Source organism: Pieris rapae, chromosome 12, assembly GCF_905147795.1.
Source record: "Pieris rapae chromosome 12, ilPieRapa1.1, whole genome shotgun sequence".
Lineage (NCBI taxonomy): Eukaryota > Metazoa > Arthropoda > Insecta > Lepidoptera > Pieridae > Pieris > Pieris rapae.
In genome coordinates, this window is record NC_059520.1 from 6,547,875 (window position 1) to 6,605,516 (window position 57,642).

General features: G+C 31.7%; 1 protein-coding gene across 1 annotated transcript; it reads right to left on the reverse strand.

Annotated features, from left to right (window-relative positions):
* Positions 1–1,267: 1,267 nt before the first annotated feature.
* Positions 1,268–49,264, reverse strand: LOC111002786 (suppressor of lurcher protein 1). Its single transcript, XM_022273006.2, has 14 exons — positions 49,240–49,264; positions 34,140–34,212; positions 25,957–26,137; positions 13,093–13,322; positions 12,069–12,225; positions 11,492–11,551; positions 9,648–9,736; positions 7,368–7,487; positions 6,913–6,966; positions 6,177–6,363; positions 4,396–4,586; positions 3,626–3,833; positions 2,873–3,102; positions 1,268–1,373 (listed from the first exon to the last, which is right to left on the reverse strand). The coding sequence occupies exons 1-14, from the start codon at positions 49,243–49,245 to the stop codon at positions 1,309–1,311; spliced, it is 1,851 nt and encodes a 616-aa protein (XP_022128698.2). The 5' UTR covers positions 49,246–49,264; the 3' UTR covers positions 1,268–1,308.
* Positions 49,265–57,642: the final 8,378 nt, after the last annotated feature.

Below are 57,642 nucleotides of genomic sequence, written 5' to 3' on the forward strand. Positions count from 1 at the left end.
CCGAGCTATTTGCAAGAATAATTTTAAAAAGTCTTTGTTGGATATTTTAACTTAATTTATAGAGAATTTTACCCTTATATGAGTTGTACAACATTTAGGGTCTGGTTCACAATGTCCGGATAAGTTCCAAATAAGCTATTTATTACTTATTGGTACGATAAACAGTAGTTTTCAGTTTCACGACTGTCAGATAGCGCTATACGTCATGAAATGTGAAGTATCTTATTTGGAACTTTTATCTTTAGAATAATTTATGTATTGCATAGCTATTTGGTACTTTATCCATACATTGTGAAACAGGCCCTTAGTGTAATTAGGTTTTAATATACAAAGCCTAAAAGCTAAATAACTATTTACCTAGAAGCATATTATACCTACTTTTAATATAAAGATATGACAATGAGCTTTTATTAAAATATGTTCACAAGTATGTAATATGAAACGGGAGTCGAAAGGAGCTGAGGAAATCAAATCCCCGCCGAGGAATTGATTATACAATAACACTATCTAATACATCACAATGAATACTTGTTTAAATAATAGATAAATAAGTCCAAAAAACTAACTTGACCTAATGGCGTAGTGCAGTGCCGTAAAGTAGTATATTAGTATAAGTAGTGTATTTTTTTGCAGACCAAATCAGTAAAAAAAAACTGAATAAAAGCTAAGGTAAATTTTGATAACTTCTAGTAAAACCATATGGTAGAGGCCAACGTTTTTATTTTTACTTAACTCGGCGCCCCCGCCGAGTTAAGTAAAATGTGTCTGACGCTTTTTAGTTTCATCGACTTTGTAGTAGGCTTATTACAAAACTATTTTAGATTTTATCGAAATAAAAGATTGATGTTACAAAAAATTTAATTTTAAAATTGAAAGAGCCTAATGCTACATTCAGACTTAGAGAAAAAGTTTAATATAATTATTATATAATTAAAAACTTCTTTAATTTTTGTATTCTTTATCAAATTTCAAAATTCTTTATTAATATTGAAATAAAATTTACATTCGTCTCTTTATCTTTTTAGTAATCTTAAAGCAAAATTTTTGAAGATTTCACTTCTAAACTTGTGAAAAAAATATGTGTGCAACTTTTTTTTTATTACCAGTTATTGTAATTTTGTAACTAAACTAAAGATTTTTGGAATAGAGGCGTTTCTATACGTTTTTTTTTTATTTTTGTGTAACTGTCCAGTGTGTGTAATTTTATCACATAATAACCGAAGGAAAACCCCCGGCTTTCTTTTAGTTTGTCAATGAAACAACAAAATATCAACAGTAATAATTTATTTTCTATATCTCTGTAGGAATCTATCTCAGGGTTAGGTACAAGAGGATTACGTATAATGCTAACATCCACGACCATTTGAGTGAATCTGAAACAAAAACATATTTTAATACCATATTATGGTACTTGGTCCGTAATTTTGACGTATAATCACTTATATAGCTTGGTTTGCGCATAAGAAAAGAAACAGTTTTCTTACTACAGTATATCTAAATATCGTTGCAAAAAACATGATTAATTTACATTAAATTATTGTCACAACAAAAAAATTTCATAAAATATAACTTTTAAATCAATTTGTTTTGTTATCGAACCTTTAAATTAATTGTTACACACAATCACAATTAGTCATAATATTCAAGTATTAAAAGGATTCTAAAATGTAAATGGCTTGTCATGCTTAGTTAGCTATTTAGGTCCTCCCAAACATATTGTTGTAACATTAAAAACGGATTAGATTTCTGCAGCTATGACCGCATCCACTGAACTTAAGAATACATTATTCAAGATGATATCGTAGGTAAAGTAACACTGAAACCAGATATTAAAACCATTGAATGTGAGAGGTCATTTGGCCTTTGTCCAAATTACGAAAAAATGTTTTCTGTTTAGCTATGATAATAAGTCCATTAATCTTCATGATATGTATTCAAATCTATTTTTTCTTATATTTCCAAATATTTATTTCAACATAGTTTGTTTTTTTACTTATACTACCTTCTTGGTAGCTTCATACCAACACGTGGAACTTTTTGCTACCTCGTAGAGACTGTCGAGTTTCCGGAATAACAAACTAACTACTAAATATAACTATATTTTTTTTAATTTGCCTCTCCAAAATATACTTTTAGATTTTAAGGAATAAATTAAAAAAATCTAATTTATTCAGCCTTCTCCAGTTTTGCGCGTAACAACATATTCGATTCATTTTTGTCTATATTCTAAACACATAGAATAACATTGATAGATTATAATATATATTAATTATGAAAGAACACAATACAATAAACACACAATTACAAATTATAATAATATATAATATCGCTAATATTCACATTGTATCGCTCAGATTCCCCATTTTCAAGTAAAACGTCTAAAGGACAGGCTTCTAAATACACCTGAGAGAGTTGTTGAAGCTATTGAAACCTAAAATCTAGTTGAATCATATACATTCAGACACATTATACGCATATGCACCAACACACACTCACTCTTGCACAGATGTGCGTTACACGTAGAGTATGCTGTTAAGAAAAGTTATGGAAGATCCGGGAAGCCCTAATCTTTAAATAGCCTTCTGGCTATTAGAAAAAAAGAGAAGCCCACAAACGGGCTGCACATTCGTGGTGCATTCGCCAGATGTGGACGCACCCTTAAAACGACTTCAAAGTAATGTTAATCTAAAATATTATTCTCATGTAAGTGACATATTTGTCTTTATTTGAGAAATAAAGTCTTTAAATCTAAATCTGTGTACAAAATATACAACAACTGCACAGGTAAAAAATAGATACAAACAAAAAAAGGTGTATTGCACCTTTCTTTGTTTAAAATCATGTAGCGTTTTAGATAGTAATTCTTACTCACCTGTTCTGCCAACGGCAGGCATATTTAAGCTAACCATTTCTTTGTCTTTAAGAAATATATAATTTGCTTTAAAGCCGGTCCCGTCCAGTCGGTCGTTAGATTTGAATGTTATTCTCATGATGTTCTTCTTAGAGGTGACTTTTAATTCTTTTAATTGGCCACAGTGTCTGATACCGCGTGAACCATCATTAGATACCTGTACGTAGTCGCTGGCGGATACAGCTTCACAACTGAAGAAATTAATGTTTATATTTGAAAGTATTGCACATATTGCGGTTAAGGAGTGGTTCGAACATTTAACATAAGCAGTAGCTTGTACGAAGCATAAGTCGCAATACAAACTGTGTGATATATATATAAAAGGACAAAGTGATTAAAACGACATTTGTTTTTTTTTTCTAAATTGCTTTTTAAGCGATATAAATGGAGAAATAAAGTCATGGATTGAGAATTTTTGGGAAACGCTGGGGGCCTTTACCCGTGAAGGGGTTCCGATGAAGGAAGTTAAAGAGAAAGAATAACGAGTAACAAGAAAAAAATGTATATAATAAATTTAAATTGTATATTGTTAACAACTGTAAAGATTGGAAATAAACGAGCTTACACCGTAACAAAAATTTTACAAAAATCAATAAAAAATCTTACACTTCAAATTACTAATTTTAGTTGTAACTGGAAATTTATATATAAATATATAATTGCTAAAAAATCCGATTAAGTAACCTTATATAAAAAAATTAAAAAACAACTCACGGATGCACGCCCTCTACATCAAAATGTGTGAAATGTAAATGCACTCTTTGCTCCTTAGTCCCGTGGAAGAAGTAATTGCACTCCGTATCTCGTGGATACAATCCTGGATGATTTGGTGACGTCACCACACCTTTTGCCTTTACGCTACTATTGTATACGAATGCGCAGGGGTACTCCAACAGCTGTTTTCCAGTTGAGATTCCGTAATCTAAAATCATAACCAAGGGTGTTAAACTTATAAAACAGAGCATTAGACAATTTAATTTAAGTCATTTTCTGTAACTGTTTAATTTTCTCATCTATATATTTGGATCTCCTCAATTTAAGTTTCGGATAAATCACGTGAATCACGAGTATCTAAAGTAATCTGAAATTTATGGGTCAGCCGAAAATTGTTGAGCAATTTCAATTTAATTTCACCCTTTTTGCGCTTAATCCATCCAAACAAAATGTGAATTTTATTTTGTTTTTGTTATAATTGTATTCGGTTTGTTACAGATAATAAACTTTTAAATTATATATATATAATAATACGTATGGTGAAGAAAAACCATGTCAGGAAACCGGTATATCTCAAATTAAAAAACAGAACGTTGATTACCTTCTTGTCAATGAAATTTAAATGAACAAAGAAACTGATGTAATCTGTGGCCAATTTACGTAGTACCTGGATTATCATTTGCTATAGCGTCATTTAAAAAAATAATATTAAATCTGTCAACTGGATGTGATTTTTCGCTGACTTCTTCGGATCTGATGTTTTAACCTACCTTCAACAAAATGGTAGGATATTTTAAAGCCCCTGCTGTACCGGGACGAGTAAACTCCCCTGAAGTCTACAGCAAGTTTTGGCCCATTGGACATGATGCCCTTAGGTACGTCACTACCGCAAAACGACGCCATTTTCTCTAATCTCCCGTCCACCTCCACAAACACGTCCAGTGAATCCATGCTTTCACAGCTGTAAGTTCAGGGATTTAGTCATAAATTCCGAACACTTATTGCTATGTTTGTTATGGCAATATTTATTTTTTAATTGAAAAGGTATTTCAATTAAAATTATGATTGCAACTTACACAGAATTTTCTAGAAACTCATTCATTTATTTACTCCTAACTTTCACATTATTTTAATATAAGTACATATACATAAGTAAAATTAGTTATTTAATATAATTACCAATAAATCTTATGTTACATCTAATCTTCTCTAAGTTTGTTCTTTAATGAAAGTATATTACCCATGCATACAAATAGGTCGCTCCACAAAATCTACAGCCTGTTTCAATATATTTAGAAGCTAATAAATAATTAAGTACAGTTCTAATATAAGTTATAAAGGTAATTAATGTAATATTTTTTTGAAACTTATAGAACTAGTCATTAATTTTCTTTTACAAAATAATGTCTACACTAATTAAAATTGAACACAAAGCTTTGACGAAGACTTGATTGTCCCAGAAGTTAGATACGAATGGAATATTTATGTATTTATTCACAAAAATATGAAGTATTTTTGTGAATAAATACATACTTAGAAAGATTGCTTAACAGATTTGTATCCCAGGCACTCTACTAGTCCGAGTAGGTATACCACTAAAACGACCTCGGAAAGTTCTCCTACCGGGAGCTTAGTGGTATAACCAAAAGGCGTAGATAAACTGTGGACAGTGCTGGCATAAGACCGGCGAACCTTCACCTCTCCCCAATTGCTTCGCAGATAATAAATAATTTAGAGTGAAGGATTCCCGTGGGGTTAGGAACAAAGTCTGGGTATACAGATAAAACGTTCCTTATAACGTCAATTAGATCGACACAATAAACATCTAAATTGCCTTGCTATACAAATCGTTATATTGCGTGAACATTTTAATAAAATACGAATGAAGTACCCCATTAAAGCGGTGTCGGCGTTAATAAAAAATGTGAATTTTTCGTGGAAAACACAAAAGGCATTTTGTACGGTCATTAGTGTTCATTTGGGACAAGTTCTACACCTGAAAATACCGTGAAAAATGGTGAAAATATTTTGCAAATTAGACGAAAATGTGTATTTTTAATCATAGCGAAACTACTATTTAACACAGTGCGAAGGAACGAATTATATAGTTTATTTACTGTGTAGAGGTTTTATTACAAATATAACAAAACATTTATTTTGTTTAAACCTGTATAGTGAACACTTTCACTTGGAATTTTTTGTAAATATTTTGTATATGAAGCGTAGTCTGCAAGCTAACCACCTAACTTCAATAGCGATCAATAATGAGGTTTTACCTAATTGTAAGTTTCATTATAATAATTATTTTGTCTTCAATAAAATTTATGTAATTAACGTATTTACAATTTTCTTACCCTACAAAGTAATAGAAAAAAATAAAAATAATTAAAATCAAAACAAATTTAAAAAGTTTGGTCCCTGTGCCAGCTCTAAATTACTATCAGCGATATGGAAATCAAAATTGGTGTACATCGTCAATCATTGATGTTGCGTAATACACATGTGTATGGATATAACAATTAGAAGGTCACATTTTATTCTAATTACTCACTCAATAATATTGCCTGTAACCCGTTGAAGGCTGAAGTCTTCGAACAGCAGTCTCACCCTCTGCCTACCGCGGGCCAAAAAGTCATAATGACAGTGCGTTTTAGGCGGATACGGCGATGGGTATAAAGGAGAGATCAATTTGCCGCTCCTACTCTTATCCGATCTGAATACTTGATGGCACGATGATGCTGAAACGTTAGCTCGTTTCGGTAATGGTATTTTTATGCGATGCCCAGATTAGGCCGGCTTTATTTTGTATAGAGTTGGATACAGCCTATTTTGAACGGGTATTGTAAGGAAAATGTAAGTGTTGAGGGAGCTAAAGAGATCTAATAAACAAGAGTTTAAGAGGTTTTTTAAATTGCGTTCTATTTTTTTTATTTTTTTCATATTAAATAAAGAACCTCTTTTACATTTTAAAAAAAGTAATGATAATGCTGGCTGGTTAATACAATGATTATACAGTGCCACTTGAAAGACGTGACACTGACAAATTACTGGTAACATTAACTGATAATCAGTCTAGTATGAGTATATAAATGAGGCCCAACAATATAAATAATGTAAATTATCTATACTATTACAAACGTCAAATTTGTTAGTTTTTTATTGAACTATAAACGATTTAAAAAATCTTTTATTTCTAAAAAGAACCGTAATATTTAATAGAAATATTAATAATTTAGGTAATTTTGCATAAGGTACAAGTTTCCAGTTGTCATTTGTATTATACTTACTAGCGGCACTAACTGCTGGACCAACAGAAGTCCCTTCAGAAGATTTTACAACATCTAAAAAAGAAAAGAGTTAATATATTATGAGCATTATACAACAGTATTTTATATCTACAGTACTATATGATACTTGCACAACATAGATTCTAAATTCTGACGGCATTTACATACCTATGTATAAATATAATCTGTGTAAAACAATATTCGAAATTCAAATTTAAAATATTGTCGCTACCCATATATAAAGCTCACAGATAACACAGTATATTACTTTTCATTTTGGCGCAAAACACCACTGATTGTGTCAAGCATGAATATCCATAGAGTACACACATTGATCATTTACGATTCAACACATACAATTCACCCACAATACTGAACGTTCAGTCTCAAAACAAGTCTTTATTCTTCATAAAAATGTCATAATCCTAAAGAATACATTCGTATGCTTACTAAACCTTCAATAGAGCTATCATCTGGTTGAAAGTGGTATCTCGCCTTAAATCCCTGACCGGGCGTCTTGGACTTCGCAATAAATTCTACCAATAAGTCTGGACCCGTAGATAAAATTTCATAACCTAAAAATAATGGAACGGTCAAATAAGCGTAATAAGGTTTCAGTCTTTTGGGACCATATTTAATATTTTATGATATATGACATTTTATACACATAAAAAGGCTTTATTAAGTGTTCTGACACAAAAACAAGACATCATCGTTGAGTAACGTTAAAGTTATTATTATTGATATCCTGAAGGATCCGTATTATGGTTTAATAAGCTTTTATTTATTAATTATTATCACAATAAATAAATAAATTAAGGAATAAATTAAATTATGAAATCTCACGAATTTTGATGTCTTTAAACATAAACCTTCTTATAACTGCAGCCAGGCTAGTTCGTTGAAATATATTTTATAGTAGATTAATGATTAATTACTTTACTTAGTAAGTTATTATTAATTCCTGACGAACGATTAAAAGTACCGTTAGCAGATTTTTGAAAGGAAATTAATCGTTGTGACTGGATATTATTCCTGGAGATACGTTAAACATATTGCTTTTAATTGCAAATGACTGGAGTAGTAGAATATGCCTAGGTATGCTTGCCTACTCATTTCAGTGCATAACTACCTGGCAAACAGGTGTAAACAGGTAAGTCAAAATAGGTGACTCCATCGATCTGCTAACTTATCTAGGCATATTCTGTGTATCAAAAACTATCAGTCAAATACATTACATTTGGTTATCAAAAGGATGAAAGTGATGAAAAAAAATCGATAAAAGTTAATTTAATTAAAAATAGCCAGTACGACTTTTCGATAGGCAAGCAATTATAGGCATATTTATTTATAAAAAATATTTAATAAAAAATACGTCTCATCTGGTTATCAGATCGGTGAAGGACGACCTCTCACGGGCTCTCCTACTATATTAGGCAAAAGATTTGACAAACAATTTTAATACCTGTTTCTAAAGTGCAAATGCTTATTATTATGTGCATAGACTTCTTCCATACTAACACTGCTTACATTTGCCAAAAGAACCTTGATGCGATATATAATATGTATAGATATTTATTTACACTTTTTTGCAGGCAAGGTAACAATCAAAATCAGCCAAAATAAATTTAAATACTAAAGGTTGATTTTCTCAGGGTTAAAGAAGAGCAAAGAGTATCAAAAGTGCAAAACAAAAGCGTAGTTCGAAATGAACCAGTTTAAATCCATTAATTTAAGATATAAATTGTTCAGGTTCAAAATTATAATATTCGACTTATAAATGACTTGGGAAATTAATTTCGTGTCTTTTCATCTTCGACGTAGGCTTATGACAGTCCTTTAATAAGTATTTACAGTCCTCGAGGCAATTGAATGGAATTAATCAAAATGATCTCAATGTAAATGATATATTACAGGGAGTCTAATCAATCTGGATTTGATATATATGTCAGAGATTATGTACTAAAATATGTCATTTGTTTTATTAGAATGGTAAAACTACGCATAGACATCTTACAAGTCAATTAGTCAGTATAGCCTAGAATAGAAGAACGTAGAAGACGGCATAAACAATTAAATTTTTAAAGAAAACGCGTTTTAATGGATTGAAGCTATGTATTATTACAAAATTATAATGGTAAAGCTGATTTAACATAAAAAGCGTGCTTTTCAGCGAAACGTCGGGAAAAAATTATAATTATGTAAAATGTATTTAATCCGGTAAAAAAGTGTTTTCTTTAAATGTGTAAAAGTTATGTTCAGAAAAGACATTACAACTGATTTTTTAAAATATTATTCCATGAACTCTGTGGAAGGTTTTTTTATTAAGAGAACAGTTGGTTAATTATAGAAGAAATTTTTATTCAGGCAAACATCATATTAAGAATAAGTTCGTGGGGGCAGCTAGTGTAGTAGTAGGTAGTGATAATAAAGATGTATATTGTTGTTTATGTATAAATGTGTTATGTTATTTATGATAAATTATATTATATTTTACTTTATAAATTATGTTTGGCAGCATTGTTGCTAATACAATACTTATATATGTGGCGTTAAGATTCTATTAATAACGTTTCTGTCTTGTTATGAATTCATTAAAACATTCCTAAAAAGAATAAAAGGTTGTCACATATGTGGCATTAAGATACTTTAATAACGTTTCTGTCTTGTTATGAATTGATTAAAACATTCCTAAAAAGAATAAAAGCGTCTTGTTCTGTAAATAAATAGCTTACCTATAATTTCGTTGCAAAGCATTGCGATGACCGGTGCGGTTGCAACTTTCCCATCAAAAACTTTAATTGTGTCTGCGCGGTTGAGGCAACTAAAAGATAAAGTTTCAAATTTCAGATGACATTTCCAAATTGAAATGCATGAACTAAATTAATAAATTCAATTTAATCTATGGATTCATTTTGAGATTAATAAACATTTTAGGGAATTAGTTCGATTGTGGACACAATATTGTGATATGTTTATGTCGTGACGATAGATTAAAATAATATACGGCAAACTTCGAATTATACGGCGTTTCAATAAGTGTTTGTTTCTACGATTTGTGTCGATATGTATGTATTTGATATCGTATCTTATAACGTGTTTCAAATAGAAACTAATGAAAAAAAACATTTTGTTACTTTCAACTTGTATTTTAAAAACACGAAACGGATATATCACGAAACAAAAGTTTAACATATTTCATAACTATGCAAAAGATATCGTATCTCACCAATAGATAAGGTAAATTTCAGATAGTTTAGGTATTTAAAAAATAATTTATATTTATATAACATGGCCAGAGGGTTTTGCAAGATTAATGTGAAAGTTACTATATACGGTATTAAAGGAATTTAAAATATCTTTGTATAAACTATTAGCCACAGCGTGCTACAAATGTATAAATATACCTGTTCGTAATAGAATCATTTTTTATTTTCATAAAATTTAATGAGGGTCATGAGGGTGATCTCAAAAATATTTAAACTCGGCTGATCCGCGCATTGTTAATGAGTCGTTGTTGAGCTTCAGTTGGGTAAAGTTAGATGCAGTTTTATATAGGTATAATGTTTTTGTGCATTTCTTGCCAATAGTTACGTCCTCCATTAAGACTTATAGTGAGTGTTTTTGTGCGTGTACTATATTGTATGGCAAGGTACAGCATCACTCTAACCTTTTGTTCCCAAACTAACAATTTCTCCACATCCTTACGGCTGAAGTCATTTTGTGCCTTTCGTCCTAGTAAGGAGCAGTACATTGAGGTATGTACTCAGGACTTATTTTAGTATAAGATAACGTATCGACGGCCACCGAAAAATTTATTTTTTGTTAATCTAAGACTGTAAGTTTTAATGTATATATTATGTTTAGATACATGTTTCTAATGCGGAGCCCTATTAGAGCACTACTGGTACTCAGTAACTCCCAGAGTTAAGGAACGCGTCACCCACTTGTGTGCTGTGCACTAAGCTTTTCTATAGCGCGATCTCAAGGTGACATCAATCAATCAAAATCTTCCCCTATATCAAAACGGACTAAAAATGGTTCAGGTTTGTTATCGCTATTGTATCGTATCATCGATCATCTATGAATATATTTCCGAATCAAAACGTAGAATTTTTTATTGTTCCATATTAGAGTTGCCTGAAAGAATTCACTTGTAAGTGATAAGGCCGCCCGTAGCCTAATAACTTATGTTAACCTGCATTTTTTTGTTTTTTAAGTATGATTCTGTATATTATGGTAACTAAATTCCTTCGAGAAAATATATACGTTTATAATTTTAATAACATTATGTTCGCTTAGCAGTTCCTACTCAACACCACATAAGAAACCTGACCTTACTCTGAAAATTCAATTTTGCGTTTATCTACATATAAAACGCTAATATATAAAATAAATAGCTGGAATTCGCAACACCTCATTAATTTGTATTAATATCGTGGGTTGGATCCGGTAACAAAACTGTAAATGTGTGATATATATTCGTATTAAATAACCAACAATTGAAATATGTATGTGTGTAGCTCCACCAACCCTCTAGCAATATAATTTAATTTACCCCTAAGATTGAAAATCCTACCTTTCGTCGCTTTTCTGTAGAAATGATTCTTCGAAAACTAATTTCACTCTCTCATTTTTCCTGAAAGATAAAGACATTATATTCCGGGAAATAATTTCATCACTTGCATCAAATCTTCATTAGAAACAATTAAGATTAAATCTTTATATGAGATATTTGTATTTTCTGTAATACTACTGGACAGATTACAATTATTTCATGATTAGAATGTGTGCGTAGCTTATTTATTTATTAATTATAAACACGATTAGAATGTGTGCGTAGCTTATTTATTTATTAATTATAAACAAATAATTAGAAATACAGATATTATAGTCGGCTACGCATTGCGCATTCGCGCAATAACCGCAAAATAACGTTAAATTTAGCGAGTGCATTGTCCTTTTACACGACATTTTAGGTCTTAGGTATGCCGGTTTCCTCACGACGTTTTTCTTCAACGCACGAGCGAGTGTTAAATGCGCATACAAAAAGCCCAGGGATTAGTCGGGGTTTGAACCTCATTGATGAAAATCGTGCACCTCAAATAAGTATAAGTAAAATGAGAAAATCTATACACACATTATCATAAACCTACCTTGCGTGAAAATGATAATAGCATTGTGAATTGGTAGGATAACTCGAAGGATATCTTGGACTGTAGAATTTTCCCTGGATAGGCCTGTTTGAGTGACTGTTGAAGACATAATCACAGTCCGAATCTGATACTAGAACTCCGTCTGTTTCGAAATTACCTGTAATAAATATATTTTAAAAATCGAACTGTCTTCGTAGAACAACATAGCAGACCGCCGAGTTCCGGATCCTCTTTACAAAATACCTTCGTGATAGTAGTAAGCGTAAATAACGCAAACTCGGGGTTTTGGGACACAAGTGTTAAGTCGTCTGGAATGCCAATAACGTACTATGCATAGAATCATGAGTGGAACAGACGTACAAATATCTTTACAAGACATTTTTGATGATTTAAGTATAAATAAAATAATGACACATCATCCTTGTTGTATATTTTCCCGTAGATAGAAATTGTGGCATTGGATAACAAAAAATAAAATAAAAAAAAGTCAATTTTTTTAATACAAAAATTCTCGTTCTGTTCTTATTAGACTAACTTAAGGATTGTAATATCTGTTGTTATTTTTTTTTATTTAATGAGGTGAACTGCCCATTAATAACGATTGAAAGGAGCTGGAGTCATTTTATTAAATTCTCGATCTCTAAAGGCCATCAGAAAAATGTAATTAACTGTAATTAGTTTAAATTCGCGAAGAATATTTCGTCGAAGTTTTCCAGACTTTGGCAGTTACTTTGGAAATTCTGTTATTTATTTGTTTCGTTTATTAACCCCTCTAAAAGCAGATATAAGTTTAGCATATAACTAGGCCGTAGATTGGTTTATACTAAGTGTATGGAAAATGTGTTTGAGCCGTCATAATGTAATATCGGTATTAAGATAAATTAGCGCTAAATATAATAATATTAGCAGGCTCGGCCACGCGTTACTGTGGCTAAGGTTGTGATAACTGTAAAAAAAGAGACCAATGTCTGCGATATTTTTATGATAAAAGCGTAGGTTCTTCAAATCTTTTTATGATACTTACGTCTGTCTATAAACTTATATGTTCCAATAAAACCCGTAGAGTTTGATTCCTTTTCCCCGCTATTTAGTTCTAGAACAAGTGCTGAACCATGCGAGTATAATGCTGGTGGGGCATCATTTCTGTTCCCGCACAAGATTCTGGACCACTTCGAATGTTCATTGACTCCAGGTGGCCCTGGCCCGTGGGTACCAACTTCTGAATACACTTTCAGGTAGTCACCTCGGTTACAACTGGAACAAGAGATATAAAAAATTATTGATGGAACTGCATTTCTACATTTATAGAATTATTTTTGTCGTCCCTTACTCATTTCCACGATATAAAGTCAGCAAAATTTTTCAAATTCTGTCTGCAAAAACTAACCTTGGTGTTCAAACAACTCTCTTTCAAATTCTTCGCGATTATAATTTCGTATAAAACTAGAAGCTCGGGAGAAGACTGATACATTTTAAAGAAAGTTAAGTGCCTATCTCGTACGTAATCCGCTGTTTTGCTGGTATTTTTTTCCCCTTATCGAAAATTTGCGATATTTTTATTTTATCTTGTATATATATATTCATTGTATTTTTGGAATACTTATATTTTCCTAAATTTTCATTCATTTTAGATAAAAGAGTTTGAAACATATCTACGGAGATATTATGTATGATGTTGTAAAATTGAATAAATAAACTGTGTATTTCTTACGGAGTAGATAGGACGAACATCAAAACAGGTTATCTATTCCATGAGATGTACGTTGAACACTTATAAAAAGTAGTAAGAAAAAAATTTTTACTGCCAGTTCTAGTCAAATCAAGAGCGGAGAAGAAGAACTGGCCATAACTCTCAGTCGGGTAAATTTTAACTTGCCAAGGATTTTTTATTTTTTTACGAAATCTCTATAAGCACCTGCAACTTACGCCAGGTATGTCAGAATCTCATCAAATGAATTTAATTATTTAAATGAAATGAATCTATCAGTAAATCACGGGGAAATAGGAGCACTGCAGTACAATGGGAACAACACACACTCACGACCAGTTTTAACCAGAATCAGTGTCGCCGCTTCGACTAATTGTACATTTATTTGTAATACCAAAAGCTATACGTAACATTTACCCATAATGAAAGTAACGTTCATTGTCGCTTGTTGCATGAGTATATTATTGCAACATTGTCAGCATTGTTGCCCGAGTGACTTCAGCATGCGACTATCATCCCTGAAGTCGTAGGATCGATTCCCGGCTGTGTCCAATGGACTTTCTATTTGCCCATTATAACAACCTTAGACCTTACATCAAAAAGTCGGCTTGTGTCAGGTGGCTGATCACCTACTTGCTATAACATTGACAAAATATCGTAAAACAGATACAGAAATCTGAGGCCTACATCTAAAAAGGTAGTACACTGATTTATTTATTTTTATTTTCATGTTTGTTGAATTAAACACGTTTATGCACATTTTTGCCATACTTTAAGCTTATATATAACACCTGGATCACAGATAAATCATCTTACTACTAAGCCTTGGTGTAGATAAAATAATGATTTGTTTATTTATAAGATTGATAAGGACAAAAAAATTACCCTATGCCAAAATCCAATACTTTTTGCCGGGCGTACTAAATCTTAACCTCAACTATTTTACGTTTTTTGTTATACATATGAAGCTACGTATATTTAAAGACGTATATTGTCTATTACTATTGAACAAACTTATCATTATTATTATTTACACATATAAATAACAACGACACAACGAACGCTGCCAACCAAAAATATTAGATATTCTATAAATCTGACAACAGAGTGTTAGTGCAGGAGCAAATACTATTCCCCGAAGACAAACTGGGCCTTACAGATGCTTCCCATGTGAAAAATATCTCAACGAAACTTTAAGTAAGCCCTCGTGTTTGTCATGACTCGCTGGCTATAAACTCTTTGACCTACATTAAAATGACGAGATATTAAATGTATTAAAACAACTCGGGGTTTTAAGTAATTTTATGTATTTTATTTTGCATTAATGTTTATTTTGTTTACTCACTTTGACTATACATACAATAAGTAATATAAATAATAAATGAAAGAGATGCGGAAATATCTACCCTTTTGAAGTTTCCTACTTATACGTACCTACCCATAACATGATATTAAACGATACTTAAACGATACGGGTCCTCGTGTATTTGAATCGTGGACTTTTTTTTCGATGAGAGAACACATCTTGAGTAAACATGACAGCATATGTCAGGTACAGTATTCCGTTTATCTACTTGTTTATTAAGAAATGATCTCAAAACAAATACATAATTCTGAGGCCTAGAGGTTGTATTTCGCCAGTGTGTCAACAACATATTGGATTTGATTGGAATTATATGTACCTTATAACATATGTCACCCACATTAAGTTCACAGTCGATTCTAGTATTTCAGAACCAATTTAAGAAAAGAGCGTACTGATTCTTAAATGGCTGGTTCACTTGCTAGCCTTTGGGCAGTGTATTAATATCACTTAGATTGTTCCAGAATGCTATCACGCAGAAATTATTAGAAAAAGGAGGTATTTACAAAGGTTAATGGCGATTTGACGAGGGAAATCCTTACGGAATAAGATAGTAAACTCAGCTGAAGATATAGATAAGTTTCAGATAAAATGTTCCCAGAAAACCTCGATAGTTGGATCATTGTTTGTCTGACATACGAAAACATACCACAGTCCATAGCACAAGGGTTCAGGGATTATTTAAATATTCGTCAAATTTATATAAAGATTTATTGATTAATTTACGTGTAATAAAAGTTTTGAATTTATTCAGTAATAATTCTCTTATTTCGCTTGGGAGTTTGTTGTAAAAACATATAGAATTTCAATGAGCCTCGTCGTACTCCACTACCTTAGCAGTTAGTTATTGTTTGTCTGCCATACGAAAAAACCACACATACATACCACATACCACAGTCCATAGCACAGATGATATATGTTAACATAATAAATGGTAAAACTAATTGGTTAACACCCAGCTAAATAGCTAATGAGCTGTTGCCAATGATCACTTAGTTGGCCATGCATGTGTGAGTTTAGATCCCGGCTGAATTACTAATGATAAAGGCCTCCAAAGAATAGTTGCAATAACAAAGTTTCCCTGAGGTCGTAGGATCGATCCCCTTCCCCGAGCAATATTAGTAATTGAAGTTAAAACATTCTTTTGATTCTTTATGAGTAAATAAATAAATCTTAAAGGTCTACAAGCCGGTTTCACGATATACTACTGTATTACTGATACTAATACATATTATGTATACATAATATGTAATAGTATATCGTCATATATATATTGTGTAATTCTATCGTCTTCAAATAAGTTAAGAGAGACCTTATAGCCAAAAATAAGCAGCCTCCAGAGAAGATATCGATTCAGTATATTCAGGTGATCTTTATCTAAGATAAATCGAATTATCAGACCATAAAAGTAATCTAGACATGCCAAGACTAATAGCTACGATTAATAATTTGATATGCTCAAATCCCTGGAGTAATTACAATTTTATACATACTACGACATGAATGAGTGGCAATTTTGCGCTTTTTGATTCTTGTTTGGGAAACTTAATTTGATAATCCTGGGGACGAAAACATTGAGGTTGTATGGGAGTTGATAAGGCTTTATACTGTCACTTCTGGCATTCACTCCATAACGTATAGCTACACGTGTATATTAAAACCGGGTAACAATTATTTTTCCACCACTTTAAATATTTTTACCATTGCAATATTAAATTTATTAGATACTAATTTACAGCTAATACTTGGTACCTTTGAGTTTCTTACGAGTAGGGTACATAATGTAAATGTATAAGAGAGGTTAGCGCTGTAACTACACTAAAGGAGTAGGAAAGGCAACTACTCGCTGTGCACCCAATAGCCTGCTCAGAGATTCCTCATTGTGCACACTTATCATGTTTAACACTGACCAAATTCACAGGAGAGGCATTGTCCAATATGTGTTATAAAAAGGTTGAGGTTTTTTTCTATCTAATTAGTGTTGCTGTTTGTTAGAAAAAAATAAGTATATGTACGTAATCTCCTTATCGGATATAAAACCTATATTATTAGCAGTTACTTAACTAAGACATAAATATGAGTTTACTAGACTACTAACTACAGTTTAGTCAAGTCAAGTTTAGGATATGAATATAAACTAGAAGTTTTAGTATTTACAACTTTTACTTACAATAAACGTTTCTGCAGTGCATCCTAAGAAAAGTTCTCGGTTGCAGAGAAAATAAATATTTTATAGATCATAAGTTTCATATAATTTTCACATCGCGTGCAATATTTAATGCATACCAGCACTGTTTATTTTTCAAGCTGTAAGATACGTTATGAATAACTTACATACGAGTTAGCTTTTCATGAATACAGTTATGGAGTTTTGTATAATTTTATTCACTAATTGGCTGTAAGTACTCTTGTTGTAATGTCTATCCGAGAGGTAATTTGAAATTCACAGATTGTTTTTTTTTTCGAAAAAAAAAAGTTATATTGTTTAATATACGAATAAAATATACGAATTCAAATATACGAATTTGTTAAAGTAACAACTATATAATGCTTTTTTAGAATATGCTGCTAAAATGAATAAAAATTTAAAACAATATTGACTAGGACACAATAATTAGGTATTATTTAAAAAAATTTATCCTAGATAAGATAATATTTTTTTAACGTTAATTTTAATAATTAACGTTTAAAATTGGAATCTTGATAATCAATTGATACTTATGTTTAATTGTGATTAGTTGGTATATTGTACCGTGTATGAATGATAAGACTAAAAAATAAACAAACGAAACGCGCCATTCATCTTTTGTTTTAAATTCTCACCCTGCATTTGTTTTATCTGTACTAAACTAGCATAAACATATTCTTCATTGCCTGTTTTAGCTCTCCAGTTTAAGTCAAGTAAAATGTTCGTAGCGAATATTCCAAGCAAATTATTACTACGGTTTGGGACTGTTTGTAAAACATTTTATTAGACGACTCTGCGGTTTGCGTTACCCTTTTTTAACATTTAAACTTAATTTAATGCAGATTGTGTTCGTAGCACAATGTATTTGTTTTTACATGCTAATGTTAATTGAATTTTGCTCTCGTAATTATTTTATTTAAATTGCCTATGTTGAATTTGAATGGCTCTACGTGTTTGCTGTTCTGAAGAAGTTTTATATACACCCGGACATCGGTTCCTACTATACAGTAATAAATAATAGTCGAGTTACCTATCAAAATGAGCACTAGAAATGGTTTACGGTGCATGTTATGTTCACCCAGCTTTGCACGCTTGGACATTATTTTTAAACATTTTATTTTAGATATTAATATGTTCATAATATTGTGGACCTTCTTTTATATTTTATAGGCATTTTTTAAACCTTCGGTAACATGATTGTAGTTTTAGTACGGATCTTTTTTTGCAATTAAAATATATAATTAAATGATAATGTAGCATTCAAATGGTGAGAGAAATTTTAAAATCGGTCCGGTACTTTTTGAGCCAATTCGTTACAAACATTCAACGTTACATACAAATATTTCCTCTTTATGATATTAGTATAAATATATAATAAAAATGACTCATAAAAAATGGTAACAAATCTCATAATGGTGGCAAATTTCCTCAGTGAATTGCGACAGCGACGCTAATTCACTATGCAAAGAAAATGTCAACTACGTAGCAAAGTTCTACGTGATCTAGATCGTATTTCGAACTCACTTCGCGTAGCTTCTAGATTGATCCAGGATGGTTTGTTTTGTCCTTGAATGTTGACTCCGCATGTTTTTTTTTATGTAACAAGAGGCAGACGGGCAGGAGGCTCACCTGATGTTCAGTGATACCGCCGCCTATGGACACTCGCACTGCCAGAAGGCTCGCAAGCGCGCTGCCGGCCTTTTAAGAATCGGTACGCACTTTTTTTAAAGGACCTTAAGAATTTGAATTTAATTAAATAATATTATTAAATTTGAACGTATGCTGCTTGTATGATGCTAAATAGTGGAAAGTGGATAAAAATAGAACAATAAAAACCGTGTATTTTCCTTAATGAAGACTGTAAGTAGTGTTATTGGACATCGTAATGCTAAAATGCCTCTCGGCTTAAAGACAACTTGTTTAAGAAAACATGTACACTTTGATTCAGAGCAGTGTTTGTCTAGGGGCTTAAGCGTGCGACCTCGAACCTTGAGTTTGTCCGAATTACACACACAGGTGCACCAATTATATTTTCTTTGTTTGTGTAGAACTTGCTACTACGTAGGCAAAAATGTCTTGCGTGGCTCAAACACAAAAGTCGATATCACGTGACAGATACTCAAGGCATTGACTTCCCAGTAAAAAAAAGATGACGAAACAGATACAAAAACTAGATCGGGTTTAAAAAATCCTCTGTTTCCCTTGAAGTTGAACATATTATTAAACTTTAAAAAATCAGCAAAATCAGCCATATCAAATTAGCATGCAAATTTCTTATTATAATTAAAATCCATTTAACTGTTTATTATTTCTTATACTTTGTTAGTATCTTGAAATTTATTATCTAAGAACTCTCTCACGTTATTTAAAGCATTAATCGATAGTGTTATGTAACCTGCGGGAAGGGAATTAAATAGTTTGATTGCCTAGGCGTACGTATTTTACACAAGCCTATCTAACAATAAAATAGAACTTAATTATTGTATTTATTTCATATTCAGCCACGGGGCCGCCACCAAAAAGGGAGACTCCAAAAAACTTGACTGAAAAAATTTGACCATTTTATTTAGAGAGTAATTTGGGGCCTACGAGCTGGCATAAATCCGGTATTGTTCGTTTATAAACAATCTAAGGTGATTCAATAACCTACTAAAATGATTTACGAAACACTGAATTATGAGAGCCAATTCGTTCCTGCCATACAATATTAATAGCATAAATAAACTACTTCTCAGCCTTTTGACGGTGTGTTGATTATTATTGCTATAATATCCTTGCAATTTGTCTGCAGAAGTCAAACGTTTACTTTAAGAATATAATAACTTTATTAATTTACTAGCAATGTATCACTCTTATAATATTATTGGTTCATATTGGTTCAGGAACTCATTCGAGAAAAATTAGTACTGTGTGAAAATATGTATAGTCTATTTATCGAGAAAGCCGAGGACGTAAAAGTGTTGGCATCATAAAATGGTAATTTACTTGTGACCTCAAATCCCACAACGGTTCTCTCACAAACGTCAATGGCGGAGTTAGAGACTAGACTTTTTAAAGCCAAATCTGCGCATTACATTTTCATACGAGACACTACCATATCTGCGTGTTTGTTATTTAATATAATATATTTTAAGTTCAGCTACTTGAATACCAACCAATTCCTTATTTATTGTCGGAATTTATCACATCAATAATATTAGTGTGACAGTGTCTAGGCCATACTTGTATAATAAGATTTGTTATAAACCTCAGTGTTATACTCATAAATAAATATTATGACGTTCGAAATTAAAAAAAAGTGCGTGCGTACAAAGGTCAAGGAAAAAGCACCAATAGATGAACATGTACCGGTATATGATCACTCAACGCATATGTATAGTTATATTCACACTGTATAGACGCTGTATACCAATGATAATATAAATAAATAAAAAATCTGCGTGTACTGCACAAGACGATATTCGACAACATTGCCATCTTAAGTTCTATTATATAACTAAACGAATGTATCAGGAAATAGCGTTTATTTTTTCTCGGTGTCCCTTTCTCACTCTCTCAATCGCTCTCTCCCTTTTCTTCAACAAAAACGCCGCACATCTTCGTGACATATCGCAAAAATTACTCTCATGCGCCGTGAAAAGTTTCACTTCAAAAATTACGAGATAATTTAGTTTAACAAAACTAAAATATACCGAAACCAACGAACAGACTGTAAAGTCAACCTTTGTGAGGAAAAAAAATTTAATATAGTCTTAACTGTTGGGTTTACCCACGAAGCTTTTGGGGTAAACATAAATCCGTGTACTGATTAAGGAAACAATACAATTGTAAATAGAAATAGGGCTGCCTCGTGCCTTGGTCGCTTTATCACCTAGCAATCTCGGAAAGGAACGGGATAAAATAAATGACGACTTCAATATAGACAATAAACATAATATCATTTCATTTAATCTAATCTAAAAAATAATCACTTAAATAGTCTTTGTGTAAACTTAATATCTACTTAGATATACAATATCCCTCCCAATGACCTATTTTCGCAAAATATCCGATGTCTCAGGATGAGATGCTCTTCATGGAATATTAATACGTGTCTGATTTTTAATGGAAATCTAATTTAACGAACGATTCTTACGATTATTTCTTGCTTGAGAAATTTTATATAAAGATTAAGAGGAGTTTAAATGATTTATGTCTATCCGGTAGAAAATGACATTTAAAATTAGAACCTTTATTGTTTAAATTTTTCTTCAACTAATGCAAATTCAAATGTAATTTCTGTCTTAATATTAAAAAATGACCACAAGAGTGCGACCTCAATTATCGCCACAGTATTCGTTAACAGCCACTTAGAATCGTTTCTGCCAGTTTAAATCCTTTTTCGTTTTAAATTTCACATAATTGTTTGTACGAATACATACATTACAACATATCCATGCTTCCACCATGTTAATACAACTACAGTGAAATGGCGCAATTCTTCTTTCGCATAGGTATACAATTTATTACCAACAATAGTGAAACAGGACTGAGACAAACGACTCCCAAATAAAAGATTTAAGACCTTACTATAGAAACTCGATGTTAATTTTTTAACTCTGTTATAACAATATTTATGTAGATATAATACTTGGATGTTTGAGTTGATGTGTTTTGTGTTTTTTACTACAATTACATCAAAACTAATTCGATCGCTTTAATCCTGATTGGGAAACCTTTATCGAATTTTAATTCACGCATTGGTTCGTAACGGGGATGAAATCTCTGGTCCCCTTGTATCAAATAAATAATTTTAGTTCTAAATAAATTTAAGTTCTATTGTATGATCGAAGAAAATATTTTAATGTTTAATGAACTTTATTTTCATTACAAAAAATATTTTATTTACATGAGAAATTTAATTAATATGTAATAAATACGAGCGAAATCCACGTCGCCATTAGCCGTCTCAATTTTAGTCAACTGTTCACTGTAACATGCATCTTTACTGCCTTTTTGAATTTGTAAAATAAACCAATATTGCGAATTTTAGATGGTAATCGATTAAATAATTGCACACCCTCATACCCAATTAAGACTTATTTAAATAATTTTATTTCGTGGCTTATCAACTGCAAATTAAAATCTGTACAATACCGTTTCGGTTAGATACTATTTAAATTTAAACAAATCAGTGTTGGCCTTATGGCTTCAGCGTGCGTCTCACATCCTTGAGGTGGTAGGTTCGATCCTCACCTGAGCAGCAATGAACTTTATTTCTGTGATCATTTAAACTTTGCTCGAATGGGAAGACGTCGTGAGGAAACGGGACGCACTGGAGGCTGATCACATATTAGATTTTAAAATGATGATGGAACAGATTCAGAAATATGAGGTTCCGACTTAAAAAGGTTGTAGCACCACTGTTTTTTTTAAATATAAACACGAAGAAGACAAAATCACTGTTTTGTGTGAAACATGAGAAAGGAAAAATTATTAGTAAATTAATTAATCTTTGTTTGTAATAAAATCGAAATAAATGATTTAGGTTATACATACATGTAGGTACTAATATTGATTATAAAAACGTATTTCCTTAATATTTATCATATTTAATGAAAAGAAATGACGACGTTATTTTTTAAGATATAATTATTTACTGAATAGCTTAAGGGTATTTGAAAAAGAAAACCAACATATATTTTTGGTTTGGAGTTGCTTTAATGGTTGTAATTCGAAATCTACGAGATAGTAGATCTTTCGTAAGACATTCTTTTGTTTCATTATCGGTAAAAGTGAATTAGTACAAAGTGAAGGCTTCTAAGTTCTAACTACAAAATAAGCTTCAATTCAATTTCTTAATTCTCAATACGTTTCCAATTTGAAGCAAACGAAGTTAGGAACAGAATGAAGTACTTCTTTAAACAAAAGATTAAATTATAGCATGTGTTTAAAATGTAATGGATTAATTAAAATGTGTAAATTTAATTTACTATTTAGTTTCTTTTTATACGATTATACACAATCGAATTTTCGAATCAAAGCAAATGAACATTGGAACTAAAGCTGTGACCTGAGTTATTTATTTATTTACACTTCGTTACCGTATAATGTATATATTAATAAAAGACACATACAAAAAGAAGCAGGTGTATAAGTTATAAGCCTAGTATGGACCAATAAAAAAGGAACATCTACAGAAGGTATAATACAAGAAGTGCATAAATAATTAACATACAATGACATGTCACACTAACCATAATTAAAATTAAATTAAATTAAAAAAAAACTTAATAATAATAATATAAACAAAAATTTAAAAGCCAATCGAAGGAGAATTTGTATTATATATTAATTGTCATTTATACTTTTAATTCCATAGAAAAGAAACAAATGTATATTTTGAAATAACAATGAGTATTGTAGAACATTAATTTATCCGTAATTGGGGTACAATTTGACGTGAATAGAAGCTATTTGGGAATTACATTGTATCCAATACATTTGTAGTAATGGAATCGATATAATACGTCTTTGATAAATGTAGGCTGTATTCAAAAAAATCTAATGCGTCGTTCAATAGGAGTTAACTGTTACTGGAGGGATAGTGAAGGTCTATATATGATACATGTAATTAAATAAATCAGTGGCGCTTCAATCTTTCTTGTCTTGACCCCAGATTTTAGTATCTGTTTTATGATTTGTCTAATAGGCAAGTAGGTGATCAGCCCCTGGCGCACACGCCGTAGATTTTTTTGATCTAAGGCAAGCCGGATTCCTCACGATGTTTTCCTGCACCATTCTTCTCCATGCTCACATAGAAAGAAAGTTTATTCGCACAGGTGGGGATTGAACCTCAGGAATTAGAGACGCAGACCTTAAGAAGCTAAAATACTAATCTATGCTTGCTTGGTCCTAAACTACTATAACCTCTATTTAGCTGAGTTGTATTGGTTTTAGTATCCTATAGTAAGTTACCAAATATTTTAAAATATGTGCAAATTCAATTGTGCCTTATTTTATATTGCTACACATAATATGTAATTGATTATGAGATAAGTGACTTTGAATTCATTAAATTTCACTAATTATTACATAAAACTCATATATGAATCACATCATCATCATACGTTCAATAGACTCTAGATATTAATTGCAAGAATACGGTGATAAGACGTTTCATGACAAGCAATAATCTGATAAACGATCCACGTAGACGAAGGCACTTCATTGTCGAATAAAGTTTATTGCGCCCAAAATCGTCGCCCTTGAACGATGACTTAAAGCTTCCAGTCCACTGCAATTAGGAGCGAAAGATTCAACTCTGTACTTTATACAAAACAGATCTTTGATTGTGGCCAAGGCAAGTAGGTGATCAGCCCTTTGTGTTAAGAATAGACAATATGATAAAACCGTAACGATTAGATTTCATTTAATTACGTAGATTTCATTAATCTCTGCTATATACAATGATAGGAGACAATGCTATCTTTTTTTAATTGTCCAATGCTACAAAACATTTAATATACATATAAATTTAATTCTGAATATAAAGTCTAAAGTGAAATATTCTCACGGCACGGCCATTGTCTTTTCTATGCTTTTGTTCACCTCATCATCACCTTATTTGCCTTTTGACGGTTACTGTAGTCACAATCAAAGCGACGCTATGCATGTAGGAGTATCCTTATTGCTACAATGTGTAGCAAAATTGTGAATTGGTGCATTATGTAGATTTTAGTGCTACTTCGAGAGTGATACTCGTGTTAAATGTCAATTGCCAGATTCCTTGGAAATTGGCAGACATTACAACAGATGTTAGAAATATTACGATTTGTATGCTGATTTAGTATCGCGGCACTTGATGGGATATTGTTGTACGTTTTTTGGGTTTAATTTTTAAATTGATTAGGTTTTTTTCTGCTTCGACTTTTAAATAAAAATTTAATGTACTGGTTTTTATTAAAAGGCAAATAAAAAAAGCCAAATTATATCCGTACTTTTTTGGAAGTCAGGAAGTTGGCATATATGTTGTTATGATTGATTTGAAAAACTCTGTCTGATTAGTTATAAGCTTTTTATTGCTCTGATATTGTATAAAGCTACATCAGGGTCCCTCATATATATGCCATTAATACCTCTGGAAAAAACTTTCCGCCCAAATAATGATATTTTTGTACGATATAGACCACCAAATTGTATTGTAGTTTTAAATTCCTTAGGGAAAATAATTTATATTCCTTCTGGATAATTTCATTAGGTTTCTCTAACTAAGTGTCTAAGTAAGTATTAGATAATTACTCGTCAAAATGATAAATAAATCCTTTTATTAAAAATCTAAGTCTTTTTAAGCGTGTCTAAAGTTTGTCATGCCAATTTTTAACAAATAGAATATCAGTTTTTAATTCCAACTATTACTTGTTTGCCCCTATTACAATTGGCACCAATCACGGAGTAAATAATGATACTGATCACCTTTAACAAGCCATTTTTAAGAGTTCCGAGAGAGAGAGAGAGAGGTTCAATCAAAATTTTATATTTTACTGATAGTTGATTAGTATCTCACTCAAGCAAAATGAAGCAATAGGCTTCCATAGCCAAGAAACAAAAAATTACAACTAGCCCCTAACTTCCCTAGATTGTTACTTACTCAAGATGTTCCTTCTGAATGTCAAAATCCGTGAACACGATCTCAACGATCTGATGAGGCTGAGCCAGGAAAGTGTAGAGCAAGCAGAGGGAGCGTGGGTACGCTCGCGGGTAATCTGGACTGCTGAAAGTCCCGCGAGGTTCGCCAGCGCCGCCCGATGTGAACCGAATACAGGAACAACCTAAATAAAAAATTAATAAGAACTGATGTTCAGTTATATATAGAAGTAATCTCTATGGTTTATATTAAATATGGTGTTTGTTGTGTAATATAAAAGTATTGTACTTTATTTTATTTTTAATAAATTGTAAATTTAAACACATAATAAACGTATTAGTAATAACATATTTTGAGATTGATAGATAGATAAAATAATTTAGAATCAATACTTGGAAAGCTGTTAAAAGTTCGAAAAATCATCCATTAATTTCACGAAAAACTTCAATAAAGAATCTTGCGAAAAATTGTTGAGTAATTGGAAGTTACGCAGACGGCGCCCCACCTTATAACGATTATAACAAAAATCGCATGTATGTGAAGTGCCGAAAAAAAACAATAAAATATAATAATTTATTATTATTATTTTTAATATTTGTATTTCATGTAGGTATATTAGTGGGCTAACCTTGGTGCAAGTCTCAGAGGTCAAGGATTTGGGAATTTATTTTGATACGAATCTTGGTTTCGCGCGACATGTAGAGATGGTATGCAAAAAGGCCTACAGAAATCTGGGGTTCGTATTAAGAACCGCTTGTGGCTTTGAGAACATCGGTGCGATCAAAATCTTATACAACGCGCTAGTGAGAAGTCACTTGGAGTCCAACGCAATGGTGTGGGCCCCATATGAGGCTAAATACAGTCTCATGTTAGAGCGAGTACAAAATAAATTCACTCGCTACCTCTACAGGAGACTGTATGGAGTGTATCCCTTGTATCCGCTTATGTACCCGACCCTGTTTGTTCTGGGTATGGTGGGGTACGACCAGCTACGCCTCAGAAGAGAGGTAGCTGTGACCGTTTATATATTTAAAATACTTACGGGTCGGGTGCATAATCCGGATATAATGGAGAGACTGGGTCTACGGGTACCAAGTAGAAACCTGAGGCTCGTCTGCTCGTCGTCCTGAGACGTCTAAGCTTTTGGATGTACCGCGCGCACATTCCAACTTGGTTAGCAAAGCGCCACTCACGAGAGCAATACAGATCATTAACAAAATTTCCATTGAGGTGAACCTATTTGTTTGTACGCTGGCTGAGTTCACAAGAGTTGCTTGCTATATTGTTAGTTATAAGATTTAGGAATTTTAGTTTAATTTTTTAATGTTTGTATGTAGGTTAGTTGGTGTGGGTAATATAATGGAATTCTATCGCATTAGTTGTAACTGTAAAGATAGGAAATTTTAATGGAAAATAAATAAAAAATAAATAAATATTCAGCCAGTTGGACCGTAGAAGACTCCACTTCTTCTGACTTCATCAAGGTGATGACATTTTGAATCAATTCTGCTCGTACGGTGTTGTAAGGCAGAAGGGATAAACCTAGACATAGATAACATAGATATCACACAGTTAATCAAAATAAGTGCATACAATATTATAACTTATGATCTTGAGCATTAAGCATAGAATATTATTATGACTATTAAATGTTATTTGTGAATTCAAGTATAAAGAACCTTCAATTTCAAATCGTATTTCACGGCTCAGAGATTTTAATATATAATTATCTTCTTCTCAGTTACGCTGATCCAACAAAATTGTTATATCGTACAAATGAACTGTCCTCAGAAGTAGGTTGTCAACAGGGTGATCCCCTTGGGCCTGCAATTTTTAGTTTGGCAATAAATAAAATAATCAAAAATTTAAATTCAAATTTCAACGTTTGGTATTTGGACGACGGCACACTAGGAGGTGATGTGGACACTGTTTTTTCGGACCTATTTTTAATAAAATCTAAATTTGAAGCCATTGGTTTGCAGCTAAATCTCAGCAAATGCGAACTGTTCATAAATAACTGCGACTTAAATTTTAATACAGTAAAACAAAAATTTCAGATTTTGGCTCCAAATATTAAAATAGTTAATAGTAATTCCCTTTACCTTTTAGGTTCTCCAATTTTTGATGAATCAATTTTTGAATATATTAATAATTCTATTAATAAGTTTAAAAATTCTGCTGATCGTCTCCTTGAAATTAGTCCGCATTATGCACTTTGCATATTAAAAAACTGTCTTTTTGTCCCAAAATTTACATATGTGCTCCGTTGCTGCTCCTTTTGGAATCACCCAGATCTTTTGACACAAGTAGACGAGGTAATCAAAATTAGCTTAGAATCGCTTCTTAATATACAGCTGAACGAGCAATCGTGGACCCAAGCATCATTACCAATCCGTTATGGTGGTTTGGGGATTCGCAAAATTTCCAGTGTCGCTTTACCAGCTTTCCTATCTTCTGTCCATAGTTCAGCAAATCTCATAAGTCAAATTTTAAGGGCATCCCCTTCAAACTTTGAGATTGCTGGCGTGGAAGAAGCTAGAAACGCTTTCTTAATTGCATGCCCAGGTCAAAATTTTCCATTTTCTCTAAATTCACAGAGGATCTGGGACGACATAGACAGTAAAATGACTTATGACAATTTTTTGAGCCGTAGTACAGGTTCAGCACGTGCTAGGCTTTTGGCCGTGGGTACGCATGAGGCCGGCTATTGGCTTCACGCTTACCCTTCGTCAAATACAGGAACATTTCTTGAACCTGACACGCTCCGAATCGCAACCTGTCTGCGGCTTGGGGTACCGGTCTGCGCTCCTCATACTTGTCCCTGTGGCAGTGATGTCGACAAACTAGGACATCACGGACTATCATGTCAAAAAAGTGCTGGCCGCTTCTCGAGACATGCCGCTCTCAACGATATCATACATCGGTCCCTTGCCACCGTCAACGTGCCTAATCTACTTGAGCCGACTGGAATTGCTAGAGACGATGGCAAGAGACCGGACGGTATGAGTTTGATTCCATGGAAGATGGGTCGGGTTTTGGTATGGGATGCCACCTGTTCAGACACACTGGCCCCTTCCAATCTTCATGGAACTAACAAGAGAGCTGGTGCGGCTTGTGATGCGGCTGAAAAAGCTAAAGTCTGCAAATACAGGGGTCTAGGCTCTGAATATGATTTTGTCCCATTCGGTGTCGAGACCCTTGGTCCGTGGGGTCCTAGCGCATTAAAGCTTTTTAGGGAATTATCAAAAAGGTTAGTCGACATCACAGGAGAACGAAGAGCTGGCAGCTACCTCGCACAAAGAATTAGTCTAGCTATTCAAAGGGGGAACGCTGCTAGTATCTTCGGAACCTTGCCTAAAGGGACTCCTTTTAATAATATTTTTTAATAATTAAATTTTAAGGTTAGTTATTAGATATATTTTTAGTTTGTAATTGTATATTAATATAATTAAATATATCTGAGATAAGCTAATACTATTGTCCTACCTGTAGTCCAGGCAAAATAAATAAACAAATTTAAAGTGGCCTTTTATTTGTTAATGTTTGTATATTTAAATAACAAATTGTATGGGAACTTTCACCTTTAATACAAAACTTGATGTCTGCCGTCTTTTAGCCCACTCACATTTCTTTAGCCTATTCCTTTGTAATAAAGCTTGTTGGTAAGACTACTTAAGAACTACCTTCAATCTGTTTTAGAACCAAGAGCTCGATAAGTTTACTTCCCAGTGGTTTCAGATTCGCGTCTCAAATGCATCAGAAGCAGCAGAGTCGTAACTTCGAAAGTTTTAAGCACGAATCTCGGTACCGAGGCACATCTGCAGTAAACATGACGGACCACGATTGTCTCAACTCCAAAATGCAATTTGGTTATCTGCTTAGACTAATAAATCTGTACGTATCTTGTTTTCACATGATTTTACATCGATAAAGCAGTCCGCACTATAAAGAAGTTATACGTTTTGACGACAAGTAAACACTTGGCAGATAATGTTAAAAATTTCATGTTATTTCGTCACATCGAAAAGACATTCCGATCATATTACACAAGTTATTCGAAATATGAATGCACTGATTCTAAATTTGAATTTCTGTCTCGTCTTAGCACCGATATTTTAAAATGAGCATTTCGGATTCATAGACTTGTCCTTACATAATTTGATCAATACTTAATAAATGATAAAAACACAAATTCCATTAAAACTTATAATTTTGTCTCTCTAGTGTTTTGTCCAGTAGTGTCTTCCTATCCCCCCCCCTTCTTTCCCACCTTGCACTTAACCGTATGCATAAATACTCATTCAATTAATTATAATAATAACGCATGTATCTCGAAGATTAATTTTCCAATTAAAAGTAGAGAAACGTAGTAGACGACAACTTGTTAGTCACTATGAGTAATCGTAGTAAATACTAGCAGGTTTAGTAACATATTTTATAAAAAAAAAGATTCCGAAACGAAACTTAAAATAACGATTAATGGTTATAAACAAGTTGTTACAGGCATATGGGGTGAGTAATGTCCCTATCAATGATTTACACTGATAGTTATTTCAACTAAGTCGAGTTTAATTTAATAATGTCAAAGAATTTATAAATAAATAATAATCTTAAACTGTAAGACGTAGTAACAGGAAGACGTAGTCTAGAAGTGTGAAGTGGGACAAGTCTAAAGTGACCATTTATTCTTTGTATCAAAACGGGACATTGGTTTAATTTAGGCCAAATAATAAGAAGTCAATGAAAAAAACTTTTTTAAGTTAGTTGGCTCAGAAGTTACGAATCACAAAGTATAGGTACCCAAAACGTTTAGTTATTTTCAGCAGAAGAACACATTTAATATGTTTGGTTACGATTTCAAATAAGAATAAAACTTTTGGTAGGTTTTTTTTATATTCTAACAGGACAGTTTTGGGTCCTACAGTTCATTTTGGAGACATTGGGACTCTTAATTGGAAAAAATGACAGTCCCGTTAGACAAGCCCCATACAGGACTTCAAATAATTTTGTATAAAATACAAGGATATATGTGTAATATAAACAAAATCCTAATAATAGCGAAGTTTCAAACATGCCAAAAAAAATTACTAACATTGCATATTAATGCCCTGAATAAGAATAATACGAAATAATATCCACATCTGACAATTAAAACTTAAGAGAATCTGAAGAGTAACTTTGAATATTAGATATCGAAAACAGGCGTTGTACAAACTTTATAATGAATAAAAGTATAATCTAAGATTTCAAATAATAATTAAAAAATTATTGTGAATTAATTGTTTTCCGTATAGCTCGGCTATGGGGGACGGCTGTCTTTGCAACGTAATGTTTCAGGCGATTTACAAAAACGATAATGAATATACCTACACCTTTCTAGGAATTACAATATATATATATCTTTTTTTGACGTTCATAAGTGTACATTATGTTACCTATATGAATAAATGATTTTTTGATTTGATATTGGTAGTTTTTAAAATATATTAGTTTGGCAGAAATACTTTCCACTTATTTGAATCTTTGCAAATACCTTGTTTTAAATACACGCTTTTAGTGAGATTTCATCGGGTTTATTAACTTAGTTGAGCGGATTTTATGACGTTCATGACCTAGTGCACGATAAAAACAGAATTTTTTCACTTTTAATAGCTTTGTTTATTAAGCTTTTGTTACTTAGAAAAGTATAGATGTATGATTCAGCTGTATGTTAACAGTTATTATTATATATAATTCTTGTTTATATACGAAATACGTCAGAAGTATAGAATATATAAATCTATATATATGCATACTTAATTAACTTAATTTCACTTTCTGCTCCATAGTACCTTTATTTTAACGTACCTACAGAACTACTGCCTTCAATGAGAACATGGTGAAGAAGTGCCATGTATTCTTATCAAAGAGGTTTTATATTTGAGTGTATTTTTTTGAATAAAGTTACTCTGTCTATGATCCGATCTTGACTTAATCTCAGTACAGTCATGTCCACTAAAATATTTATAATTATATTTCTTATACTTAATTCTATATTTATAAAATTGAATCCAGTTTTAAGTCGAATGAAAGAGAAAATAATTGCCTGCCCACTTACCAAGCAGGCCAAATGCTTTCCAAGTTCCAGACATACACACTAGGATCGTTAAATATGTATCCATATATTTCCTTCTTTAGTAAATATTACAAGAATATAAATGATCCCTCCGATTTCGGATCAAATGTATTCAGGTTTTGACAAAGAATATATTCAATGCCAAAGATATGCGATACAATGAAATAAAGATGATATGTTCCTTTGTATTCAATAGGTTCAAAAAACAAAAGATTATCGAAATATATTTCATACATATTTGACTTTGCCTGCTCTCAAACAAGGAATTCCTCAAACATATAAATTATGTATTGTTATTTTGATAAATGACTATTAGGTTATTATCTTTATCAATCACGGATCACTTTGAAAACAAATTAAGTCTACTTAGTATTCCTTAACATATACATATGCAACTGATGTTTAAGAAATAGTAAGCTAGATAGAGTGTTGGTTGCTGTATAAAGTTACCTACACTTTAAATAGGGTATTTGTAGTCTATTTGAGCTGAGCTGAGCAAAAATTGGAATATTACTCATAAGGTATTCGAGATCTTTTCTAAATAAAAGTTTTTTAGTTTATGTTTATGTGTATGTGTTCTTGCTTACAGCAAGTAGACGATCATAAAAAATAAATATATATATATATATATATAAATAAAGGAATTACGAAATTATACACCTTTCATTAAATACCACTAAGCCTAAGGTGAAAAACAAAAGGACGGCTTAAAGCCTTATTCGATATTCAAAAAATAACAAGATTATACCTTATAAGTAAACTTCTCCATTTGATATCCCCCCGTTCAATTTCTCAACATTAATCCATTATTCTGGAACCAATTCTTCGAAGTACATACGTAACAAATAAGAAGTCAGGCAAAATACAACATTTTTACGTACGTTAATGCAATATGCTAAGTTTTGAAGAAAATTAGTTCCAATAGAACAAACAAATGCAGTGTTAAAATATTTTAGTCATTTGACATTTATTCATAGAAAAAGTGAAATCTCGTTGGCTTAGAAAAGACTATGAAGTCTCTGTCGTTTACCTGGGACTCTTAGAACTGGAACTTAGCTTAAGGGACTGACTGAAATATTTAAACATAATTAGAGAATACCGAGAACTAGAGTATTTCATAAACAAGGTAAAATTCATCATTAGCTTTGCAAATTGAGACGCTTTTAACTGAAAATTATTTCTTAATACAATTCGGCTTCCTTTTCTAATTAATTTCGTTTCTTTGATATTCTGTTAATTGTTTTTTTCATAGAGTTTAATAAAACTGCTCTTAACTTTTAATTGCCGTTTTGTTTCCGATCACAGTAATTAAGTTTATCGATGCTTACGATACACGAAACGCGAGTGTGTTATCCAATGCTTTCTGACACACATCGATAATTTGGTTGTGATTATACATTTAGTCTCCAATACGAGCCTGTGTAAATATAAATATAAAATCTATTGATTTATTGAGTAGATACTAGACAAAAGTTTAACGAGTACTTTGTAACTCGAAATAGGTATGATTGCGTTCCAGTGTTCAGTTCACTGTTGTATTTGTATTTCATATTCATATTGGGAATATGAAAAACAAATATATTACTATGTCAAAATGTCCATGGCGCTGATGTGGTCCTGGGATTTTTGGATCGCGTGGACTGGATCGAAATCATACCTATTTCGAGTTACAAAATTGACCTTTTGACAGGTCAAGTTTCCTCCCACTATTGTTACAGAGTATCAACGTAACTCTATTAATATATGAATAGATCTTACTAAAATAATGTATTTCCGAATCAATACGAACATCTAGAACGTATATATTACCAAAACGAAACCGTTACTTTAATTTATATCAATATGATCAAAGGCTCATATAAGAAAAGAAACAAATCATACAAAGTCGAGCTTATGGCCTCGATGATACGTGCGGATGGTGTGCACAAATTGAAATAACTACATCGAAATTGTATACCAAAACGTCACAATCGCCCACAAACTATGAGTATTAAAGTTTATTTTAAAATACTTATCGCTAGAATAGTGGGCACAAAATGGCGCCATTATTATTTCTTTTGTAGATACTTACTGGGATTAATAGCGAAGCCTTCATCGACGGTGTGAAGAGATAAGTGTATTAGCAGCACGAGTGTGGTTGACGTCTGAAAACACGAGACTAGATTAGAAATTGTTCTTGGAAAATTCTGATTAAGATAGGTTTAAGATTTTACGCTATATTGATTTAGCGAAATAAGAGTATATTTAACAAGATGTAGTTCAAATATGGGGAAATACAATCAAATAAAAATGGTTGTCTGCAAAGTCGGTTTACATATACTTATAGTTCAACGTGACGTCATAAAAATAATACTGAGGGAATGGTTGCATTTTTCAAAAGAATGGTTTAATTTTAATTGTTTGATAGATATTTTGTATGGATATATTTAGAGATGGAATAAATGGAAATCACAATTGAATTGAATGAGTTTAACAACCGCTGCCGAACACAGCCCATTGTGCCTCTTTGTCACTCGTTCCGCGCTCTCGCTTGCACTTCAAGCCCTAAATTGAACAGAAGTAACACCGCATGCGTCATGATTTTTCGTGTGTGCAGCCTCCGTCGAATTTTAAGACGTTGTCACGTCAAAAATATTAATTGTTCTAGAATGAATATATATAAGTAATTATAGAGAACATACTAATAGACATATATTTATTTTATCGATATTACTTTTTTATTACTTGGTAATAAGAATTTCACTTACGAGTTTTTATAAGCTTTATTAATTTTCCCACCAATATTTATATGAGCGCATTTAACACGCGTTCTATTGTAAAAACATCGAGTGTTCGTGCCTTAGACACAAAAATTGACGGCATGTGCTAGACACAGAAGGCTGATTATTTAGGAATAAGTTTTTCCAATTTTATGTAGTTTCTCTATCATCAAAAATAAGTAAATTTAAAATGCAGAAATCGTGCAGACGCAAGACCAAGACAATTAAATATTCTAATGTATATTTTATTTTAAAATAATATTTCTGTTATATAAATTTGAATTTGTAAGTAAAAGGGCAATGTTATAAATCCAAATAAAAAAGTTAAAATTCCTTATAAGTTCACCCGCAGCGATAAGACAATTTGTATGACTTTGTTAACGTTATTAAATAATCCAATAATAAAACCGCAACACGCCGGGTTTAAATCTTCTTAGGTACAGCGGGGGTGGCTACGTGACCTGGACTAATTAGGTTTTGCCTGAGTTTTATGACTAACTTTGACACGTGTCCAGTTTCTACTTTATTTAGACTGAAACTCAATATATTGAAGCACTAAGAGTATAACTTTATTACAACTTATTACTAAGTATACGATTTTAAACACTTTAAGGACATTTTTATTGAATTCCACACATTGAAATAAAATCAATTTTATTATCCTATTTAGTCAATCTATTTTTAGTCTTGCTGACTATTGGTGAAAAGTAAATCGTGTAACAATTCAAGTTAAAATTTATTGAATCATTTGATTGACCCGTCCGGTCAGTCAGGTTCAGACCGTCTGTGTAGATAAGACAGACGATAGCGAGCCATCTTGTTTGGAAGTACTTTTGCCTAGATCTCCAAGTCCATAAAACGCATTTACGAGTCTAGTGTGTAAACTGCATTATATACAGCATATTATTGAGTTATTCTACTCATACAAAAACGTAGTCTATTTTTATACTTTGATCGACAAAGACATCTCACGTCACGGATTTTACCCTCTTTTCTTTTGACATTTTTGTCAAACGTGAATGTTAGACAGACAAAATATTAAACTCGCATGTTCTAAGACTTAAAAAATGAAAATCTACTAGCGCTTATACGGATCTTACGTTCTTTTCTTCGAACTTTCAATGGTTTATAGATAGCTTTCTGTGTCTGAAACAAATCGTATTTTTTTTTGTTTGCAATATCTCGGTTTGTTCACGATGCCTTCCTTCTCAGTAAAAGCAAGTGGTGATTGCGCACAAAGCAAGAAAAACTCCTTAGTATAAGGCTTTGATTCGAACGTACGACCTTAGAGAGTAGCGATTGTTGAGAGTAATAAAGCACTAAGCGGTAGGCGGTATACAATTTCAAAACAAATATATTGTAGTAGCTATGTCCTATAATTTATTATTGCCGTAGCAGAACCGGGCGTCAGCTGTGGCAAAGTACTTTCATTTTTAATTTTTTTCCCCATAATAAGCGTTTAATTCCTACATGTTTGTACATTTCAATTGTTTATGTATGGCGCCAAAAAACCGTAAGGAATCATTAGAAAAATAAATAATAATATTATAGTATAGATTACAGTACAATACAATATCGAAAATCTCCTTTGAAAAATTACAACCAATGAAATATGGTTTAATATAGCACTTCGCTGGCCTAATAATATTACAGAAACAAGGCCAGTGTTGCCCGTACAAAATACATTAATCTAGGATTGCATTTAATGCAATAAAAGTATCGGCGATGTATGTAACGTATGGCTTCAGAAAACCTACATATTGAATATGGGTCAGCACTATCATTATTTTAAACATTTTTCTGTAAAACATTAATGAAATACTACCGAAGGTAGAAAACTAACCAGGGCCATATTAATGTTAGTATTTTAAAAGTGTTACATTTGCTGAGATTTCTTTTTTTAGGCTGATTTTAATTCCAGGAGCTTTAAAAGGCCAGCATCGGAATACACGTCATTGACATAATTGGGTTGCGTATGTCTCTATATAAAATAATATTTTATTTACGAATTTTAAAATACGTGGCGGGTATTTTTTTTTTTATAGAACAGGGGGCAAACGGGCAGGAGGCTCACCTGATGTTTTACGGCGTTTATAATGTTACAAATATTAACGTTATAAAGCGATGTATAGTTTTCTTGCCTATATAGAAATTAATTTTTATCAAAATGATATTAAAACGATATACTGTATTATATTAAATAGATATGGTATCTTTTATTCATAATGGCTTTGTTATTCTTCCTTCAAATTAAATAATTATTATAATGATCAATGAATCTGAGGACTTATAATTTAGAATTTACTATGAATTTGTGCTTTAAAACTGTGCTTCATGTTTGAATGTGTATTCCGTTTTTGGCTTTTGTGTATAATATAATTGTTTAAATATTGTTTAATGAGTAGCTGTAAGAATACTTTAATAAAATAAATAAAACATTAGTCACAAGATCAAAGTCCTCTTAAAAAAAGCCCACAGAGCATAAAATGATCGCCATTACTTGAGACAATTGCTTTAGTTTCAAAGCCATTTGAAATGAAACCAATATGAGGATCCATTGACCGCGTCAAAGGGAAAAAAGCTTTGATAAAGGTAAGCCGAGGACAAACTAAAAGAACCGCGATAATCCCATTCGAAGAATGATTACTACTTTTTCAATTACATTTAAAATGTACTGTACGTTCCAGTAAATGTTACATTTTTTTAATTTACAATGGCTTTTTCGGTACGAATTAAAACACGGAAAACTGTACGAATATCAAGACACTGATTGCATATGGAATTAACAAAAGATCTGGAAACATTATATTGAAATTCCTAAGACTAAGCGGTACTGTCGAAAGAGCATAGCCTGCCCTCTGAGCGAATAAAGAAAATCTTAATGTCAGATTAGACTCATGTAAGAGACACAATTTAATAAACTATCTCAAGACCAACTATCTATTTCAATTCGAGTTCTACATACGCTTATCAACTTATATACTAGGTATATCTATTTATATATATTTAAATTTCTCGTGCCACAATGTTAGTTCCTATACTCCTCCGAAACGGCTCGACCGATTCTTATAAAATTTGTTATGCATACTAGTAGGTCTGAGAATCGGCTACTAACTGTCTTTGAACCCCGAAGTGATATGGGGTATCCAGACCAATAATTTTTTATTTTATTTTTTTAGACAATTTTTGTTAGGATACGGTATACAAAAATTAACATTTTATTTCTGAAATAAAGTTTATTGGACCAGCCTTTAATAACTGTACGGATATAAACGGTAACAGGAAAAATATCCAGCTTTTTCATAAAAGAAAAAAATATTGCTGTTTGAAATATTTTTTGTAAAATAATTAACAGTTTAGTTGAAACATATTTTTTATATCTATTTAAAAAAAATATGTTTGCCCTGCCCGTTTGCCAGGCAGGGGCAGGAGGCCGATGTTAAGTGATACCGCCGCCCATAGACACTCTCAAAGCCAGAGGGCTCGCGAGTGCGTTGCCGGCCTTAAACGTAACGTTATGAAACGATACTGTCATAATAATGTTAGACTACATTTAGCAATATTCCTTTTTGATTTTGAAAAATTCATATTATTTTATCGCACAATAAAAAATATTACTTAAAAATTTACTAATAATATAATCTAGATATCCTTTATGAACTATTAAAATTTGGTAAGCAAGTTAAGTTCTAAAAAGTTACATTATACTACAGCATAATAGTTGAAGATGAATCTGAGAGATAATTAAAATCTTGTCACAGTTGACCGATATTTCATTAAAAAGTAATTCCTCTCAAGATTTCTATTCAAGGAAGTGACCTAAAAAGACGTCTGTTGTATGAAAATGTCGCAAAACTTACACCATTTATTATGCAAAGGGTCAGAAAATTCACAAAGTTGTAGCCTCTCGGGGGAGATCAAGGCACAATTTGTAACATATCAATATTGTAAACAGTTACTTGTTATTTCAGATATGAATACATCGTTGTAATATCACTTTATTTCTTTATTTGATATATTGACACATTGAGAAATACACATACTACATAATAACACGTCTTTTGAAGTAAACCTAGTGTAGTGAATATAAATGCAAATGCAACATTAGATAACACTAAGACTGTTAATGAACATTAGTTTAAGCTATTCATTAGTATTGTAGAAAATTAAGTCACCATAATATTAATTTTCAGCCATATTTATTATAATCTTGACTGTTATTCATTTTAAGTCACTTTTTGTGAAACTTATGTAGGAATTTTATTGACGGGACAACGTATAATTCGATGGAGCCGGCTGTACGTACGAAAAAACATGACGAATGCGGCGTTACCTTGCTCTGAGGTGTTCCATTTGAGGCCCTAAGTGCTAGCGAGAGCGCGGGGCGAGCGACACACAGGCACAATCGGCCTCCGTGTTGCAGCAGCGTTCGTTCGTTAAAAACATGACATAATTGTATTTATGCGTAGAAATAAATGTAACTTGATCAAGTCAATTGTGATTTCCATTTATTTCCTCTATATCCATACAAAATGTCTAACAAAGAAATAAAATTAAAAAAATTATATGAAAATTGCATCCATTCCATCAGTATTTTCTTATGAGGTCGTCACGTTTAACTATCGTCAGTAAACTGACTTTACAGACAACCTTTTTTTTGATAAAACTTAACAGAATGACGCCAGTTTAATTTATCGTATAATATATTATATTTACCGATTTAATAAATAAACTCATAACTACTGAATGTTTTCAAATATCGCATAAATTTATTAATTTTATAAACGGGATATTACTATTAAAACCCTCGAACACTAGGAATTCTTTGGTTCAGCCTTGGTGTTTTATAGTAAGACAAATCAATTTGTACAGCAGCCGAACCTTCAAGACACAATCTTCGTGTTATAATACGCTTACAGGTAAATAAAATATAGTACATACTTCTGTTTTATAAAATACTTTACGCCTATATATGTAAATTATTTAACTGTGAGCTGAGTTTTATGGAAATAAACTAAAGTAGGTACTAACAAAAACACTGAATACAAATAAAGCGTAAAATGTCGTAACTGGCAAATTCGCGGTCTTGTTATGCTAATGTTGGACGAAATTGTTATTTGCAAATGTAAACGGAATACAGACCTAACTTGAAACTTTTAGATATTTATTAATACGTTATTTAAGGTGAGATTTAAAGTTAAGTATAAAGTACATATGTGCCATATATCATAGCAGTCACGTTCATATATTTTGTTTTTGTAAATTCTCTTATAATAATACTTGTCAGTAATTATTTTAATTATAGAAATGACCAGTTCATTTTTTTGGTAAAAGCTTGCCAATGCTCGGCACACTGGTTAAATAATTACAAAATACAATTTTTAATGTAACAAGAACTTTTAGACGTGACATACACAAAGAGATCATACAAATGTTAAACCAATCAAAAAAAATAAAATACCCTAAAGAATAATCGATCATTATTATTTATATTTCAGAAAGAAAATTATTCCTTTGATAAGCACTTCAGGAGTTTTTAAGAGTTACAAAATATACGAAAGAAAAATAATGATGATATTTTTCCTGTTTGCCTATTCAGGGTTACTCGTATTTAACGTCATCTCTAGGCCGGGGTAGTAGGATGGAGTTAGCGTTTGCGTTACAAGAGATTTTCTTAATGAAATGTAATTTGAATCATAACAACGAATCGAATAGTAGATAGAATAGAATAGTATTATTATTTTAGAAGTGTATCAAATAAAATTACTTTAACTCTTTATAGACCTAAGAGCTGAAAGAGTAAATAATATATATACATATTATAAAAAAAAAATCCTCCCTTCTGGATCCACCCTTGCCCCATATGTCAGCATCAAAAAATATAGTATGAACAAATAATATAAAGCAACTGAAATACATGAACACTATTTAAAGCGAACAGTGCCTATTTTTAGTTACCTGCTCAATATTTTCAAACAAAAATTATTTTTGTTCTATCGTTAACAAAATCACTGTATTGTTAGTGTTAAGAGTGCTGAATGAAACTTTATAAATAATTGTATAAACAATAGACTATTTTCTATTTTTGGAATAACGAGGTCATGACGTTTCACCAGTATAATAGTTGAATACAGATATAGGATAATAATTTAGAGGTGCTAACCTGTATACCTGCTGGTACCAGTTTTCGGCATCTGTGATTCTTTATGGGGACTGAATCTGTATTTTGAGTCTAAGGTAAACATTTAGAGTCAATACTTAGCGCGAAGTGTGACTTTTATAAATTGATAAATTATTTTTATAACAAATAAATTTATAACCAAACTACGTATCAGCCATAAAACGCTTCCTGACACCCTTGTTATGCGTGCATAGGTGTACGACCTTTTTTATATACTTGCAATCCTTGGAACATCCTCCAATGTGAGCTGATTCGAAAACTCGGTAGTTCGTAAAAGGAAATGCTGAATACAGCGGACTGTGGATGATGCCCTGCCATCAACATGCGATAATGCAGCAGCGATAGAACACATAATTCTTTGGACCACGTTTTAACACTCGATACAAACAAATTACATTTAGTATTGTCTTTTATTTACATAACTTTTACACATTTAAAGAAAAACACTTTTTTAACGGATTATAGATATGTATTATTATATTTAAACTTATAATTATTTGTACATAATTTTAAATTTACCAACCAATAATACCAACTCCGGGGAAATAAATACAGATAACACAACATTTTCTGCAGCTGTAATACTTTTTGACATTTAACACCTTTGTCTTCAGTCACCGTGACCACGCACGCTGTAAAGCACGCGAAACGTCGGTTTAAATTTAAAATTATGTACAAATAATTATAAGTTTAAATATAATAATACATATCTATAATCCGTTAACAAATTACATTTCTCACGATACCGACATACAAGCAAATTCAAGCCGTAGCCTTTTTTTATATAATAGGCAGGCAAACGCGCCTGCGGCCATGACTGCCCAAAAAGGGCAATCTTCGCCCATAGACAACCATTTTTAGTGGGTGCATTGCCGGACGAATTTCGAGGTAGTACGGAGGGGAATTTCGTATTCTGCCTCCACTTCCGATAATATAACTCAGCTACAGGTATTAATTTGAACAACTTCTCTGAACACTCTCACTGGTAAATGCGGTAGACGAAGCAGAGAGTTCAAGACACTCGGATCAAGTAAATATAGTTAGTTGCACAGACAGCTCAATAAATAAAGATTGTACCAGCAAATATTACTGAACGTTCAATACCAGAAGCTGCAGGCCGTAGCTAGTTATAGATAAAATGATTTTAACGACCTTTGAGGCCACAATGTACGCAAAATTGAGAATTATTACACCATTTCTCAGCTGTTGAGATTGAAACATTTATAATTCTCATCATATCTAATTGTACAAATTAATTTCACTTTGAGAATGGTTGGTATTTTTATATTTATTAAGTAGAATGCTAAATTAAAATGATATTCAATTGTTTTAATAATATATTTTTGTCTTACTTCACTAAACTTACTTTTTAGACTTTAAGACTGAAGAAACTTTTAAAACTCTTGTGCATAATTTTTTTTGATATATAAGTAAGTAAGTAAGATGTTAAGTGATACTGCCGCCCATGGACACACTCAATGGCAGAGGGCTCGTGAGTGCGTTGCAGGCCTGTAAATACAGGCCTCTTGAAGGACCCTAAGTCGAATTGGTTCGGAAATACTTCAGTGGGCAGCTAGTTCCACAAAGTGGTGGTGCAAAAACAAAACATTTCTTAACCATATCCTATCCTGACCAATCATGACTTTTGTAATTCTTGTGTTGTCTTTTATATTGTATTATATCGCCATTCATGAATTCGTTTCATTACTTTTTGAATTGAAAGTCAGTTTTATTAATATTATTTGTATTATTTTAGATTGTGCACTTCTTGCACTTTACCCATCATATTTCCGCCCGTTGCATCCCGTATATCTTTTTGTAGTATGTTCTTTGTTTTTTTTTTATAATTGTAGCATAGCAAGTATGTATAAATAAATTCGCAATACTTAAAATAATTTATAAAATACATCTTTCTATGACTAGAAATAAAACTGAAATAACACAGGTAGCATCAGTATAAATAGCAAAGACTTGGAAATTATTTCAGCAAATAAGCGATTCTATATCCGCGGGGTATGATTTAGAATTTTTCTTTGCACAAATTTGTCAAAGGCAGACACGTCGTACTAGATTTTCCCAGGATTTTCCGAGGTAATGGAAAGCTTTCGAAGTGGTCGGTATCCCTTTAAATCGCACCTATTTCTCGCCTACAATTTATATTAGGAACTTTATTGAACACGTAATATTAAACACCATAACTCATGTGGTCATCCCTTGGATTATTTAATCGGCCCAAAGTTTTTTATTAACAAATACACACAGTTTTCCTTCTCATAATTAAATTTTATACGTAGTTAACATACGTTATACTATGTAAATAAATCAATTACAAAACGAAAAAAAAAACGTCTGTAGTATGATAACCTCGTTTGTCAAAAAAACATTTATTTTTTATTCTTAGACTCTTATGTCGTTTAATTGCTATAATTTCATGAAATAAGGACTTATTTTACTACTAAAAAAATAAGTCATTTTTACCAAAACTATGGACAAAAGAACATAATAATATTTTAACGAACATTGACGAAAAAAACATACCAGGTTATTATTCTACAGAGACGATATATAAACTATAAGAAGCCGATCTTAAGTTCGTTTAGTCACATCATTTGCGGTGACAAAAACTAAGCTCTTACAAACCCAAATCAAGTCATTCGTATCCACATTTCCCCAACACCTCGATAATATAATCCTCTTATCCTTAGATGTCGGCAGTCGCAGATTAATTTGAACAGCCTAAAGCTCGCCTTATTGCTAAATGCATATGGCTTAAAATACGATAACAGGAACACGTTTTTGAAATTGTGTCTCGCAGTTTCCATTCGCATCGGATGTCGTTCAAGGATCATTGAATGATCATACATAATGTTCCTTTATTACTTAGTTTTTGCGGTTTTGTTCGCGTACATTTTTCTTCTAAAATGAACAGACTATAGTGAAATTATATAAGTAAGAAAAAGGCGGAAAATTTCACGCTTTGCATGCATGCTTTCCAAAATTGTGTCTTATACATAGACTAAATCAGTATATTATTTATTCCTGTTTTAACTAAAACACATCACTTAATCACAGTGTAAACTTAATCTGGCAGAATGAGATAAAAAAAAGTTCTAAAGTTTAAAGGGTTCAAAGTCTGTTATAACTATGATAAAAATAAAATAAAAATATTTCTTAAGAGAAATATTATAATAAATAAGAAATATAAATATAATAATAGTTTCAATTAACTTGTTCATATAAACATAATACGTTAGAGAACCCCTTTTCGAGTTGAAAGTTCTTCAACAAGGATTAGTTTTCTCTTTCTAATTTAATCATTCCATCTTGCATAAGGCCTCTCTGGTTTTCTTTTACTTCCAAAGGTTCTTTCCACTTTATTAATCGACTTACACACTGTTGATTCTTGATATGCGCCACGTGCCCGGGCCATTCCCACTTTAACTGATAATTAAATCAAAATAAGTGGTAAGAGGAAGAAAAAGCAAGAGAAGACAGGCTGATATGATAGGTGGATGACATAAGAAAGACAGCAAAAATTTGGTGACATATTTTTCTCCGGCAAACTGTTAATAATTTGCAATAATAATAATAACTATATATATAATTTATAGTGAAGATTTCTATCTTACTTATTCGCGAATAAAGTAAACCTAAAAGACATTTACTGGTTCTTACATTGTGCAGACCGATATTTATTTCGATTTTATCTTCATAAATAATGCACCTACGCTTTGCAACTAAAAATACAGTACGCCCACAAAGTTAGGAGAAGTCCATTTATCACGGCAGTTTAGTGATAAGAGCGTTAAGTAAACGTAATACCAGTTATAATAGTGTGCTATAAATCTCACCTCCGGGTCTTTGTTGGGACTAAAACGGGCGATTGTTTATTATTATTGTTATTTATATAGGATAGATTATAGACTTTTCAATTACTATAATATTTAACAGCAGTATTGGCTTAAGCCACTAGCATCTTTGAGGTCGTGTGATTTAATCACGGCTAAGCACCAGTGGAATTTTCTTTCAATGTGCGCAATTAATACTAGCACGATAATGTCAGGCACAGAAGGCTGATCCCCACTTGTCTGTATAATAATGATCGAAAAAAGGAATGCCATCTGCTACCCATATTGCCACGCCAATTGATGGTCATTAGTATTAAATGAATCTGTGTTAGGTCTGTGTGGGATTTTTAATCCTAAAGTGAAACAGATAAAAAAATCTTAGGGCTATAACGGGTAGTGGACCTATGATATGTATCACAATCAAATAGATGACGTCATACTCTATCACGCTTTCAAAGTGTATTCAAGCGCCAAGTTCGACTTCACATACGTTTTATACGCACACTTTGAGCCAGCCTGTGCTTAGATTTATCCTTTTTTTAGTTTGGAGGAAGCGCACAGTACACAACTGACCGTAGGACACCGAGTACTAGAGTGCCTTTAAAGGATATTTTGATAGACAGGCCCATTATAGGAAATTATAGGCACAGGATACATTTATGCTCGAAAACATTATTTTCATTGAAAATCTGATCAAGGGAGTTGGGAAAACGAATTGAATACAACTATTATAGTAGTATTAACCATCTAAGTGAAACAAACAACAATGTATAGAGAACTCGCTCACAAATCATAAAATATTACCATTTTCCCGTATAATAACAGTAAAATAGAACACTCTTTAAATAAACCGTTAGAGAAACTATGAGGATAACGGCTACGATGTAAGTGGCTTTCACGCAGTGTCAACAAAAGATTTTGGAGATTCGCCAAAGAAAACTGCATAGTAATAAGTGGATTGTGTAAACGAAGAAATTACTTTATTCTAAATATTTTTCATTATTTTTATATATGGTCAGTAAGCTCATCAGAAAGGATTAAATAAATTGAGCTGTACATATTGTAATTGTAAACACTAAGTTTTATTTAGCTTTATGTACCATATAAATATTAATCTAAGTATAAGAAACAAGAGCGGGTTGTTGTAGCATGTTCTATTATGTATAGTTTATATTTGCATGCATTTAGCATTGATGTATACAGGTCAGGTAGGCCTTGCATCAATACCACCTAGATTTTTTAATATTTACTGTCAATATTAATACAATGTTAATCTTTTAATAGATTCATTAGCTAGCTAATTTACTTGTGTACCAAGTATGGACAATGTTTTTAAACTACGTTCATATATTTAAAAAGTTTGTACCCTATGGCATTTTATTGCTATATTGCAATTCTTATTTGTTGAGCGAAGAAAGCACCAACTCTGGGACATCGGTACTATCTACGAGGTTCCCACCTTCATCTTTAATTTGCGCCTGTTCGTTTTACTACCTCCGCCCAATCCCACAAGGGAACAAAATCATATATACATTATTTCTACAAACATCTAATACCTTTTACTACTCAAGTAATAAACAAAAAAACCGTATTAAGGGGTATAAGATCGTACATAAATCGTACAAAACTTCAAGTGTGAAATAGCATTTAATAATGTACACTAATATCCAATAATAATTGATATATTACATTAAATCTATATTTCAATGGTTCGTTTAAAAATGACCTTGAAACCTGAAGAAGATTACCCGAAGATCACTGACAGCGTCCCTCCTTTGAATGGTTAGACTAATTCTGTGTCCGAAGTAGCTACCAGCTCTTCGGTCTCCTGTAATGCCATCTAAACTTTTTGGTATTTCCTTACTCAGTCTCATAGCGTTAAGATCCTACGGACCAACGGTCTCGACACCGAATGGTATATTCGGAGCCTACACCCCTATATTAGCAGGGCTTTAGCTTTTTCAGGCGCTTCACAAGCCGCACTACCTCTGTTGTTGGTTCTATCTAGACAGACAGGGGTCAGTGTGTCTAAAAAGGTTGGATCCCATAAAGCACCCAGCCCATCCTCCGTGGAATCAAACTCATACAATAATTATATTTTAATATGGCAACATGTCACTACCACATATTTATTGTATGTTTGTATGCCTATGGACTTGTTTCTGGCAAATAAATGATATTAAAAAAAAAACAACCACATACCGATTTGGGCATTGCATTAAGCCAATCTGTATCGTGTTTACTTTATCGAGATTGGTGTTGTGTGACATCATTGTGTGACTTGGAACTAGGTATCGAGTACAATTTCTACAAGTTTGTTATGCTTTGTACATTTCGATAGTATCAGGAACCTGATGACTAAAGGTATACAAAATATTTTATTTGAGTGTATAATAAATACACCGATGCCTAGCAAATTAGATAAATAAAATTTTAATGTTTTAATTTAATTAAACTGTTAAACTTATTCCGATATTAGATACTAATTTATGAAAGCTATCGAATTGATGGTTAAGTAAAAGATTAGTTGTGAGTGGTATAAATAATAATTAAAAAACTTATAGCAAAATAACAATTATTTACAAAGGTGGTGAGGTTTCTTTTACGTTGGATTACCCAATACGTTTGGATATAGAAGATAGACTTACCTATAAAAAAATGTTTCTGATGTCTTGCATATGTACGTATTTTTTTTGTGAAATGTTAGTTTTTATATGACAGAAGGTTTTTACCAGTATTTTATACAATTAGGCTCCTAGACTTAAATTCAAAATTCAAATACATCTGCACAGTTTACTATGTAGACATTGCACATCGATCTTACAGCCTCAGGACATAGCCAGTCAATAAACGCACGACAACCAGGCTTGAGTCAACAGTTATAGCATACAGCTAAATTAATCTTCACATATTACATTTCAATGAAACTTTATAAACACAATGACAAGGGTAACGCTGCGGTTACAATAATTTGACACTGAAATAGTAAACAGTCCCCTTGTCCTTTAGAAGTAGGTATATAATTGGAATGCGGTGAATAGTTCGAAAGTTCGCGCCAAATTGTTTTAAATGGTTACAGCAAATTGTCATGAATTACGACAATTTTGATGTACGCTAGCTTTTTATCCAGATCTATTCTAATCTCTCATACAAAGGTATGTAAATGTGCTTTTTTAAACGCGTTTATGTGCTGAAATGAATATTCGTACCAAAATTTTCTGTGATTTCTCACCTAAGTTTTAATATTAATAATAATTTATTGCAAAAATTTGATACAAAGCTGTGTAAGGTGATACAATCGTAAGTTCTCATATTCTGCCGCAGACAATGGCGCGCAAATTTGTCTTTAAAAGAATTTTACATTATTTTTCATATGAATTGGTCAATTCTTATATTATTTGTATCGTACTTATCATATTATACGTTTTTTAATTTTAAACAGTTTCTTACGCAAAATAATAATTTTTTGAATAATATAATTTTTACCAAAGTGCCTAATACACCAATTCTATTTTTAAAGACTGGTCCAATATTTAAGATTAAACATAAGATATAACAATACAAAATAATTATATACCAAAAATATTTAAGATTTTGTTTCCTGACAGGGTTCTATTGTATAGACTATTAAAATTTGTAAATTACAGGCTTAGCTTAGCTCCGCCACCTATTCATTTTTTACATTAGCTGACAATTTTGTTTCTCTATGAAATTAATATGTAAGAAAAAACTGTTTTATAATTGATTAATATTGTGTAAATACAAGTCTCAAAAAACAAAGATGGAGGAAGCCTAGAGACACAAGTTGGGATTTAAGCCCTACATACTACTACTACTACTACTATTATATATTACATTCTAAATTAAATTTTGTATGTGTTTTGTGTTAATTTGTAAATATTTTATTCTTTAATTTAAAAAAAATAAAGTATTTCTAAACAGAGGACAGAAAATATTTTAATTGTAATATCCTATACACTTTAACTTTACTAAGTCCTCAAAGTATCTACGAACTACGACCCATTCAAAACAATGACCCAAATAAATAATTGCTCTTCATTTCTTGACAAAATTCGTATCAACGAAATGATTTATAATTCCCACGGAATTTTGAGACATGAAACAAAAGAATAATTGGTTTTGTTTTATCGTTGTTTTTAATATACCATTCATTTCAAGCCTGTCTCCATCATTCGACAAATAATTATTGACGTAAAAGGTTACATCTTAATAAAAGCTTTATACATATTTATTAGACATTTCGTGGCATAATAATGCAGAACCGTCAAAGAACTTCAATTACGACTAACAGACGACAGCTTTCGGGCTACCTTAGCTTACATAGGGTTAGGTAATAATAACATAAATACAAAGGAGCCTTACCTTCATATTTCTCACTCAAAGTTACCTGAAAAAAAAACGGAATATATTTATTACACCAGTACAAACTTATTTATTTAAAACTCGTTATTTATACTTCAACAATATGGCATATTTTTTTATATATTCATTAATAAACTTGATTCAATTTTGTTAAACCTAAGAATATGGGACTACCAAAGAGTTCCCAACCGTTGTTGCTCAAACAGATGCTTCAAATATAACTTGACTTTCGTACTTCAATCGATCTCCTCTGTCTTTATTGTTTCATGTTCGGACATATCTATTCTTGTTATTTATATTTAACTGACAAGACCACATGCAATTTTACAATATATTCATATACGACATACATATCTTGGTAGAACTAAAATAAACGGTAAAACCTGGTAATATTTAGGGTAACTATAAGCATTACTACATTTTTCAAAGAAAATAACGGAAGACGTTTAAACAAAATTTCTCCCTTTCACTTTTTTAGCAATTTTACGCCCACGCTTTGAATACTGATGCCCTTTAACGTGGAGAATTTTGTGTTGCCGAAAAATTGAGTAACAAGACAATAAATGTTTCGACTTGGAGGAAACAGAACAGCTAGTTTATTAAACTAATTATCAGTGACAAATGACGTATATTATTAGAGGACTTTAGAATGCTAGGAACTCATCACTTTCTCTTTTATCTCTATTCGCACTTTCTAGTTAAAAACGCGTGCGTTATTGCTGAAATTAAACAGTCCAAGCCTGAAATAAAAAGGGGTTTAAAATGCCATATGAAATGTTTCTTAAAATTAATTTAACTTATTTAAGTTTAGCAATAACCTTTAATATTGTTATATGCATTTTGAAACGTTGTGTGTATACCACACTGTAGTTGAGATTGTGATTTTAATTAACACACGGTAATTCCAAATTATAGGTTAGGTTGTCTTCTCTAATATCGTTAGCATAAACACGTAAACTGCATTAAATTATCACTATGTACACAGTATGCGACAACGTTTGGTTCCAGTGACGTAATGTCAACAAATTAAGATTATTATCTATTTTATGATGACTCGATGATTTGTGTTTAGAAATTTAATAAAACCCACGTATCTGGGTTTTAGGATATAATAGATAGATAGAATGCTTAAATTTCATACTGTGAGCTAAATTTTCCGTCTTTACAATAGATGTAAATTTTGCTATTTAATTAGCCAGTTTTGGGGCTGAAATGTCTTTTATGGTCATCACCATATGGTACCATTTAAGAATTACCACCAAGTGGACACTTGCTACGATCCTGGCATACCTCTTGCTTCATCCACTTTCATGACATACAATCATGCTTATCGGTTATATATATACGTACTTTTATATTAACGAAAAAGTATATACCACATAAAATATTTCTTTTTGCAAAAATACGTATATAACTGTTTCAAAATACAATCCCCTATTTGTTATTCTTTTTATACATGTTCTTCACAGAGTTCTCCTTAGAGAGAAATGAGACGTTAAATACTTATCGACATGAAACTTCTGCAGCAACTTTTTTTTATGTTAGATTTATCCTTATATATTGTTTATTGAAATTTCAATGAAATCCTTGTTTATGACGATTTCTTATAAATATAGTAATAGTTTAATTAACATCATTAAATATACATAGATACTTTTACCACTTATTTTAAACATGACTAGGAATTTCGGCAAAATGGTATTAGTTAAAACTTTAATGTGACACATATTATACTTACAATTCCAAAAGTTATTCATGAATTTCTTGACTATGATTTATGTACACGTGTCTACGCAACTACGATCTGCTACGAAATTTGCTACGACTCAATCGTCTACGTCCGCGCGCTACGACGCTCACATTCGACTGAGCGTCCGTAGCGAGCGGAAATTTGTTCTCAGCAAATAATGAGGTGTGAATTTTTTCAACAATTTCACTTGTTCCCCTTCTAAGTATTTGTCAGATTTCTCTTTTCCTTATTTTCTCAATTTGTATATTACCATGTTACAAATAACAGCGTGTGTGAATACTATAGGAAATGTTCACATTGGCTTGCCAAATTTAATAAAATGCGTAATGAAAGATAGGCTTTACATTATAATGAGAATTCCTGTGAAGCCTATGTAGGTGATGTAATTTACACATTTCTATATTATTATTACGCAATTTTTAACAGAAGAGTTTATTTAGCTTAAGAGATAACATGGACCCCTCTCAACAAGATTCTGACTTCTCTTTTTTTATTCATCCAATTTGAATTGTTGTTACTATTAAAGAATATTGTCGACGAGATCAGGAAAAATGCTATTTAATATTTATTAAATTTGTTTGATACGGAGTCATAAATAAAAATTACATTATCAAATTGTGCACATTATGACATATATGTTTGATATATAATTATCTAAATTATTGCTATTAAACTACAAATAAAAAAAAACATTTATTTCAGACTAAAACTTATAACACAAAAATGCACTTGATTAATTTTCGTTGCTCGAATAAAATAATTCTACTTTAATAAAATAAGCAGTGAAAAGCATAATCCATATTTGAAGGCTTAACGTATCACGCTCCAAAACCTGCTAATAAAAAGACTCTGTGGGCTTATTGAGCGATTAAGGTTTCATGCCTTCACATGTTTTTCTATAAAAACGACCTCTTCATTGTAAGAATTAAAATACAGCTATTTATAATTACAGTTATAAACAAAATTGTATATATAATATTTAATTAAATTTGTTTATATATAACGTACGTGTGACCCATCATTTTAACCGTCAATTTGATTATAACTATAATAACGTTTAGTTTTAGCCTTTAAGAAGCTTGGTGTGCTCAGCAAGGCCAGACGGTACTTCTCTCCGGGCCACTGCTTGCAAAAACGGCCCCACATGGAATACTGTTCTCACCTTTGGGCAGGAGCTCCCCAGTACCAGCTCTTTCTGCTTGATTCTGATCTGCTTCCGCTTTCACTTCCGCCGAATTGAACGAAGAGCTATTAAAATCATTGACGACTCAGCTACTTTCCAAACGGCTTGATCTCTTGGCGTTGCATAGAGTCTACCACAATTTAAAAGGAGAGTGGAGGCAATTTAAAAGGGGATTGACTTCAGAGGAGTTGTTCAAATGCGGTTGAATTTCATCATTGACCGATTGATCCGACGTGTAATCCGTATCTCCTCGACGCTCATTCTATTCTTGTTACATAAATTTGTGTGTATATATTTTAACTTGAAGATGTATCTATATTATAGGTTATTTTTTCAATAAATATATCCTCTTATAAGTATTCTAAATCAGCCTACGTGCACTTTTTTGTCTCTTTTTGTCAAATGCTCACTATGCTGTAATATCTACGAGTATCACTATTATAATGGTGAAAGATTTAATAATATGAATAACAGAGTTTCCGCCATTTTGTTCCATCAGAGTTGTTAATCATTTTATATATTTATTTGCTGCAATTCCAAATAGTATTTAAATCCCTTGTAAATCTCTCGAACGTGTGAATAAAAATAGTTTACTAAAAAGGGGTTTATTTCAGTTGTGAAATGTTTATCATAAATCCGTTCGTACAATGGATAGTGAATAATAAATGATGGTTGTAAATCTTGTATGAAAACTCTATAAATTTGGGAAACGGCTCAGGTTAACCGCATTCAAACAAGCAGTTCAGCACTCTGTAATAAACAACCGTTATGCTTATGATTAACGTATTTAAAGTATTTATAGTATATCAGTTCTTTAAAGTATTTATAGTATATCAGTTCTGGCCGCGCACAAACCAACTCTTTCATACAATAATATTTAGATGTGAAATAGTTTCCTGTAGTTATACAAACTTATGAAAGCAAGAATAAATACAAATTAAGTGTATACTGATTCAGCTTTTATGAATTCGATTATGATTTAGGATACTAATAGGAGGATATATTTATTGGCAAATTAACCTAAGAAATATAAACATCTTCAAGCTAAAAGAAATACATGTAAGAATAATCTTCTGGCACAATAAATGAACGTGACAAAATATTTTTTTAAAAATCACAAAAAAAGGATCAAATTATTAAAGATTGATTGTTTTTCTAATTTATAAAATACTTTAAGGAATGTTATTTTAAAAGGCTATCTAATCTTGATAGAGTATAAAAATTAAATTTTGTACTTTACATAATATTCACCAGATGATTGAATAAACAAAATGTTTTCAATAATTTACCAATTAGCCTAAAATAAGAACCGCTAGATGTTCATATGACAAACGAATCTGCTAATATTAATATTAAGAAGAATGGATAAAGAAAGTTTCTAAAATTAATCTTAAGAACAGTTTTATAAGGCTTTTCAAATATTAATAGGAACACAGAATCCACATTAAGGCTGTAAATCTAATTGCGGACGAAAGTTTTTCGAATATTTTAGTCACTTTTACTTAAATGAAAAGCGATGTTCATTTGTGGAAATAGCATTATCATCTGCATTTTTTATTAAATATGATTATATGCCTGAGTTTTATTATGTATTTTTAGTGCTATGTATAATCTATTTACATGCCTGATTCGTCAGCTGAACTTATTAGAAAGTGGTATACCATAAACATATTATGAGCATTACGACAAATTTCTCTATGAACGGTATATTTTGTGTTTCAATAAAAAGCAACCAATTTAAGATGAGGTTCCCGTATTCACCCTAACTAACTTAGTCTTATTGCATCGGTTAAGATATTCTCTCTCTTTCCAGCGCAGCGTAAACATAATTTGAAAGAAAGAGAAGAACGAGGTCTTTATTTAAGAGTGTAACTACGGATTCAGCTGTTATGGCGATTTTATTTGGGAGTTTATATTTAATAATTTCATAATTATATCAACTGCTCTGATCAAAAATGATCCTTAAAATCCTGTAAAACGTTCTTAAACCATCAACCATTATAAACCTGGAACTTTATTACCTCTGTTGTTTGTCACACACATAAATATCAAATAAGTTTACATTGTAAAAAAACTGATACTTTGTGCTCTTCTTATATTAAATCGATCTTACAGTCAGGGTCGAATTATGGCTTCGAATAATAATTAAATTACGCTTCGATCCGATCAAACTTTGATAAGATTAAATCTGGAAAAGAATAATATGATGGCCTTATAATGACAATATTTTTAATCCTGTTTTATTATTATTTTATAAGGGAATTTTCCATCCGGGTTTCGAAAAATAATATAATTTAGCACAAGTCGTACAACTTTCACCTCCTTAATAAAAGAACACGGCTGAAGTCAGTATTGGCCTAGCGGTTTCATCGTATCAACCCTGAGGTGGAAAGTTCGATATCTAACTGCACCAATAGAAAAATATCGTGGGGAAAGCGGCATTGCTCTATCCGAAAAGTCCACGGCGTGTATCAGACCCAGAAGGCTGATCAGAAATAGAATCTGATCAAACCTCGAATATAGTAGCGCCAGAGCTATTTGTACATACTTTTTATATCTATAATATTATTTCTAAATATATACCAATTGTAATAATGCAATATAGCCATATAGCAATTAGAAATAGCATAATATATATTAGAAGTTTGGTCCCAGTTGTATAGTTTGTGTCATGTTAGCGATTTGGAACCTGCTATGAAGTTTTGAATCTCAATCACACATTTAAATTTCGATTTAGCTTTTCTACATTTAGTTTTTAACGTATTACTTAAACTACTACCTCGACGTACGCCTTTCCACAACTGCGCGTTTCTCTAGGCAGTTTTTGCCGCGCACCACCACTTTGTGCAACCAGCTGCCCACTGAAGTATTTCCGAACCAATTCGACTTAGGGTTCTTCAAGAAAAGAGCGTACCAATTCTTAAAAGGCCGGCAACGCACTCGCGAGCACTCTGGCATTGAGAGTGTCCATGGGCGGCGGTATCACTTAACATCAGATGAGCCTCCTGCCCGTTTGCCCCCTGTTCTATAAAAATAAAAAAAATATTTGCGTAACATATAAGTTATATAAATATGTTTTAACAAAAGTCTTTATTTTTTCACTATCATTTGTTATAAAGCCTAATTAATCTGATTTTGTGTGGTCTTATTAACTTTTGATCTTAGAAAAGCCTACATAATAAATGGACACAAATATATATTCAGTAGAAACGATACTGACGAACAGCCTTTGATCCTCAATCTTATTATTAACTTAAGCTGACATTTTAAAGGAGCATTGAAGGTTGTCAAGGAAGCCAACGGTAAGAAATCTAATTTGCTATGCGGCCTCACTCTCAAGCCTTAGTATTCTCGGGTGACATATTTTGTACGTTCAGTCCATGATCAGATAAATTTAATTCCATAGACAACAAAAAAATATATGTTACAAGAAGAAGTCTACAGAGTAGAATTATATATATGTCGCAGTAATGTTGTAAAATCAGAGAGTTAATTGAATCTCTAAACATTTAATTTAATCGATATTCAATCAAGTCGCTAGCATTTTGATTTTAATAAAGCAGCGTCGAAAACGTTGAACTACCTGTCTGACCGAAATCCAGCGTGTTGACTAATAGTATAAAACAAGATGGCGGTCACGACAACAGCTTTTAGATTATTTCTTTTGACAAACGTAGATTTGTTGTGTGAGTGGTTTTTTGTCACAAATTATGGTCTTTGGTGAAATATGTAAACATATTGTCGTCCCCGCCATGAGTTCTTGACGATCACACAGTATTTCGGTGTGATATGATATTAAATTCATAGTACATTATTGTAATATATGACTGAGTGAGTAACATACTAATGACATACTCTTGGTATTAACGGTTTTGAACTAATTTGACTTTGATATTATTAAATTATAATGACAATAGCAGCTTATTGTTCTGACTGTAGTAATTATAAGTATCGAGTATCAGAAATCAAATAAAAGGCAGTTATTTATAGTTTTAAACTGAATTGACTTTGATGCTGTTAATTCATGAGCTCTGTGACGTAACTACGACGGAGTCTTTGCTCTGACATATATTATGTTACTAGAAATGAACGGAATTGTTATATTTTTATGCTAACATGATTAACAACAAGTAGACATAAATGTTTAAGACAAGAGACGATATTTCTAGTGTTTCTATGAAAATAGACTCAAGGACCTAATGAGAGTCTAAGTGTGGAAACTGAGTCAATTAACTAGTATTTGTTATCTACGTAGGTAGCGAGCAATAAAGTCTTATATATAATTTGATATCAAATTATAATTTTGTTTTCTATGAAACTCAATACAGTGAGAAAATGCTGCCAACATAAAATAATACTGACACAGGAAGCAATCTAAAATCATTTTATCTGTTCAATTATTACTGTGTAAGAATATTGTAAAAAATTATACTAACTGAATATTATTGTTTAAATAATATAAAATGCATTTCTTTAATAATGTTCAAAGTTGTACATTGTGTTACCTAAATGAATAAATGATTGAATTTTGTACTGTAATTCTTTATTTTTTAAATAAATTATTTATATTTGATCATTTCATACATATTTTTCGTATAATATTATATGAGAACCACTCCCCTCAATTTATATAAGAAATGTTTTGTTCTTAACAACATTATTTGACTATTTTAACAAAATGAATGCCCACTAAGCAAATATCCTTGAAATACATGATTATTTTAGAGTGAATAATTAGTATGGAAATGGCTTGTTACAGTAGAAACAACAGGAATATTGGAATTGATTGAGTTCATTATTCGAAATATCATGTAAAGGGATATGAAATTCACAATTTTGTGTTTCAACCATTTCTGTGTAATGTTGGCGGGATTTCGGTGAATTATTGTTCACTGGGCGCGTAACAGAATTAGTGATAGGGCTGTCACAAGGAAGTACCTGAGTGATTTTTTTCATACGAGTACTCAAAATCAAATCAATCACTTATGATTTATATTTACTGGCAATTCTCAAATCGAGGGAATAAAACTTTTTCATGGTCAGCGAAAAACTTAACAATTTCATGTTTAAAGCCACTCAGTAAGGGTCTGTATACTTGATGTAGCAGACGCAAGAAGTTTTTAAATTATTTTAGAAGTTATATCTAAAAATTAGGTGAGTATTCCAATCCATTTTATAATGGCCATGTAAAATAGCTATTAAAATTATTTATTTATTTAATCCAACAGCTAACAACTATATATAAAAACAAACAATTACACTAAAAATATAGCCAAATATGGAATACATAACATCTAAAAGGTTTTTTCATTTACCAAAGAAAAAAGGTGCTTATCGGCTTTGTCAACAGTAGTGTAAGTGTAATCTAATATGAAATACATCCATAAAGCAATAATACAGAATTTTATAATATACATATGAACTAAAAAATATTTTAATAAAGTATATATTATTGTAAATTGACTGCCCT

Bases quoted from the DNA above. Each gene is read 5' to 3' on its own strand.
- LOC111002786 (XM_022273006.2), bottom strand. The intron at 13,323-25,956 runs GTAAGTAACAAT...CTCTTGTTCCAG, and splicing joins ATTCAGAAGGAACATCTTGA to TTGTAACCGAGGTGACTACC. The intron at 7,488-9,647 runs GTAAGCTATTTA...CATTATTTTTAG, and splicing joins GCTTTGCAACGAAATTATAG to GTTATGAAATTTTATCTACG.